The sequence below is a fragment of the Callorhinchus milii genome, unplaced genomic scaffold (genome assembly GCF_018977255.1).
Source record: "Callorhinchus milii isolate IMCB2004 unplaced genomic scaffold, IMCB_Cmil_1.0 Scaffold2, whole genome shotgun sequence".
NCBI classification, from domain to species: Eukaryota; Metazoa; Chordata; class Chondrichthyes; order Chimaeriformes; family Callorhinchidae; genus Callorhinchus; species Callorhinchus milii.
In genome coordinates this window covers 78,641,637-78,713,725 of record NW_024704743.1, presented here as the reverse complement: position 1 = coordinate 78,713,725, position 72,089 = coordinate 78,641,637, and the positions used below count along the sequence as shown (strand labels likewise).

Sequence of the window (72,089 nt, the reverse complement as noted above, 5' to 3'; positions counted from 1 at the left end):
TGCTGTTTAACCTTCCATCCCATGTCATCTGAATGAGGAATCCCCAAATTATGGTTTACACTGGAAGGAAACCTAAAGGTTTGATTGTCATCTAAAGGTTTGATTGTCACAGGGGAAGGAGTAAAACAGTAAGAAAGAGACAAAAGAAACACGGGATTCAATAAAATACATATTCATTTGTATAGCGCCTTTCATATCACATCAAGGCGCTGGACAGTCAGGGATTTGGATTCGAGCTGGGATTCGGGATCGGAAAGTGTGGAGGGCAGGGGAAGTAGAAGGCTGGCCGAAGGCTCGGTCGAAGAAGAGGGTTTTAAGACCCACCTTGAAAGAGGAAAGGGAGGGACGAGGCAAAGGGAATGTGGGGTAGAGTTCCATGGGGTGGCGGCAGAAAAGCTGAAGGCCCGGCTGCCGATGGAGGAGCGGGCCGGGCAGGGGATGTGGAGCAGGCCAGAGCCTGCTGAGCGGAGGGAGTGGACAGGTTTATATGGAGTCAGCAGGTCGCAGAGATAGGGAGGGGCAAGGCCACGGTAAGGATGAGGATTTTGAACTGTATCCTCTGGGGGATGGGGAGCCAATGGAGCCGGAGAGGGTGGAGGTGATAGGGTCACGGAGTCTGTTGTGGGAGAGGACTGGATGATCTTCAGTGTGTAGAGGGAAGAGTTGGTAAGGCCGACAAGCAGGGAGTTGGCGTTTCAAAAGTGTGTTCGTCAGCTTTCAGAATTGTTCCTTCCAAAATAGTTTTGTTTGACTTGACTGCAATATATACAGTGACTCCACTTTATCGTATATCATGTGAAACACTTTGAGAGGTCTCTCGATGTGATATGGTACTATGTCAAATGCAAGCATTTATTACATTTTAATAAAACCAAGTTACACACAGTGAACTCAGGATAACTCATCACCCCAAGGTAAAGGGCTCAGTGATGCATTATCCAGAGTGGCAAGTTAGACCGAGGTCCTCCCAAGCCACAAGGGGCGCTGTGACAGGTGTGGGCGCGCGGCAGAGGTTGGGTGAGCATGCTCAGCTGCATTGCAGAGGCCTCTGGTCTTTTGGGTGGCCATGCTGTGGCCTCCCGCCGTTTTCTGTCACAGGGTAGGGTGGGAGGTGGGGCAGGAGGCACAGCATGGTCTTTCAATAGAGTGGAGACCTCTGTGACAGGATAAGGCCTGTCCAGGGGCCTCTCGAGTCTGATGTCCTTCGCCAAATCGTGCCTCCAATAAATGACCCGGGGGTTGCTCACATATCCTCCATGGCCTCTCAACCGGCCTCCCAACCTATCCTGTTACAGGGCAGGGCACAAGGTGTCATGACTTAAGTGGTAGTGACAAAGTCAAGTCTGGGTCGAGTTATCAGGAGTGTATTTTATTTGTCTACATTATAGCGTTGCTACCAAATGCAAGTTTTGCATTAGCATCGGTTTGTCAGCTCTGCCTTAAGCAGTGTTGCTGCAACATAAATGAGTTGGCACTGTTGGGTCCAGATGTGATTAATCACTGACTCAGGGGATGGACCTTTATCTCTGCCCCAGAAGCAAAAACGACAAGGACAGCAGGGCACAAGTGAGCTGGCATATACAAACCTTCATTGTGTTTGGCTAGAGATCGGAGTTGTCTGCATTTCAAGTTATATTTAGATATTAAAGAATCTGGACTCCATTTGATATCTAGATCAAGGGCTAAATGTCTTTATTCCATTTCGGAACAAATATAGTTCACCAAAAGGTATCACATTTGAATTCTTTGCGACGGATGGCATCTAGTGCATTCCTATCTAGTATCTAATGAGGATTAGAAAGAAGTGCATGACATTGCATTTTTAATTTTGAGGCTGTCACGTGCTGTTAGTAAACAAACAGCTGTCAAAGAGAAGGTAATGACAACTACCCAAGCTTTACCAGCCATTAGCCAATTGTAACATTAAATGACTGGCCTAAATCGCCTAATCTTCATCAGAAAACACTTTTGTTTGTGTATAGCAATTGGAGCGGAACCACAATTTCTATTCATGAATATTCGTGATTTGCTGAAGTTGCCGGTGTAATTTCTGGAGAATCGGACTGCCCCGAAGCAGTAATCAAGGAAAAGGATTAGAAAAGATTCAGCTACATAAGAGTTCTTTGAACTCTAATTTCCTATTCAGATGAAAGTCGAATGTGGGAATCGTGTAAATTGAAATATGTTAATGAGCATTTGAAGTCTTCATGTAAAGGCATTTTATTAACCAGAGATAATGAAGGGGCTGATTCCTTTTTCCCTACTTCAATTAGGAAGGAAACCTTATTATGCACGGTTTGAAAGTGGTGGCAAGCAAAATTTTATCAAACATTTACCAACGTTGCATTGGTGTATTGATTGAACAATTTAAAGGAATTATTGAAAATGTCATTGCATGGTTTACACTGGTATAAGCAATAATAATAGTAATCCTAGCATTTGATATCGCAGCTTCTCACGTTGTTGAGACGTCTCAAAGCGCTTCACAGAATATATTGTAAAGTGGATTGATTGTATTTTGTGGGTGAAACACGACAAACAATGGGAGTGTTTGGCACTCGAAATAATAAGAAAAAAAACGAACACTGTCTTTAAAAAGTCTTCTGTACCTTATTAATTGGACTGGTTATTAAAATATTACATTCAATTTGGGTTTCAGGTTCTGTGCCATAGAAATATCTGACCCAATTCCAATCTTTGGTATGAGGGATTGTTTGTGTGAAGCAGAATAGCAGCTAATGAACACGGTTGTTAAACTCTTTTCCTTTGACAAATGGATGTGCTTTTCACATGTAATGTGCCCACACTACATTCCGTGCCAGGACAGAGGGGAAGGTTTTCAAACCAATGTTTTCAACATCAATTTGTATCTTATTGTATATTCTACCCTGTAGGCATCGACTTTGTGTAAATGCATGACCTACTTACGGGAGAAACGGGTGGTTGCTAGACACCGATGAAGCACGTGCCTTCAGAGATAAGCACGTATAAATTGGAGCTCCAAATTTTTTTTAAAAAATCCCAAAATACATCTTATTTCATCTGTAATATTTAAGCAATGTGCTTGGCTCCTTTTTGAAAACAAGACTTTTGTTTTTAAATGGTGTATTGCAGTATGATTTGCTGAATGCTTCAGCACCCTCTGTGTTTTTTGAATTAGAAGCTATTGTCTTCGTCATGAACTGCAGGATACCATTTCCTGGTTTGCTCTGGGCTTTTGTTCTCTCCTGTTTATTCCCCAAATCATTTCCTTCCTTCCTCACTTCACTTAATTCTTCTCTCGCTCTCCCCCACCTACTACAACCTAAATGGTATGCTTTTGTGAGTTAAACATAAATGTTGTACAGGAACTTTGAATTAATTGTCTTCTGTTACAAGATATTTAATTCACTTCACAAATAACTATTGTACTAGCTTCTCCAATGCTGCAGTATCACTTGCAAGGAATGTGCTGCAATTCGGACGTAGTCAGATCCACACGCATGTAGAATCCTACTGCCAACAACAACAACAACTTGGATTTACATAACGCCCTCCATGCCGGACGGCATCTCAGAGGGGCCGAGCCAGGGGGAGGGGGAGGAAGGTGACCAAAGGCGCGGTCGAAAAGAAAGGTCTTCAGCCAAGACCTGAAAATACGAAGCGAGGGGGCGAGACGAAGGGAGTGAGGAAGGGAGTTCCAGAGCCTCGGGGCGTAGTGGCTGAAGGCACGGCCGTCGATGGTGGAGCGGAGGATTCAGGGGACGAGGAGGCCAGACCCGGTGGAGCGAAGGCAACGGGCACTGTTGTCAGGAGAGAAGAGGCCAGAGAGGTAGGGGGGTGCAGAGGAGTGGAGGGATTTGAAGAGTGAGGATCTGGAAGTCGATCCTCTCTGGGACAGGCAGCCAGTGCAGTCTGGCGAGGACTGGGGTAATCGGAGAATGGAGTTTGGTGCGGGTAAGAATGCGGGCGGCAGAGTTTTGGATGGCCTGGACTTTGTGAATGGTAGTGGAGGGGAGACCGGCGAGGAGGGCATTTGAATAGTCCAGCCAAGAGGTGACAAAGGCATGGACCAGGGTTTCAGCAGCTTTTGAAGTGAGGTATTGGCGGAGACGGATGATGCGTCGGAGGTGGACTGTCCTTCAGTGGCCAGGAATATCAAACTTTTGACACAAATTTGATTCCTGTGAGCAGAATGTAGCTTAATCGCTATCTTTTCGGATTCAGATTCAAGCAATTGCAATGCCGGAACGGCATTTATCAGCGCTGAAGAAAGCCGGCAACGATAAAAGCCGGTAAAGCCCAGACAGCATTGTAATTTCACTTATCAGAAATTCCTGGACAAAACTAGGCGAAAAATGTTTGGAATGGTGAGCTATGGAGTTTTAATTGATTGAACTCCAGGAGGACCCAAATACACATTTTGGAATCCCTAAGCCTTGGCACCTGCCAATATTTCCCTAATACTTTCCAGCAGGATGTGTCCCTTTGGGGAGAGTGTACCTTCCATTCCAGACAAATGGGAAATTTCTTAGTATCTAGAACTCTGTCTGGTGTGGATATTCCAGCATAGTCATGGGTTTCCACATGTGTCAGCCCACCTCAACTTCACAATACGAGTTCTCCACATTTCCTTAACATGCACCATGGTTGGGCTTCATTAATACCCAGTACATGTCATTTCAGGTATGTATTCTGTTTTACATCTTGAACCTCAAGTGGGGGAAACTATATACAGTTTGCCACAAAATCTATTCGGATTAATGGGCTACGGTTACAGACTCAGTGGATAATGTTCAGACAGAGGGTGAGGTGGGAGTGACCGTTAACCCTGTACAATTTGTAATGGCCCTGGATCAGGCTGTCAGATACGATGTGGAGAATTAAGACGTGTAATTTGTTTTTAACAATATGTGAACGATTTTTTGTTGCAGAACCCACACCGAACTGCTATGGGTAATTAAGCGTTTGATTACAAATCATAATAGACCACATTTAGAAAAGCTACTCTTCCCTTCTTCCTGTTCTTCCTTCTCCAAACAAACATGTTGAAGGTTAGAAATTGTGGAAAGCTAAGTATTGGCCTGGTAATACAGGGTTGATTTGTTTGAAGGAAAACAATTAATGTTAAGCAAGATCTAGACCGATGGAACAAATCATTTGCTTTTTAACATGGCAGAGTATGGGTATCGATTTTCCTAAAATAGATTACCCTGGACATATTAGCCATCAGGATGTCTTTTGCCCCAAAATATAATCCAGCGACTTATTTCGCAGAAATGTGCTCTGGGTTATGAAAGATTTATTAGGGCAATGGAGATAAGATCATGTGCCAGATCTTGTGCATTGCTAGGATGATTGAGGAATTTTGGTTAATGATGAATTAACCTTTTTAAGAAATTAAATCATTGGAACGAATACTGTACATTATGACCTGACAAAATCTGCTCATCTCTCCTCCCAAGAGCTTGTGCCGTTTCATTGTTGTTGGTAGTACTTGGTCACCTCCTGCAGAGTGTCAGAAGGCTGGCAACTTGACTGGAAGGGGATATTGCAGTTATCACTGCAGATCCTTTGCCGCCTGCAGTCGACTTGGAAGTATTCAACCAGCCTGGGACTTTGAAGCACTTCGTGACGTCCTCTCGATGTGAAATGTGCTTTACTAAATGTAAGGATTATTATTATGTCTAAAATAATGTGGGTTTTTTTAGTTATCCATGTACATGCTTGAGGTTATGTGAGTACATTCATTCATATGTGACTACAACATCACAATAAACTTGTCACAACAAGTTAGGTGTCGCAAGAAGAATTCAATAAATTAAATGAGGTTTTCCCCCTGGTGAGTGGCCAGACATTAGTTTGGGTCCCTGATGGTGCAATTGATAATTTTACAGGACCATGTGATTTTTAAAAATCCAGTGCCTGGAATTACATTATACATTATGTTGTGCATCAAGTACAAATAACACAAACTGCGCTTTGAGGCTGAACAGTTTGTCAAGTCTGGTCGTAGTTATTCATCAAATACAGGAGGGGAAGGGATTGTAATGAAGGCTGAAGGTTGATTTTTGCAAGATGTGATTATGTGGAACGCAGATGACTGCGAGCATTCTGCTTGGTTGCAGAAGATGATGTGCCAATAATTGTGGTTAAATGAACATGGCTGCCTTTCAGGCAAATGTAACATAATTTATCACGGTTGTCAGGATGATCAGATCATTCTACTTTGGTTTATGAGTCTGGTTTAGGTTGAAATACTTGTACACACAGGCAGCTTTCTGTTATAAGTTGGACTGTGGTCTCATCAGGAAGAGTTGTTTGGGACTACACACCATAAATCTGAGATAAGTGTCTTCACAATTCAGGTGTCTCAATTTGTGAGAGTTCATCTCTCCGCCAAAATGTTATTTTCGAGACCTTGGTGATAAATACCCAGCAAATACAAACGTTGCATTGATCCTGGTTTTAATATTGACCTTTGCAGTTGCTGCTGCTTACATAGACTGGCTTGTACAAACGTATCATGTACACAACTGATAACACAAAGTACTTTGTATACAAAGCACGCATGATCCGACCCAGTTGTGGGTTAGATAATTTAAATTGAGTGTGTGTGTGTGTGTGCGCGCAAGTGCGTGTGTTTGTTGAAGCTTGTAGAAAAACCTTGAGCTTAAAATTTTGCTTCACTTCACTCATTGCGTATCTAAAATCTCTGCATAAATTCCAGCTGATGCTATAGTACAAGGTTTGCTTGTGTGGTTGTGCTGTTCACAGTAGGTTAGAGTTTTATGGAAAGCTTACTTAACTGCTCAGTGGGTCAAGGTGCCACCTAATGCAGCACTGAGACTTATAGATCAGAAGGTTGCAATCCAGTTTGAATCCCAGTCTGTGCTGAATTAGTCTAACCACTTAAATAACTATCTGAACAATTATCTGGAAGTATGACTGATGGGTTAGGTTACTACATCCCTGTCTGAATCCATTCTCTGCCCTGCTAATCATTGTCGTTGTGTTGCTCTCCTTCCATCTGTTTAAAAACGAGCAAACTCACGTAGTTTGCTCGGTTTTACTAATTAACTCACTTAGTTTCGGATGTCCTCCCAACGTGAAAGGTGCTTTACAAATGTAATTTTGTTGTTGCTAAAAGAATATTTCAAAGACAAAGTACAGGAATTCAAACAAAGGTCATTCTGGGCCAAATTAGCTGCAGTCTTTGCCTACATAATATTCACTTCATTTCTGATTAATCTCAATCGGTAAAGTACTGCAAGATATTTCTTTCAAGTGAAAGGTTCTATATCACTGTAATTAGTTTCCCCTGCCCTCCTGGGGTGTTTGCAGAATTCTTAAATGGAATAAAAGAGAAAGGTTAGTATAAATAAGAGCAGTGTTGACCACGGTATTAGAAGGGCTTTCTTCAGTTCCCATTCGGGATTTCCTGCAGATAAGTGCAATCCTGTGTTTGCGTTGTATTGCTGTTTGGGAAAATGTCTGCCCTGTTCAGGATACTTACAGCGAGAGACCTGCTGCTTTCAGCAACTAAACTGGCATTTCCCACAACTCAATGCAGCTGGTAAATGGAAGATAGGGGAGTGGTGTTACGAGTTAGGAGATGATGTTCTTAAAAAATATGACTAGTGCAAAGAAAGTGGTTTTGATAGGAAACTGAGTGGGACTCGCATGTATGACTTTGGCGTTTATACCATTTATGAAGATAATACTTGTGCTAGTTTTACTGTACTTACCAATTATGTGATGTAAGTAAGTGCACAAATTGCATTGCCTTCTGGTGGCTGATAAGATCAGCAACAAAGTTGATGATGGTATGTCTACAGTTATAAGCCTTATTGGTAAACTGGACCTCGAAAGCTTTGCATTAACACACACCAACGCACTGAACTACCCACGATGATCAATTGTACTTGGAAACTAAACCCTTAATTACCTTAAATATAGACAATTTAATTTAACTTTTTTTAAACTTTGCTACAAAGTTACTCTACCATTTCTTGGATTGGAACCAATTTACCACTTATTGATATAAAGTTATACAGTAACTTTATATTGTGGTTCTACGGGCTCAAAATGCATCATCTAGATAGAAGCTTGGACGTTGCTTATGGCAAAACGTAATAGAAACTTTATTTTTGTGGCCTCCACTACCAAATAATGATAGTGGAGGTTTATTATTATAGGCTGGGAGGCTTGAATAACAGGTGAGTTCATGGATAATTCCTTGTTGTTGGGAGTCTTGTCGGGGAATAGCGGTTTGAAATAGAACCGTGCAACCTATGGGGGCAACTTTATAGGAATGTCATCACTGTTTTCTCCTTGGAAGCCTGGACCTAGTCATAGTCCCGCACCAACCCATCCTCCGCGTTTACTCTCTACCACAGCACCCTCTCCACCACACTCAACGCCCTTGTCCCCCTCACCTCCTGAACTGCCTCCTATTCCCGATCCTCACCCTACTTCACCAGCCACCTCCGCTCGCTCAAGGGCCAATTGCGGGCTGCCGAATGCACTTGGCTCAAATCCTGCCACCGGCACATCTGGCTGGACCTCATTAAAACTTACCACTCCGCTCTCGCCTCGGCCAAATCATCCTTCTATTCCAGGTTAATCCTGGAGGCGAAGGGCAGCCAAGGCTCCAGTTCTCCACCACAAACTGACTCCTCTGCCCTTCCCGCCACGCCTCGCAGATTCTTTCCTCTGACTCCCACTGCGAGAAAATGCTGGACTTCCTCGAGTCCAAAATCCAGGGAATCCGCTCAGCTGTCATCACCACCATATCCTCCATGAAGCCCACCACCTGCTTCCTGGACCCCATCCCCACCCCTCTCCTTAAATCCCAGCTCCACCTCCTTGCCCCACTACTCACCAACATCATCAACCTCTCCCTGTCATCTGGCACTGTTCCTACCCTCCTCAAAACAGCCACTATCACCCACACCTTGAAGAAACCTTCCCTTGACCCATCACAGCTATCCAGCTACCGACCCATCTCCAACTTCACCTTTCTGCCTAAGGTCCTTGAGAGAGCCGTTGCCTCCCAGCTTTGCTCTTTCCTCTCCTTCTCACTCCCTCCATGAACTCCTCCAATTGGGTTTTTGTGCTGCCAACAGCACCGAAACTGCTTTGGTCGAGTTCACAAATTACATCCTGACTATGTGTGACCAGGGCTCCCTCTGCCTCCTCGTCCTCCTCGACCTCTCCGCCGCTTTTGACACTGGATCATTCAATCCTCCCCCACTGCTTCTCCTCCCAACTCAACCTTCAAGGTTCTGTCCTTGACTGGTTCAGGTCCTACCTTTCACATCGTCTCCACTTCATTGCGGTAAACGGCTTCTCCTCCAGCCCCCGCGCCATCTCATGCGGTGTTCCTCAGGGCTCTGTCCTCGGTCCCTCTTCTTCACCCTCTACATGCTCCCCCTTGGTGACATCATCTGCAGACATAGGATAAATTTCCACAATATGCAGATGACACCCAACTCTATCTCTCTGCCTCAACCCCAGGACTACTGGCGTCCTGACCGACTGCCTGTCCGACATCAAGCCCTGGATGAGGGACAATTTTCTCCAGCTGAATGTCAGCAAGACCGAGGCCTTCCTGATTGGCTCGCGCCAGCACCTCCTCACCTCGGGTGGTGGCAGAGTCAGCCTCCACAGCTGCACACTCAACCTCACTAAGCCAGTCAGGAACCTGGGTGTCTTGTTTCACCCTGAACTGGCTTCTCCCTCACATCCGCGCCATGACCGGCACTGCCTACCACCACCTCCACACCATTGCCAGACAGCGCCATTGCCTCACTCCTCAGGCTGCCGAAATCCTCACCTACGCATTCGTCACCTCAAGGCTCGATTATGGAAATTCCCTCCTCATTGGCCTTCCCAACTCTCCGCAAGCTGCAGATCATCCAAAACTCTGCAGCTCGTGTACTCTCACCACCAGACTCCGTGACCCCATCACTCACACCCTCGCCCAACTCCACTGGCTCCCCATCCCCCAGAGGACTGAGTTCAAGATCCTCATCCTCACTTTCAAGGCCAACCATGGCTTTGCCCCCTCCTACCTCTCTGACCTGCTGATTCCCTACCAACCTCTGTTCAGTGGGCTCCGGCCTGCTCCATGCCTCCCGCCCGACCCGCCCTACCATCGGTGGCCGACCTTTCAGCCTCTCTGCCCCCCCACTCTGGAACTCCATTCCACAGTCCCTTTGCCTCGCTTCCTCCCTTGTCTCCTTCAAGGCCGGTCTCAAGACCCTCCTCTTCGATCGTGCCTTTGGTCGCCCTCCCACCTCTCTGCCTTCCCTCACCCATAACCCACCCCTCCCCCATGCTCGGGTCCTGATCCCTGACTGTCCAGCGCCTTGGGACGTCCTCCTGACGTGAAAAGTGCTCCATAAATGTAATTTGTAAATGTTGTAGTTTTTGTTGAACTGAAAATGATGTGACAACCTGGGACAAATCTGGTCAATGCAGACTATGTTGGAAGAACCATACAGCCATCTGTTATTCATTCAGGGATTGGGGTACACATGTTGAAGTACATCCTTTCTTGCCTGCAGTTTTGTACAACTACTTTTTCAAATTAATTTTTTCATCACTGTAAGAAAGATGCATTTGAACTTAAATTTTAAAAAGATCTCTTGTGCTTTTTGCACCCAGATAATTGTGTTGGTGGCAAGTGCAGCTCAGAGTTGGGGGCTATTTTCTTTCAATCAGTATAGAGCAGTTCAGCCAAAGATGATAGCTTGCATGAAGGTGAAAAACCTAAGGAAGAAGCATTACTTTATTGCACATCCATTGATGTGGGAATCCTTATGAAAGGCAGATAAACAAGTTGGAGAAACTGGAAAAAGGCAACCTGCCAACACAAATCGTGTCTGCTACATTACGAAGAGGACAAGTACATTGTCAGCACTTTCATGCCTTTCTGCTAACCAGAGGAAGAACTTTCATGGCTGTCTGCTAACCAGAGGAAGAATTGAGTGAGTATTGTGGAGATATACAAACACCAATTGGCTGTGCTCGCCCTTCCTAAGGGGATGTGAGAAGTTGATATGGGGGAAGTTGCACAAATTCCAAATCACTAATGTCTTACTGCATGGAATCGATAGCCATCTATAATATATTACATGCAGTAATTGTTCCACTCATGATCAAGTTACAGTTTATGTAAAGCAGTGTTCAATTTGGGAATGCATCCTTTGGACAGAGGCTGCAATCGTAAATAATTTTAGCTAATGCTGCAGAAATGTTCCCAACAATTCTCATTGCAAGGATTCCAGCTGTTGAGAATTCAGGTCCCAGGAGCATTTCATTCATTATGTTCCCCACTCACGAGTCTATTGCTGTTTACTATGAATACTGTTTAACTGACATACATAAAAACCTGGGGTAGCTACTCCTTAATGAAACGGATTCTTTAAGCGTGCTTCAACCCAGAGTTGAGATGAAGTGTGACATTAAATACGCAAGTGGTAAATCGCAACAAATGTGAGATGTAAAGCTGCATTTGTTTATATTGTCTGTTGGGCAGTGATTTGCCATTAAAGTGAATTGAACAGGAGCTCCACAATTGACACCACCTGGGGGAGGTAGTTTCACAAGTCATGAGATTCACACCAGCTGCAGTATAAAAGTTGGCAGGTGCAAATTGCACTGGGCTCACTCCCTCATGTCTGTGAAAGTTCCTGGGTTGTCGATTGATTGAACAGCTTTCAAGAGTTGGTTAATCATTAAAGCTGAAGCTTGATTTCACATAAGCAAAACCTGAAAATTGGGTCTTTGGGTTCGTTTACAGCCCTGATGCAATATAGCACAGGAAATATAAATCTAGCTTCCTGCTCCCTTTACACACAGATAACATTTTAACAATATTGAGTATTTTCTGGTAATTTTCGAGTTCAGATGTTACGTTTTGTATGGAGTCTTGTGCCTTACCAGCTGCAGTAGTTCTGTGTTTTCTGTGCTAATTCTGTAAAGACCATAACCTAAGTTTCTGGATATAGCTGTTCCTCATTACACAGTATTCCCTAGTTAGCAGAATCATTGATCTGCAAAAAAATCAGCCAATTTATTTCCCTTTTTTAAGAAATGGAGTGCATCTCCTACATGATTGAAAAGCTTAAATGATTCACAAATGCATTTTGCACAAAAAAAACTAGAATGCACAGAAACTCAAATTGAAAACCCAGATCACTAGGTAGAGAAACATCCTGTTGTAGAAAAGAATGCCTCAATGCTTCATGCTCAGATTAAAGAGGAAACACGATTTCTTTGTGCACAGTTGTTCCATTGTCAGTTTAAAAACCATGAAGAGGAAGGAGATTAAAATTGAGCAACGTCCTAAGATAACTGTTTTTCTTCCAACCTGGTTTTATTGAGTGACATATTCATACTAAATAACCTTGAATCGCGTGGTGGAGTGGCCAGAGCTTTAAAGCACCAGCAGGCTGTGATTGAGAAGAATGTCGACATCAAGAGGGACACAGGCAAATGCCCATTGTTGAGAGAAGCCATTGATGGGTGGTGAGGTGGCCCTGAGTTGAAATTAGAATCGGTGGGAAGACTTCAAGAAAAGAGAAGAAATCAAAGTGTGTTAAATTTCAAATTGCCATACTTGATGATTGACTTTTGGAAAGCAAACGTGTGTGTTTGCTCTGAAATATGAAGATTGTTTTGACATTATATGTACTTGTCCTGGTGTCCTGTAAAAACTTGACACCTAATGTCATACTTGACATTAGATGTCTTGTCAAAACAGTTAACTAAAAGAATTCAATACTGTCTAATATTCATTGATGTGAATATTTATTGTTTTTAAAATTGTGATAAGCTGATTTATCCTTTAAAGGTTCTCTTGTTTTAATATTTTTTGAATATAAAATTGAATATTTTAAGCCTGCACACATTGAAGAACCATTTAAGTTGGGAGTTTGCAGGAGGGTTCAATCCTTTAACTTCTTAAACCGGTTCATAGAATTTACTGTAAACTGCGGTAAGTGTTTTCTGTGTAGGTCAACCTGGCAGAAAAATGCTGCCAACTCAGCCATGTTAACACATTATATAGTCCAGTGAAACTTGTGTAAGGCTGATCTATATAAATCGCCTAAATCGTACACATCTCCAAATCCCGTTCAAGAGTTTATAATCTATGCAAGTGTTACATACAACAACAACAACAAGATTACATTTGTATAACACCTTTCACGTCGGGAGGACGTGTACAGCATTTCAGATACGAGCTGGGGTCAGGGAGAGGGAAGGGAGGTGACTGATGGCATGGTTGAAGAGGAGGGTTTTGAGGCAGGAGGTTAAGGAGGGGGTGAGGCGGAGTGATTGGGGGATGGAATTCCAGAGGTTGGGGGCAAATTGGCTGAAGGCTCTCCCGCCAATAGTGGGGTGTGTGGGTTGGGGGAATATGGAGCAGGCCGGAGCTGGCTGAGCGGAGGGAACAGGCGGGTTGGTAGGGGGTTAGGAGGTCGCAGAGGTAAGGTGGGGTGAGGCCATGGAGGGCTTTGTAGGTGACGACCAGGATCTTGAACTGGATCCTCTGAAGGATAGAGAACCATTGGAGTCGGGCGAGAGTGAGGGAGATGGGGTCGCGGAGTTTGGTGCGGGAGAGGACACGGGCTGCAGAGTTCTGGATTATCTGCAGTCTGTGGAGGCAGGAGTTGGGATGGCCGACAAGCAGGGCGTTTGCATAGTCGAGGCTGGATGTGATGAAGGTATGAACAAGAGTTTCAGGGGCCTGAGGGGTGAGGTAGTGGCGGTCGGGCGATATTATGGAGGTGAGGGAAGGCAGAGCGGGTCATGGCTTGGATGTGGAGGAGAAAAGACAGTTGAGGGTCGAACAAGACACCGAGGTTCCTGACTGGTTTGGTGAGTTGTAGTGAGCAACCATGGAGGTTGATGTTGCCAGAGCCTGAGGTGCTGAGGAGCTGACGTGAGCCAATCAGGAGGGCCTCAGTCTTGTTCACATTCAGCTGTAGGAAATTTGCCCTCATCCAGGACTTGTCAGGATAGCAGTGGTCCTGGAGTTGAGGGTGGAGACAGAAAGATAGAGTTGGGTTTCATCCGCACACATGTGGAAGTTGACCCCATGTCTATGGATAATGTCACCAAGGGGGAGCATGTAGATATTAAAGAGGAGATGGCCAAGGACAGAGCCCTGGGGGACCCTTGACGTGACAGTGTGGGAGCTGGATGAGAAGCCGTTAGAGGCAACAAAGTGGAGACGGTGAGAGAGATAGGAATCGAACCAGGCAAGGGCAGGTCTGCGAAGATTAAGTAAAGAGGAGAGGCGATGTATGAGGAAGGAGTGGTTGACAGTGTCGAAGGCAGCAGAGAGGTCGAGGAGAACAAGGAGGCAGAGGGAGCCCGGATCACAGTTGTTCAGAATGTCATTAATGACTTTGACCAGGGCTGTTTCCGTGCTGTGGGCAGCGCGGAAGCCGGATTGGAGGGGTTCAAAGGGGGAATGGCGAGAGAGAAAGGAGCGGAGCTGGGATGCGACGACTTGTTCCTGGACCTTCAAGTGGAATGGGAGGTTAGAGATGGGGCGGTAGCTGGAGAGGAGGGATGGGTCCAGGGAAGATTTTTTCAGGATGGGGGTGATGACGGCTGTTTTTAGAGGGGTGGTAACTGAACTGGTAGACAAGGAGAGGTTGATGGCGTCGGACAGGAGAGGAGCCAGAAGGTGGAGCTGGGAGATGAGGAGAGAGGTGGGGATGGGATCGAGTGAGCAGGTAGTGGGTTTAAGTTTCTGAACAATGACGGTGAGGGAGGAGGGAGAGATGGGGTTGAAGGAGTATAGGATGGGGGGGTGGGTCGTGAGGGAGAGGTGATGTGGGGGTGGCAGTGGATGGGGCAGAGGTGGCTGAACTTATCCCCTCGATTTTGGATTCGAGGAAGTCCAGTATCTCCTCACAGTTGGAGTTTGAGGAGAGGATGGGTGAGGCGTGGGAAGGTGGACAAAGGTGACGGTTTGTGGTGGAAAAGAGAAGCCTGGGGTTGTCCTTTGCCTCCAAGATAACCTTGGAGTAGGAGGAGCTAAAGTATGACATAGTTCATACTTTGCATAAGTCATTAAATATATGATCCCAACTGATACAACTTATGTGAGGTTTTTTGTATATAAATGCCGAACCAATCCTCTGAAAACAGTAAAGAAATCCTGCTCCTTGGCCCAAATAATTAACTACTTTTGGAAACCACATTGAACTATCAGATGGAACAAGACCTGTTCCTCAAAAGTCCATGAAACTAATGCTATACAAATGTAATTTTGTTGTTGTTCATATTCCATTGCCTAGTGGTAAAATGCATAGTGGAAAACAATCTGTCAGTGATGTAGTAGGTCAGCACAATATTCTGTTTTTAAGCGTATCAGTGTCTTATTGGACATTTCAGATCCTTTGTGGATATGTCTGTTGGAATGTTGACCATCTGTCCATTGGACCATTAGCCTTAGGGCTTGTATACACTTAACAACATTTTAAGATTTATTCTAACAAATATTTCTATTAAACATCTATTAAATTATTAGACCTTCGATGTACTTTGTTGTCCACTGCAGTAACTGATAGGTTGATATTATCCTCTTAGTTTTTCGACCTTGGTCCGAGACTATCCTGGAGGACTGGGTTGGTTGGGGTGGGGGGGAGCAAGAGAAACTAAAGTCTGGTTATAAGAGTTCTAACTGCATAATCATTTGGGGGCAATCTCAGGATCGCTCAATTACACTACAAAAATAAAACTCAATAAATGTTTCTCCCTGTAGCCTGGAGTCATAACCTTGAACCTTTGTTGTATTGGGTATAAAATAACACTGATGATTGCACAAACCTTGTGTGTTTGAGATTTTTTGCTGTTTCAAATCTTTCGGCACTTAATGTTCTTTCTGAAAGTACGAGATGGTGCCTTGAAGACGTGCTTGTCAAATCACATGGTTTCCAAAAACTTTATTTTTAAATTATATTCTAGAATAATAAATTGGTCACTTAATCTACAACTGTTTGTTGGACCCTGCTGTGTGCAATTGGCTGACATGGAGTCCTGTAGCTCGGTGGTTAGAGCACTCGCTTTGCAAGTGAGAGACCTGGATTCAATTCCAGGCAGGGCGAAACCTCGGGCAAGTTTCCTTACTCCACACACCTAATAATAATCCCTCCAAAACCAAAAACAATAATAAATTGGTCATTTTTAATCTGCGACTGTTTGTGGGACATTGCTGTGCGTAATTGGCTGCCGCGTTCGCCCACAAATATATAGTCAATTCACTTTACAGTGTGTTCTGTGAAGCGCTTTGGGACGTCCTCCTGACGTGAAAAGGGCTATATCAAATGCTAGGATTATTATTATGTTTCGTCCACAAAATATAGTCAATTCATTTTACAGTATGATCTGTAAAACTCTTTGAAACATCTCGAAGTCGTGATATGGCACTATATCAAATGCAGGATTATTATTGTTGTACAATTCAACAAATTCCTTTTAAGAGCAATCCTTACAATTCATTTACCCTCCTTTATCTCAATACTCCTGTAATTTACTCATCTTTAGATATCCGTCCAGTTACCTTTTGAAAGCTGATGTGAATTCTGCCTCACCCATTGCAGGACATTCCATGTTCAAACTGCTTATTCACTGCATGAAAACAAATCTTCCTAACCTCCCTGCGCGTTTGGTAACTCTTAAATTGATGCCCTCTGGTCACTGACTCACCGACCAATATAGTATAAGAGTAATCATCTTTGTATTTGAAATACCACTTTATCACATTGTCGATGTCTCAAAGCGCTTCACAGGAATTGGTGGAAAGTGCACCGTTGTAGGCAAACACAACACCCAGTTTGCATGTATTGGCATCCTACAAAAAGCCACAAAATTGATAACAACCAGGGGATTGTTGGCCATGCTCTGGGAAAAACGTTTTTAATTTCAAATAGTGGTATGCGATATTTAATGTTTACTTGAATAGGCAGAAGTGCCCATGATTTATTGTCTCACCTGAAGCACATCACGTCCAACAATGCAGCACTTCCCCCTGAACTGGTGTGTCAGTCTAGGCTGTGAGCTCAGTCCTTTCATGGATTTTGAATCCACAAATGTAACCCTCTGTTACACTCCTATGATTTTCAGCTGTCTTGTGGTCTGCGAAATTGCCAAATCAACAGAAACTTTGTCCTGTGAGGCTTTGTCGTCTAGAAACTCAAATGTAAGCGTTTAATACACATTTATACATTATCTAAAAACCAGTGAGTAGACAACTTATTTTGTTATTCAAAATACACTTCATGTGAAGTTATCTTTTCTGCTTTGGCCTATAAGGGATCTCATTCTTTGGATTTAGAGAGAACTGGAGTAAAGCAAGAAAATGGCAGCAGATACTTTGGTTTATGTGCACATTTTCTAAATTTTTGGACCCAAGAGAATCCCCTGGTGATTGCAGCATGATGAGAAGTTCCAGATAAAGGAGGTTCTTCATCCCTTTTGATTTTAATCCTTCCATATTAAACAAGTCCAGTGTCCTGGTTTCAAACACCCTTCATGGCAACCTGTTAGTCATTAATTACCTAATTTTCAGGATAAGCTTGTGACCCGAAGTTGTGATTACAAAAAAGATTGTGGTTTGGGTAGAGGGGAGGCTTAAGAATATAGATCTTTTAAATGATGAGGCACAGCTAATGCAAGTTGAAGTGAGTTTTGAGTTAGTAAATGAAAGCAGAAATCTCTGTTAAACATAGGTTTAAAATTAAAAGATCTTGAATGGAACTAAAGATTAGAAGGTATTTTTGTTTCCCCCCCAGAGAGTGGATATGGAGAACACTCTTAATTTGTGCCCAAGATGCAATAGTGATAATATGTGAGTTCACGGTCCTGACATAGCGCTAGTAACTGAGCCAGGCTGACATTTAATTTGTTATAAATTTGTAATAAATATAAATTCAGGTATTAGGAAAGCATGAAACATTGCCGGCAGTTTTTTTGTGGTTGCTTGAAACGATCTTCAAATGTGGTTTCAAACGAATGATGGACTTGTGGTTTATTTAGAAAGTCAGTAGTCAGGTCTGTAAAGGCCATGAGAGAATGCTATTTTTGCCACATTAGGAGCATGGAATCAAACATTTGTCCCCATGACTACAGTAAGTCAGGGTTAAATTTCTGGGATTTGTTTGTTTCAAAACATAATAGCAGCAAACGGTGCACAACCCGATGTGGAGACGGGTTTAATATGTGTGCCCTATTATATTTTTCAAATGTTAATGAGATATTTTGTTTAATTCCCTTACCCCTGCCCTCCATCCCCCATGCTTTAAAGAAATTTACTGATACATCATATTTTCAAAGTTTTTAAAAAAAATCTTATTCTTGTTTCATTTATGAGGACTGAAGTTAAGTGGGTCTTTTTAAGCCCAGTCACACCGACTGTGTACTTTGTACTTTCCTTTCTGTCTAGGATTGATTGGTGTGGTACTTATTGATTGAGTTCAACAGTAACAAGCAACAAAATTACATTTGTAAAGCACCTTTCACGACGAGAGGATGTCCCAAGGCACTGAACAGTCAGGGATCAGGACCCTTCTATAAGATATCTTCTGTAAGATCAGGACTACAGTTTAATGCCCTAGTTGAACTGCACGAAGCACTGCAGTATTTAAACAGCAGTGTATGTGGGCTGGGGGTGGGGGGACGAAAAGAGCAGGGGAGATTCTGCCCACTCACATTGCTGGTCTTGACATGCTCACAGGATGCTGCTGACCAGCTTCCAGCTGTCAGTGACATTTCTAAAGATAGAGAGATTAACAGCATCGTCTGCTCTTTCCACCAGATTGAAGGGTGGTACAGGATCACTTGTCTCTCTTTTAAAAAAAATACCTTTTAAAAAGCTGTCTGTAATCCGCAGATATCTTATAGAAGGGGCGGGCGAGGAAGGAGATGTGCTATTGGTTCAGGTTGATTTCTGCAGAATTGGTGGACTGAATATTTGTCATCCGTGTACTTAAAACAAACAGTAACATTCCTGCTAAAGTCACGTAAATGGCGCGGGCGAAATGGCACAGCTCTTACTTGGGCATTTCATCTTTTCCTTTTCACGTAATCAATTCTTGCTCTTGGGCTTGTATGCAGTTGGCTGCTAATAACCTGCTGATTTTAGGATTGGTAGCACTGCAGTACTCTACTTCTAGTTTGTGCTGGGAGCCAAGTTCGGAGGCACTTCCAGAAACAGATCTGCAATATTGGGAGCTGGTCCTAATGCAATAAAACTCATCCTGTTTTATAGCCAGAATGATTTAGAAAGGAGCCCGAGACATAGAGATACCATATAAAAACTGCAGAGAAATTAATTCGGCAACAGGCCATGTTAATTTGCTACTCCTAAAATTCACTGTTTGGATAGAGTTGTCAGCATCTGTATCTACTTGGAAGATGCACAATTTTAATATTGTGTCACCTTTTGGCTGGACTGTTCAAACGCCCTCCTCGCCGGCCTCCCCTCCACTACCATCCATAAAATCCAGATTATTCAAACCTCTGCTGCCTGCATTCTCACCCGCACCAAACTCCGCTCCCCGATTACCCCAGTCCTCGCCAGACTGCACTGGCTGCCTATCCCAGAGAGGATCGATTTCAAGATCCTCACCCTTGTATTCAAGTCCCTCCACTCCTCTGCACCCCCCGACTCTCTGACCTCCTCTCCTCAAAACAGTGCCCGTTGCCTTCATTCCTCCGGGTCTGGCCTCCTCTTTGTCCCCCGAATCCTCCGCTCCACCCTCGGCAGCTGTGCCTTCAGCCACTACACTGCGAGGCTCTGGAACTCCCTTCCTCACTCCCTTCGTCTCGCCCCTTCTCTTCCTACTTTCAGGTCTCTGCTGAAGACCTTTCTTTTCAACCGCGCTTTTGGTCACCTTCCTCCCCCTCCCCTGGCTCGGCCCCGGGATCCGTTACTGTGAAGCGCTCTGAGACGCTGTCCGGCATGGAGGGTGCTATATAAATCCGAGTTGTTGTTGTTACTGATAAATAACCTCTTCTTTCTTGCTTTGTTTGAGTCTGATTCCATTTGCCACTGCTAATTCAAATACAGGAATTATTATTGAATTCCACACCCCATCTTTCTGTGCTGATGAATCTGCAATATGTCTTTCTTGTTGCCTGGCCATGGTCTGAAATTTATAAGATAAAAGCAAAGAGGTGGTAAATCTCTCCCCCCAGCCCCTCCAAAAGAAAACCCTGTATGTTGCCACAGTTAAGTAGTTGGGTTACAAATTGACCTATAATTCCCCAGATGATGAGTTGCGGGTCACAGCTGAGGGTGGGATGGGGGAAGAATCGAGAACAGATGCCAGATGCTTTCCAACAGGGATGGTGGAAGAGAAATATGCATTCTTTTCCTTACCCCCCCTCCATTCACCTGGGGCAAATTTGAGCACCTACTGATTACAACAACAACAACAACAAGATTCCATTTATAAAGCGCCTTTCACGTCAGGAGGACGTCCCAAGGCGCTGAAAAGCAGATGGGCTGGGAAGCAAACTGCTTTGTTCTTTCAAGATCTGGCTCAGATTCTGCCTAAAAAGGGCAAATAGAGAGTACTTCTTTTAGGAGTTACTTATTGTGATGAGGGTATGATGGGCACCCCTCAGATTATGTGTAAGGCTAGCTCAGACATGTTTTGCTCAGAAAATTAATTTCAGGAGCATGTATTATAGTCTAATTTTTCCAATGTGGAAAACAAATTGAGTTCACCTTAACTACCTTGAAGGTGGTGACTCCTGCTACAGTTCCACAGATTTCAATGCCTTGTGTCATCTTCATGTATGAGATGTAACATTTAGTGTCTGCAGGGTAATATCTCAGCTGGTCCAGATCCCGTGCATGGACGCAGTCACTTGCGCAATGGTTAGTGAAGAGGGTCAGTTTTATTTTTTTTCTCTTCCAGGGTGCTGAGGACAACTGTGTTTCTCAGCTGATATCAGCCAACTCAGCATAGAGAAGCGATCAAACTTGAGTCTTCACTTGTCTGTGTGTCTGGTGCTGGGTTGATTTTTGGGGGGATCAGCCGGGTGTCTGACACGTGCGGAAGCTCATCACCATGCTTAAGAGTATCCAAAACCAAACAGAGAATTCCATGAATCCCACCTACACACGGAAATCCCAGAGATAGGTTGTTGGAATGGAATGTGCAGTCTCTCCCTGGAGGGATGCATCCTGCTTACCTAATTCCGGAGCATTAGGCACAGGTCGGCAAGACCCAATGCTTGGGGACCCCAGAGTGTGCGTTGGGTCACTGGAGTCTAACCAGCTAAATCAGCATATTTTGATATTGCTGTCTGGCAAGATTTCCTGCTGCTTCTCTAGCTAGGATCACCCTGCCCATTAGGGCTTTGGCTTGCAGGGTTTACAGGAGCTGAGTGGAATGAATCCCTGCCCCCAGCAAATGGTTTGCCCTTCCAGGTCCTGCCAATGTGGCTGGCTGTGGTGTCCTCAGCAGTGCCCTGGAATACTGCGATCCGTGGCTCAGGATCCGGACCAGAGACTATCCCAGAGGCATTCCATTCGATGCGCGACATTCCATTGCCAGGCATGTCACCTTGGAGCCAGTTCAGCTTCAAGGAGACCCAGTTTACCTTCCCCCAAGGAGGATAGTCACTAGTTGGTCGTTCGACATCGACAAGCGCTGGTTTGAGCCCTCACTAGGTGGGTGGTAGGTACAAGGAACTCCCTGCGAGCTTCCTGTGAACAACACATCTCAGCATGAAATGGATGAGAGCATTGCCATTGTTGAGATTATTGGGGAAACAGCTTGAAGAGGAGTATCCAACTGATGGCGTTGATAACAATTTAACAACCTCCACTTTCCTGAATTACAAGTTCAGACTCCGTTACTTTTTCCCGGGCAAGGGCACAGGCCTGAAATCGAGAAAGTGCTTACGTCAGCATCGAACAATGGTGCATGCTCATTGGCTTCTGGGACACTTACTTGGAACCAGATCTGAAGCAAAACTGGAAATGGGTCCATGGAGTGATGCTCGATTGGTGGGCCACTTCACTTCTCACACCGTTCTCCAGCCTTCGCTGCTTTTTGGTTTCATTTGCATTAGGGCAGGCTACAGCTTGTTGTACCAGAAACAGTATGGAATATGATGACTTCATCCTCAGTGATTGGTGGCAGATTTTTTAGCTTCTTAACGTTCAAGCATGTGGTCATCTCCTGGGTCCGAAACTGCTGCCAAATAGGGTTGTTTGTGGCACCACAGCAAAGGCCATGACAGCAGTGTTGCCATTAGTGGTGAGAACAGTGAGCTAACCCAGGCAGATATCAGTGTTGCACAAAGCAGTGATTTTACCAGCTAAGCCTTTGGAAGAGTCGCAAACTAGTTTAGATGCTTGAGTCACAAACTGGCCTGAATTGCTAATTATTTTGCTTTTCAACTGATGCTTCTGTTCCAAGTTCCCCATGGATAATAATCTACCGTCACTTGTCTTGAAGATGTAGTTTATACAAAAAATAAAATCCCAATAGAGTGTTCAGAGTGGCTTGTAATCATTTCCATCTCCCAGCAAACAGCTTCTTCAAAAGCTTTTCTCGATGCAATTGTCATAGTAAACCATGTTTGTGTTTGTATCTCAGGAGATTAGTGGTCCATTGCAAGGAGTGCGTTTCAGAATCCTGACAGGTGATGATGATAATAATAATAATACCCTTTGCATTTGATAGTGCCTTATCACGTCTTGAAGCCCACCACCTGCTGCCTCGACCTCCTCCCCACCCAGCTGCTGGTCACCCAACTCTCCCTCCTCTTCACCCGCTGGCCGACACAATCAACCAGTTGCTCTCCTCAAGCTCCGTTCCCCTCCCCCTTATAACTGCTGTCATCCTCCCCTCCTCAAAAAACCCACTCTTGACCCCTTCAACCTCACAAATTACCAAACCATTTCCAAGCTAACCTTGCTTGCCCAAATTCTGGAATGCGTTGTCGCTAACCAGCTTTGCTCTCACCTCTCCCTCCACTCCCTCATTGACACATTCCAATCTGGTTTCCGCCCGAACCATAGCACAGAGATGGCACTTGACAAGGTCACAAATGACGTCCTATCTCTGTGACCAGGGCTCCCACGACATCCTCGTCTCCTGAACTTCTATGCCACGTTCAGCAAGTTGACCACACCATCCTCATCCACTGTTTCCCCTCCTTCATCCATCTCAGTGGAACTGCACTCCCATGGTTCAAGTCCTACCTAACAAACCGCCTTCACTTTATCTCCTCAAAAGGTTTCTCCTCCTGCCTCCCCCCCCCCCCCCGTGTACCCCAGGGCTCCATCCTTGGCCCCCTCTTCTTCATCTATGTGCTCCCTCTTGGCGATGTCACCTGCAGACATGGGGTAAACTTCCACATGTTTGCGGATGAAACACAAATGTACTTCTCCTCCAGCTGCGACTCCAGTTCTGTCGATTTCTGTTGGCTTGTCTGGCAAACATCAGGGTCTGGATGAGCAAAAACTTCTTACAACTAAATGTTGACAAAACGGAAGCCATATTCATTGGCTCCCATCAGTGTCTTCTATTCTGTGGCTCTGACCTCCTCACTCTCCCTGGTCTATCCCTCAGACTCACCGAACCAGTACGCAATCGAGGGGTCAGATTTGACCCACAGCTGTCCGTCCTTCCTTCCTTCCTTCCTCCTTCCTCCCGCCCTCCCTCCCTCACATCCGGTCCCTGATCAGAACCACCTTCGTCCACCTCCGCCACATTGTCCACCTCCGACCGTATCTTACCCCAGACACCGATGAAACACTTCTCCATGTGTTTGTCACCTCCCAACTCAACTTCTCAAATGCCCTCTTTGCTGGTCTCACTATTGGTGGCTGCACTTTCAGGCACCAAGCCCTGGAACTCCGGAACACTCTTCCTCTTTCCCTCTACCTTCCTTCCCCATCTTCAGATCTTGCCTGAAGATCTTCCAATTGGACAATGTCTACAGTCACCTCCCCCGACTCGGCATCGTGCTCTGTCACTATCAAGCGCTCTGGGATGCTATCCTGCGTGAGGGGCGCTTTATAAATGCAAGTTGTTGTTGTCTTCAAAACATCAAAGTGCTTCACAGAATATATAATAATAATACTTGCATTTGATATAGCGCTTTTCACATCTTCTAGACGTCTCAAAGCACTTCACAGAATACAACAACTTGGATTTATATAGTGCCCTCCACACCAGACGGCATCTCAGAGCGCTTCACAGGAACGGATAAAGTGAATTGACTGTATATTTGTGGGCAAAACACGGCAGCCAATTGCGCACAGGAGTGTCCCACAAACGGTTGTGAATTAAGTGACCAAATTATTATTTTTTTTCTTGAGGAATTATTATCAGGTGTGTGGAGTAAGGGAACTTGCCCAAGATTTCGCCCTGCTGAGAATCGAACCCAGGTCTCTCGCTTGCGAGGCAAGTGCTCTAACCATTGAGCTACAAAACTGCGGCAAAACACAGCAGCCAATTACGCACAGCAGTATCCCGCAAACAGTCGTGGATTGAAGGGACCAAATTATTTTTTTTGTGAAGTAATTATTACCACCGGAAATGCGATCTGCCGGTTAACTAACGACCAGGTTCCTAGGTAAGCAGAGGTGTGTTGAGTAAGGAAACTTGCCTAACGTTTCGCCCTGTCTGGGAATCAAACCCAGGAACCCTCGCTCGTGAGGCGAGTGCTCTAACCAATGCACTACAGGACTCTACGACTCATGAAAAGGCTCGTTCCAGTCGCTGCGTATGTGAGCGAGCTTCAGAGTGATTAGTATCTGACTGACTGCTTTCCGAGCTACAACGGCATCCATTTCAGATTGAAGGTACTGAGTTGGGTGCGTGCGTGAGTACGTGCACAAAATCGAGTTGAAGGATACTAGTCAAGCAGAAGCTGGCAGTGGTTTCATTTCGATTTTATTTTCGCTGTAATTTAAAAATCTCGAGTCAGGAGGGCAAGAGCAGGAAAGATTCTTCAGAGGCATCCTGCATTTGAACTGACTAAGCTTGCAGGAGCAATGGTCTAGTAAAATGGCCGCGTCAGTAGATTTGTCAGTGACCCACACCTCACTTACACTCCACAAACAGCGTTTATAATGAAGGTGGGGTGGAGTGAGGGCATAGTTTTGTGGATGCACACACATCAAGGTTCTACTGTATAAAAGGGTTTGGGGAAAAAGCAGCAGAGTTGAATTAAAAAGGTAGTGTATCCTCATAATAATGTGGTGGTTTGGGTCCATAAAATCAGACCCTGTGTTATAATGGGGGTGATTCTGTGTAGTCAAAGTGCTACGATGTGCAGCAAGTCAGGATCGACTCTTGCAAGACTTTGGACACCACTAGACTCAAGCGCTTGTCAGTTGCACCTGATTGTCAGCCAAACTTGGTCTCAACTGGAGTAGGGTTTATTATGTTTGATACAAATAATTGTATGAGCATTTTGCCAGGAAGTTGAACGGTTGATAACTACGGTGGTGTCTGCTCATCCAGACACCAGCTGCAGGAACTTTGCGGTTGGTGTACGTTTGGACAATAAGTCTAATGTGGATGTTGAGTTTGTGGTTTTTTGAGAATATATTAAACTGGAGAAAGGTACTGTTATAGGAGAGATTTGTACATTTGCTTCTAATCTGCTGGTTGCAACGACATCTAAATTGGCCGTTTTGAAAGTGGCTGCAGGTTATGCAGGAGTGGACAGTATTACGACATCAAAGCTAATCGCAGGCAGTAACTGCTGCATTGCAGTGATTGTCTATATCTATGTCACAGCCATGAATAGGAACAGCAATGTTTTTAAACGACAGCCACAATGGTGGTGGTAACTGGATGGCTGCAATATCTGTGTATTAAAACTAGTTAATCCAAGATAATTGGCACGTTGAGTGTGGTGGTGGGGTGACTGGAATGGGAGGGGAGGGGGTGGAGAGAGCAAGACAGAAACCACCAAAAAAAGGACGTCATTGCCTTCCTTACATTTTCAAAACCATTGCAACTTGAAATTTTGCTCTTGCTTTACAATTATTTCTATTTTCCTCTGCAAAGTATCTCATTTTGAGTGTATGGAATCTATTTAGAGAAGAAAGAAGCTAGCCCATTTTGTGAGTTTGGAAGGTCAGACTCGCTTCACATGGTGCTTATTTAGATGTAAATGCTGTCAGACTTGCACATGGTTTGATTCAGCATTTTGCCTTTTCAGATAGCAGTCATACGCGCTGCTGCTTTGCATTTTTGAGGCTATACAAACAACAAGAGTAGTGAGGAGTGGGAGTCGAGAAGAGAGTAAAATTACTGAAAATTGTAGGCAGAGCTTTGTCATTGATTACCGCGCATACAAATTGATATCCTATCAAGCAGCCCCTGAAAGTCGACTCCCAGGGACAATCCCAGTGGCCTGACTGGGTATCATAATAAAAAATAATAATTTTTTGCCAACAAAATATAGTCAAGTCAATCCACCATATATTCTGCGAAGGGCTTTGAGATGTCTCAACTACATGATGAGGCGCTATGTCAAATGCAAGGATTATTATTATAATGTTGTCAAAAGATCTTCACAAGATTTATTGTAAAGTGTATTTTTACAATACAGTGTATTTTTGTAGGCATACATGGCAATCAGTTTGCACACAGCAATCTCCTGCAAACAGCCATGAAGTGAATAACCATTTTTATCTGGGGAATCATTGTTGGCCAGGACACTGGGAAACTCCCCAACAAAGATGGAAACTTGCCATATTTTCAGCTGGTTCTAGGACCATCTTTATTCAAGGATAGGGGAGGAGGTATTTCGAATCACATTTAGCAATATCACAACTTTTCTTCGCCCCCCACTCTTCCCCATCCCAGTTTTAAAATTATTCACTTGAAAATACACAACTGGGTACGATTCGATCTTCAATCATCACGGTGTACAGGAGAGTAAAAATGTATTTGATGATGCATGTCGAGCGTTGTTCTTAGCAATACTTGTCTGATCTGTTTGCTATTTTGTTCACTCAGATATCCAGTTAGGAAAAATAAATAGCCTTGTCCACATAAACCTGGACCTCTAAGGTTCACTCATGTGGGTCTTTCACTGTGTAGCGTCCAGGAGTCCCGATGTGGATACTAGCACTCACTCAATGCACACGCAGGATTCACTGCTCAATGTTTGTGTACAAAAAAAATCATTCTTTAGTTCCATCTGTCTATTTTCGTCTATGGTCACCAAGTTGACTTCTTCTCAACCTCTTCCCCCAGTCCCGCCCTTTTGTAATATGCACTGACACGAAAGCTTGAAACTGACCCCACTTGAATCAATTCCTTCAGAAGAGGAGAAAATTAGAGGGAAGGGAGAACATTTCAGAACCCAGGCATGTGATAAATTGTTTGTTGCTTCTTAGAGGAAAGACACCAGATAGGTTGTGGAGCTGAATGTACACAGCTATGCTGAATAACAATTACAGTTATTTCAGTGTCTGTCATCCCTCTGGGATTGTCTCTTGAAATCCAAGTAAGTGGGGTTGGGGTAAATGGCAGTACATAAAATACTGCCATTATTGGTGATTTAAGATTTACGGAATATATTGCATGAATTTGTTGGCAAAACACAGCACAGAATGCATTCTTTATATCTTTTGACACATTACTACCAAATATTTTTTACCTTTTTTATCCATTTTGTTTTTACTTGCATTTGTTTTGCAAACACAGTCATTGCACTTGACAACAATTACTTGTGAAATATTTTGGGACATTATCTTTCCGACATCAGATGCTAGGATTTTCCAATATAGACTTGTGTTTTCTTTGAAGGAATCAATATTTTGCATCAGAATGCCACAAAAATACAATACCCAAAAAGTATTTGGGTTTCAGATTGGTGCACAATTCTTAAGTAATGTAGAAAAAAAGAAATCTTTATGTGTGCTACAAATATTCAACTGGAAGGGGGATAATTTCAGTGAGGTTAAAAAGGGACCTAGCCAAGTGGAATGGAAAGAAAGATTGGGAGGTAAAACAGCTAACAAGAAATGGGAAGCCTTCAAGGAGGATATAGTTCGGGGATGGAACAAATGCATTCCCACAAAGGGAAAGGTAGGGCATCCAAACCTCCCTGGATGACTAAGGAAATTGGGATTAAAATAAAATGGAAAACGGAGATTTATGATAAATGTCAGGTCCAAAATACAGAAGATAATCAAATAAAATATAGAAAGTACAGAAGGGAACTGAAAAAGGAAATAACAACAACAACAAAATTACATTTGTATAGCGCCTTTCACATCGGGAGGATATCCCAAGGCGCTGGACAGGCAGAGTTTCGGACCCGAGCTGGGGGAGGGTGGAGGGCAGAGTGGGAAGCAGGGAGATTGAAAGCACGGTCAAAGAGGAAGGTCTTGAGGTGGCTCTTGAAGGTGGCGAGAGAGGGGGCGAGATGGAGGGACTGCGGTATGGAGTTCCAGAGGGTGGGTGCAGAGTGGCGGAAGACCCGCCCGCCTATATTGGGGCGAGCAAGGCGGGGGACGTGAAGCAGGCAGGACCCGCTGAGCAGAGGGAGCGAACAGAGTGGTAGGGGGTTAGAAGCGGAGCCTAGTGCGGGAGAGGACGCGGGCTGCAGAGTTCTGGATGATCTGCAGCCTGTGGAGGAAGGAGTTGGGGAGGCCAACAAGCAGTGAGTTTACATAGTCGAGCCTCGATGTAATGAAGGCGTGTATGAGGGTTTCGGCGGCCTGCGGTGTGAGACAATGTCGGATGTTGCGGAGGTGGGGGGAAGGCAGAGCGGGTCATGGCGCTGATGTGGGGTAGAAAGGATAGTTGAGGGTCAAACAAGACCCCAAGGTTCCAGATTGGCTTAGTAAGGTGGAGTGTGCAACCATGGATGGTGATGCTGTCAGCGCCTGAGGTGAGGGTACGTAACGGGAGCCAATCAGGAGGGCCTCGGTCTTGTTGACGTTCAACTGAAGAAAGTTAGCTCTCATCCAGGACTTGATGTCTGACGGACATTCTGTCAGGACAGCAGTGGTCCTGGAGTCAAGGGTGGAGGCAAATAAGAGGCATAGAGATTGTATGAGAAAAGATTAGCGGGTAACATAAAGGGGAACCCTAAGATATTTTATAAGCATATCAAGAATAAAAGGTTAGTCAAAGATAGGGTGGTTCCAAATAGGGACCAAAGAAGAAATCTTCTTGTGGAGGCAAAGGGCATGGCTGATGTACTGAATGAGTACTTTGCATCCGTCTTCACAAAATAATATGGTGCAACCAATCCCACAGTATTGGAGGAGAGGGTAGAGAAATTGGATAAGAATAAATAGAGAGGAGGTACTAAAAAGGTTGACAGTGCTCAAGGTAGATAAGTCACCCGATCTGGACGGGATGTATCCTAGGTTACTGAGGGAAGTAAGGGTGGAAATAGCAGAGGTGCCAGAGAACTGTAGGGTTGCAAATGTTACTCCCGTGTACAAAATGGGGCAGAAGGATACACCCCTGCAGAGATGAAAATAGTTCCCAATTTTATCTGCTGAATTGAGTCTGTGTACCGGCTAAAGATAGTAAGGTTTCATTTTATATGTACAATGGCTGTAATATGTTATAGTTCAACTGCAAAAGAAAACCTCTGTTTCTATCGTACATTTCGCCCAGGATGTGTAGCTATGTCTTAACGGAAACCATTTTAGTTCTTGTATTTGTGTAAGACTGGTAAGGAATTTAGTAGCACAATTTGGCTTTATCTACAACATCGCATTCTTGCAAACACTTGTGGGGGGTACAGTAGTTTTGTATTGTCAATCTTTTATTTTTGCATTCCTGCCTCCAGCCAAGAGACACTGAGGCTAGTTGTACTTCTGATTCTGCTGTTATTGCAGGGACATTTAATAATAATCCTTGATATAGCACATTATCACATCTTAGACGTCTCAAAATGCTTCATAGAATATACTGTAAAGTGAATTAACTGTATATTTATGTGGGCAAAACACGGCAGCGATTTGCGTACAGCAGTGTCCCCACAAACAGTCGTGGATTGAGTTACCAGATTTTTTTTAACATTAACATAGCAAACCAATTTAGTGAAGACCAGTGATTAAATCTGAGACCTTATTTAAGGAAGTAGGTTAACAGACTGAACCAGGAGGAGAGGGAGCCAAGATTGCTTTTTATTAGCTTTAGTTTACTTTTTATTGTCTTTAATTGCTTAAGGATCCTGGATCCTTCTGGAAATGTAGAAATAATTGATGCTGAAATACACATAATATTTCCAGAAGTGACACGCTAATAGACATTTATCATGTGGCACCTAAAACTGTCATCAATAGTTGTGTGGTTGGTGATGGAGGCTGGGTGTCCAGACAGAATTGTCAGTGGGGAGATTAGAAGAACAGAGAAAGGGTGGGGCGACAAAAGGACATCCAGATTAGCGAAAGAAGCAGCACATACAAGGGACATGATGGAAAAGAGTGGGAAGGTAGCAGAGCTTTTGGACAAGTTTGAATTTAGTATTTGGAGAAGCAAGGCTTAGCATTAAACAGTTGCAATCCCTCATACATGATAGCATCTCAGAATGCTGCACAGTGGTGAGGTATGAAGTTGAGCAAGGAAGGAGGAGGAGAGGAAGGTGATTATCATGCCAATGACTCTAACAGTAGACAGTATCAGCTTTGATTTCTTTACCTAACCCAAACAACTGCTCTTTGCCCTTCTTCAAACACCAACCTCAAATTGTCCATCTAGGTTGAGAGCAGAACCGTCTTTCATTTAGGATAGTTAATGCAGTTAGAAATAGCAATGGATTAAATAGGCCTGTCTTAAAAACCTGGGGTGGGGACCTTACAATGCTGAAAATACATTAGGGACTAATAATTTATAGAAAATAACTAATTATGTTGGAAGTGCCACGGTTTGTGTTCCTTAAATCATCAGTTTCTATCTGTATATTGCAAATACTGTACAGTTTATTTGAAATTATTTTAGAATTCTATTTTTCTTCAGTCCGGTGATCAAAAAAATACTTAGTGAACCTTAATCAATTGCTTGTTTAGATAAACCACATTGTGTAAATGGTTTTCTGCAGCAAACGGGGGTGTGAAATACCAGTGAATTAAACATCTGTGCTTTTATAAGCAAAATGTGCCAGATAATCCCTCTCTCTCCAATTGTGGAGGATTTAAGTAGACTGAAGTTATGGTCTTTAGCTTAATCATGAGTGGTATTTGATTATTTTTTCATTTTATATCTAATTAAATTGAATTGTAGTTAAATGAAGGTTGACTTTCTTTGGAGAGAATTTAATCTGTCATGTTAAATCCGGGATGAGCTCCATTGACTTCAAAAAGTGTCACTCCAAAGGCTGCAAGTTGAACAATGTTCAGTTGTATTGAGTAAATGCAAAGCATTTTATAGCCTTTCAATACAAAATCAGTGCATTGTAACCTTAATTTTTCAGCCATCGCGGAAGGCACCTGTGGTGGGAAGTTCAAATTAGTTTTTAATCAAGATTATGCAAAAAAAAAAGATGGTCTCTGGATAATTAATTTGTTAGTTCAATGTCCCGTTAAAAACAAGAATGCTTGAAGTGAGATACTCTCCCAGGATCTTGGCTGGGCAAAGTGGGGTGGAGTGAATGGCAGCATCAATGTAGAAATTCAAGGCAGGCTATTGCAGAAAGAATATCGTTTATTCAAATCATTAACATTGACTGCAAGCTGTTTTCAGTGACTTCAGATGAATTTTGCATCAATAATAGATAGAAACCAATACAGTTTATGTGAAAAGACAATGATGAGAGCTATTCAGATCCTCCCCAGCTGCGTTATTAAAAGATCAGATTGTCTTAAAACTCTGCTTTCATGGATAAATATAATGATTTGTTAGGATTTAATAGTGTGAGAATATGATTCGATGTAGCGGACTGCAGAATTTGGTGGACGTGTTCATTGCTGCCAAGCGAGATGAAAAAAATGTGGTTACAATGAATAAAATGAATTGAACTTCAAATCACTGGATAATCGCAACTCTGTGTAGAAAGAAGCTATTTCTCCTTGGTGCATCATTTAATAATAATAATAAATTTGTTCCTTGAATGGTAAAATTAAATCCAAAAGCTCATCGTCACATACATTCGGCCCAGATCAGCCTTGGTCCTTAAGGAAATTCATAACAATTATTTGTTTCCTCTCTTGGTGTGTGACCACCACTGCTACAACATCCTTATCTCTCATTTAAAATTTTTTAAAAAAGGCCAGCCACCCAATCCTTAAAAAATGTTAGGATAATTGAGATCCCTTTGTTTTTTTTCTAAAAAATCCAGTTTTCCTCAGAGAGATTAGCATTTAATCACATATTAATCTACATGATTGGTCGTGTAAATAGGAGCTGATTTATATCCAGAGTAAATTGAGTTGTTTTCTTTGGACTGAACATTTTGCTCTAATAATTGGGTTATAACAAATTAGTTCAACAGGTTTTCTGCTGGCATATGGACGCTGAGCTTCTATTAGTAGCTGAATAATTGGTGCTCCCTTCCTTGGGAGTCTTGAAATACAGCTAATCTTGCTTTCTGCCTGTATAACTTTATCTTCAATAAGTTGCCCTTATTTTATATTTCGTCACCCTCTAACACATCTTCAGGGTGATTTGAAGAGCTTAAATAATCAAAATGAAACTGTTGAGGTAATCTTGTATTTAATTGATTCCCAGTGAAAGTGAAGTGCTAGAGTTTTTTGCTGCACTGCACAAATTTTAGCCAATCTTTTGATGAAAGTTCTTGTGTCTAGTTTTGTTATGGGGTTGCAGTAAAATGGCACTTTTGCATATAAGTTTTTTTTTGTTTTGAAAGACTTCCATTTGTTTATTCATTATTGGCACAGCATATTGGAGGTGCTTGTGATTAGCCGTATAAGAGAATGCTACCACAGGCCCAATGGCACTATTGTTCTGAATTGAATGGATTTTGAGGTGCAGAATAATTGCAATACTATTCTATGCCCTTCGGTGACACTGAAATCTGTGTATTTGCACTATTAAGAGTGAATACTAGAACCTTGGCTTGGTGGAAGGACTAATGCACAGCTGTGCATGTGGCAGTTTAAAAATTGATACACAATGAAGTCAAGCACAAATTATTCTCTTCAAAATCACCCCAGTTGTCCAGGGAATCCAGCAGAATTTGAGTAAAAACGATGAATGGATGGTATTATTTACAATGAACCCTTTAGAGCACAAAAAGGCATTTGTCACTTTCGGCTCTAAAAGTCGTTTCCTGGAGAGTGTGGCGTAGACTGTCTGAATTGAGAATTTGAATGTTTTCAATACAGAGACAAGGGCTGATTTGTCACCAACTTTTGAATGAATGAACGAACCAACGAACTTGGAACAGCAATCGTATTGGTGAACTTTTCACCAAAAGATCATTCGACCGATACTCTTATCACCATTCAGTAACCTTGTGCAGTAATGTGTTTTGCCCAATCCGTTTATTTTAGGATGGGACTGAATTGAGTTTCCTGGGATGAGTTAACAATTGATGGCTTTACGGACCCTTACAAAGCCTTCTTGTTTAGTGACAGTGTTATTTTTGTACAAAGAGGACTGTTTCCATCCTTTCAGAGAACTGGCCATTTAAAAAGCACAAATATTACATTTTAGGATGCAATAATTTACTATCTCTTTGAATTCTATTAAATGCAAAAGCAAGCCGATTCCAGTAACTCATTCCAGGAAAAAAAATCTGTTCCATTTCTAAATTTTTGGATGTGGACCTGCATGATGAAACCAGGTAAGAGCAGAACAATATCTGAATAACACAATATGGGTTTGCCTTGTATTATCAAACCAAAACACCGTCTCTTTGAACCTATTGAGTGGGTTTCATAAGGCACTCCACATAGACTTTGATTTGTTCAGAATACCAAATGCCTTTTTTGTCCATTTTGTTTTCAAAATACAGTGTCTCCTTGCAATATGTATTTTAAAGGTACCTTGTTCTGTTTTGAACCCCATTTAGGTTTATGTGGCTTTAAAATCTGTAGTACTGCACATCATTGTCACTGCAGTAAATCTGCTGATTTAATTTTCAGTTCATTCTTTCATTTATCCTCCACTGAAGCCTGATTGGAGCTTATAAGCAAGTGAATAATACTTAATTAGTGGATTCAATTCAGAAATGTATTCTTTTATCAAAGGAAGTCCTTCATTAAAACACATTAAATGCATGCTTTCATTTGCAGTAAGGACGTTCTTTTTGCCAACTTCACAGGATGGTAGATATAGCGACTTTCAGACAAAGGCTTGCTTTACTCTGACAAGAGCTTTGTTCAAGGAGCAATCTGCTTCCTTTCATTTTAATACAACTTTCATATAAGCTTATTTCTGCATTTTTAAAAAAAGAAATATCTGACAAAATTAGTTTTTATTCTAGTCAAACCACTGTCTGCACCTTATTGCTGACTCATGACTGCGGTTGTGAAAATATTGCATTAATCGCTATCAAAGGCTGAATAATAATTTAGGTTTGGGGAAAGTCAGCATACCATATCTGCATTCAAGTTGGTGACATTGACACAATGCTATTTGTAATTTAGAANTTTTTTTTAGTAGCTTGGTAGAATTGAAACCTTGGAGATTCAACAACAGATTAAAAGCAATTCGATTTTAATTTTGAATTCCAAATTTGATAAGCCCCTCCTGAAAACTAATTGATCCTCCTTTAATACATTTATAAAGGTTTAATATTGAAATACTAATTTAAAGTTTCAGTCGGATTTAATATTCTTGTAAGGAGGGATTCAGTGTTTGCATTACTTTTTATATCAATATTTTAAGCCAGCATTCAGATCTTAAAATATAATAATCCTTGCATTAATATAGCCCCTTATCGCACCATCAAAGCGTCTCAAAGTACAGTGTAGAGTACAGTGACTGTGTATTTTGTAGGCGAATGCAGTAGCCAATTTGCATATTAGCAGTATCCCACAGGCAGCTATTAAGTGGATGATCAATTTTATTTGGAGGATTGTTGGCCAGGCCACCGGGACAAACTTGCTTTTCTTTTTGAATCGTGCCATGGGATCTTTTAACATGTGCCTGAACAGGCAAACAGGATCTCAGTTTAACGTCTCATTCGAAGAACAGCAATAATACAGCACTTCTTTGTGTACCCCCAGTACAGCACTGTAATGGAGTCTGAGCCTGAGGTGGAGCTTGAACCCACAACCTCTGTCTCAGAGGTGAGAATGCTCCCAACAGAGCCAGGTGTCAGTGCCATAAATTAAGCAATACTGTGAAAATAAAATTGAAGAAATAAAAAAATCAGGTGTGAAAAACATACCTCTTGGTGCTCTTGGAGATATTCAATTTTCATGAATACTGTTCCATCAAAATACATTAATTTTTTTAAAAAAAGCTTCTTCAGACTTGCTTTGGTTGTGGCAGTTCTAGTAAGTAGAATTATCCGTCTTGGATTTCCATTATTTTCCATTCTAGGTCAATTCAGTGTTTGATTTACCTTCTCTTCAGCTCAGTTGATTTTCCCAAACAATGCCCCAGGCAAGACAAAAAGCAGACCGCGCCAACAAAATTCAACATTAAAATGCGACTCTTTCCATTAAGACTTTAATCTTATTATTTTTTTAAAAAAGGAAATGTTGCGCCTCTGCAAAAGTTCCTCTTAATTTGTGTCAAACAATGTTAGCTTTAGATGAGAATGTAAAAGAGGTTGTGTAGATGTGGGCTGAATTGAGCACTGCTGTGAATGGTGGAGAAAGAATAGTCTTTTTGTGCCCGATGCAGCCTGCTTACTGATGTATTGAGTGCATGTTGATTAGCTGCTTGGGGTGGTAAGCTTTCCAAAGTGGGAGACAGCAATTGCCTACAGATGAGATTTTGAGTGATGGTTATTCAGTAGAATGTCACATGGCATATATAGCATTATCTCCAAGACTATTTGTTGGATTCCATTGGATTTAGTGCCATTTTACGAAGCAGGAGCTGATTTTACAATATAATACACATGTACATCTGTGTAGCGCCTTTCACATTGGGAAGTAGCTCCAAGGAGATCTCCTTTTAACTCCTTTCGGGAGTTTTTTTAAAGCTTTGCTTCCAGTTTTAGTGCAGTTTTTTCTGAACCTCCAAGTTTCAATTTCTTGAGCATTCTCAGGCTGCATTGTTCCATGGTGTCCAAGCAACAAGCAAAAACCGTACGAAAAGTGATGATTATGAACCCAAAGACTCTCACTAATTTCCTTTTGCATTTGGCTTAGGGACATGTATTTCATTAATTTGTGCCTGGTGCAAATCTCCTTCAAAAATGCTTCCCAGATGCAAGACAAAAAACACTAAAGTAGCATAATCTCTTTCAGTTTTGTTTTTTTGGGGAGGAAGATTAAATGTATAGGGAGGAATTGTGCAGTCATACTAGTTAGTGTACATTGCACTGAGGGGATGGCGTCATAAAACTGACTGGTAGTGTTAGTCATATTATTGAGCATAATCTGACCTCCAAAAGGCCTTGTGATAAAATATCATTTGAGAGATGACTTTACAAAGTGGGCGTCGAGCGAACTGCTTTCTGTTCATTTGATAAATGTAAATATGGATTTCCATCAGTGAAGGTGTTTATGGACTTTGATCACCACTGGGCATTTTTTGGCCTGATTATAAATTTAGCACCGACTCAACACAGTGCAGTTTTGTAACTCGGTTTCTCATGTTCCGCTTGAGAGTTGACTCAATCTTTGGAATGACGTTATTGAAGTTGTAACTGGGACAACCCTCAACGGATTGCATTTTGTTAAAATGGGTTTACATTCCAGATAGGTACATGGTCAGGGAACTGAGCAAAATGTGCTGGTCTAACCTAGTAGGATAAAGTTGCAGTTAAATTATGACGTGAAATATCCTCTAAGGGGAACAGTTAAAGCTGCTTCAATTATCTTCCACATCTATTTCACTTGAGTATTTACTCTTCTGAGTGACTCTAGCTCAAACAAGTTTTTGTTTCCTCAATTGTTTTACACCTGAAGATTTTTTTGGGGAGGTGGGGGTTAAATGTATGGCACCCAAATATTATACAGCAGTTATATTAGTGTACATTACCCCCAAGGGGATGATCATAAAACTGACTATGGTCATGTTATTTTCATATTACTGAGCAATCTCTGACTTCCAAAAGGCCTTATGATAAAATATCATTTGAGAGAAACAAAGTGGGTGTTGAGGGCAAGTCATGGGAGTGAATTCATAATTGATTTAAGGAAAGAAAGCAGGGAGTAATCCTAAAGTCCAGAAAACTGGGTCAAATTAAGGGGATGTTTTGAGTGAGTGCCCGAGGCACCTGGTACCCCGCCTATTCCTTGTCTGCATTCAATGACCTGGATTTGGAATTCCACCCAGGCCCTAGAGATGGGGCAAAAGAGAGCAACGAGATTGTTCCCAATTGTTAGAAGGATCAATGATGAGAAACTTCTAAGGCTCCTAGCCTCAAAAAATGACATCTTTGAGGAAGTCTTTGAGATGCTTAACTCAATAAAGTATACCTGGAGCAAAGCAGCAGAACAAGAGGGTATTGATTCAGGGGTTGAAGGGCAGGTTTAAGGAAGCATTTTTTTTCACAAACACAGAAGGTTGCCTTTAAGAAACAACTTGAAACTGTAATGGGTAGGTTGGAGGCCTTTATGGGGATCCCTTTATGAGCTTGTAACAGTCATCCCTCTTATGGTGCTGAGCCTTACCAGCCAAATGGAATGAGCTGTGAGCATGGTTTGGTTTTTAATTCTCGTATCCCCATCCCAACCCCACATGGGGAATTATGGTGCTCCCGCATAATTTTAAAATATGTTTTTGACTGAATGTGGCTTGCCGTCGGCACGTTTTCTCAATACCTGGGACAGTAATATTGTAACTGAGCACTTTGATTTTATTTATTTTTTGATTTTATTTATGATTTGATTTTATGGTTTAAAAAAAGTTTAAAAAGTTTCTGCGATTCCGGTTCAGTGGGTTAGAGCTAATCACAGTAGGCAAGACAGCTGGACATGATGTTTTGTGGAGGTATTTCACAGTAGGGGTGTTTTTAATTGGTTATTGGTTGAAATAGTTTTCATTAGTAAACAAGAGACTGAGAATTTCACTGGGTTCCTGAACTAATTCTCCCAACTACAATGCCGGGAATTTCTGTGTTTGCCTTTTTTACACAGACACAATACACAAGAGTCTCCTAAATAGGTTTGACGTTCTCTGCTCTTATCGTTATTGTTTCTCATTCTCATTTTAATTGGAATTTAGGGCTATTTCTAAATGCTCTACTTTTGCCAACTTTAGATTCTGGTCAAGTGAATCTATTCATAGGCTGTTGGGCGTATTGGATTTTTTTAGGGGCAGGGGAGGAAGCGGATGGGTATCTACCTGACTGACACCCAACAAAGCTGGCTGTTAAAGTGATTATGTATAAAGCACTTTGAGATGTCCTTCCGATATGAATAGTGCTATATAAATGTAAATTGTACACACACACACTCAACGTCACTTTGGAGAAGTTATAATAATAATACAACAACAAGATTCCATTTATTGAGCGCCTTTCACGTCGGGAGGACGTCCCAAGGCGCTGTACAGTTGGGTCAGGGCCCGAGCAGGGGGGAAATGGTCAGGTTGAGGGGAGAGAAGGGAGGGAGCGAGGAGGGGGTAGAGAGTCGTGAGGGGAGCTGAAGGCACGGTCAAAGAGAAAGGTCTTGAGACCGGCCTTGAAGGAGGAAAGGGAGGAGGCAAGGCGAAGGCACTAGAGGATAGAGTTCCAGAGCCTCGGGGCTGAGAGGCTGAAGGCCCGGCCACCGATGGTAGGGCGGTTGGGGCAGGGGACGTGGAGCAGACCGGAGCCAGAGGAACGGAGGGTACGGGCAGGTAGGTAGGGGGATAGTAGGTCGGAGAGGTAGGAGGGAGCGAGGCCGTGAATGGCCTTGTAGGTGAGGATGAGTAATCCTTGCATTTAATATAGCGCTTTTCACGTCGGGAGGACGTCCCAAAGCGCTTCACAGAACACACTGTAAAGTGAATTGACTGTATATTTGTGGGCGAACGCGGCAGCCAATTGCGCACAGCAATGTCCCACAAACAGTCGTAGATTGAAAATGACCAATTTATTATTGTTTTGGTTTAGGAGGGATTATTATTAGGCGTGTGGAGTAAGGAAACTTGCCCAAGGTTTCGCCCTCTGCCTGGAATTGAACTCAGGTCTCTCGCTTGCAAAGCGAGTGCTCTAACCACTGAGCTACAGGACTCCACAGTTGCCCACTCTCTGCTGGTCACATGTTGGGATATACAGCAAAATGTTATGGGTCTCTGCTTTACTTGTCACTCCGCTCAACACGTAACTTGTCACATTTTAGAAATTCTTGTAAGTACTTGTAATGTGAAATTGATCGGATAACTCGTCCTATAAGATGGCGTCTTGCATCGCAGAGGCCCACCCACCCTGTCCTATGACAGGATCAGGAGGGAGGCCACGGTGCAGCCCTACAATAGACTAGAGACCTCTGAGATACATCTGAACATGCAAGTGTCTCAGCTCCCCCTTGTGGCCGGGGAGGACCCATCTCTAACTTCTCACCCTGGATAACTTGTCACTTAGCTCTTTTCCCTTGGAGTGACGGGTCAATGGAGATTACAAGAAGTCCAGAGCTTCTTTACTTGGATAATTATGGGAAAAATCTGCATTCTCTAGCATAAATCTGTTGAGCAATAGTGCAATGCCCTTGCTTACCGCTTACTGCGACTGAAAAAAACTGAAGAAGTGGTGGGCAAGCACAAGGTTGACCTTTTATCTACGAGGTGGAGATAACATTCTGACAAACTGACTACTTTTTTCTTTGTCTCTGTCTTTATATATCTATCTGGTCTCTTGTGCTGGTTTGTCTTTCTCTCGCTGGTCTCTCTCTGTTTCACTGGTTTATCTCTATCTCTTTCTCTCTACCTCACTTTGTCATTGTTAAAGGTAACGTTTCTCCATGTCTGGTTGTACTGTTGGAGGATGGAATGGATTAATGTATTGGGAAATCAGTAAGCTGAATTAGCATGGCTTTGCATTGTTAATAATGCAGATACCTTTACTTTAGGAATTGGATCACCTCCAGTGCATGTCAGCTTTCATCCTAGAGGTGTAATGTTCAGAAAATAGCTGAGACATTACAATGCCTCAAGCAATATGCAACAATAACAGTAACAAAATTACATTTATAGAGTGCCTTTCATGTCGGGAGGACGTCCCAAGGAGCTGATATACCGTTATCCTGTAAGTTAGTTTGATATGTGCACTCCGTTACAATGCAGGCTGCCAGACAAATTGAAGTAAATCTCTTAAATTAGTGTTATTAATATTGCCCTTCTACACTAATTTATCTAAAAATATAAAAACTCTACATTTCTATGCATTTGACTTGATATGATACGGTTTCCTATATGTCGATGGCAGACCAAAGCATTTGAAATTTACACAGAAGAGTGACACCTTAATTTGTGCATATTAGGTAATTATTATTATTATGTGATTTTAGTGATGCAGCTTTCTAGCTACCTTGCTAGAGCCGGCTTAACGTGTTGAAATGGTGTGCTTCTGTTTTCTGATTTGGAAGATTGGAATAGATTTCTTTGTTCTGGTGAAGGACTGATCTCTCATCGTACAGTATCCTTTGCCTGTTCAGACTTTATTTTTTCCAGGTCTTGGCAGATAATTTGTGTTTTTAGAAATTTGACCCAGTTTTGGCAAAATTATTGCTTGCATTACTAAATGGGAGAGAAATGAATGTTGAGGCAGGCTGGAATAAGTGTGTGTCTTATAAAGAATGAAATAGCTGGGGTGGCGAGGTGGGGGTCATCACTATGTGTTTCATTTGATCTTCTGTGTACAAGTTGCAAGTGCGTTATATTCCATCTAATGCTATTGTAAGGTAGAATTAAAATTACAGATGGCAAAGGCCATTGACTGAAAAATGTTGACGTGGATTTGACTTCAGTATCAGTGTTTAGTGCCATCTTTAGGATGTTCAGGATTTTCAAAATTAAAGTTTCTTGTATCTATATGTCAGGAAACGTGTATGTTTCCACAAAATTTACAGTCAATTCACTTTAAAGTATATTCTGTGAAGCACTTTGAGACATCTCGAAGACGTGATGAGGCACTATATCAAATGCAAAGATTATTATAATATTATTACAGCAAATAACTCTCTGCGCTATTTGATGCAAGATGATAACTGAGATATGACTCTTATCTCAACCTGACGGTATATAATTAATAATTTTCTTGCAAGGTCAGCAGTTTTGGGAGGAGAGTATTTGCATTTTGGCGTCTTGGATTTTAAAGTCCAAAGCTATTTGAGTTGGCAGGCTAAAAGTCAATATTGTGTATCTTCCAACACAATGAGAAAAACATTGATGTGAAACAAATGTGTAATATTACAGTGGAAGCAATACTGTAAAGGCTGATCATAGGTTCAACTTCAGTGATGGTTGATGTTCTCCAGTTTGCCTCTTGAGTCTGACTGTCAGTTTTGTAATTTGTGTTTTGCAAAGGAAGTAGCGAGTGGAGCTTCCTGAAGAAATTTGCTTACATTTTTTTTAACAGAAACTTATCTTTTTGATGTTGGTGTGAAAATAAATTAGTGTAATATTCTGTATGTTATGGGTGGATTATGCTGGGTTAATGCACTGTACTTTCATCTATGGTAGTTTTATCCCAGAGTGAATGATGTACTGTACTAAAGGTTCCGTAAAGGTTCTCAAATGGTCATTCTTAATATCTGAGCCTAGTTGGTGAGTGTTAGCAGGTTGCTATTCAAGTACAGTTGGACACGGTGAAGTCTGACCTTTTCTGTCCAACACTTTTCCTACATTATTCACTGGATAGTGATTGTAAACAGGAACCCCAGATGACCGGTTTTGTTTTGCTTGATGCTCCCTAGCTCGGGAGCTTAGACAACTTCTAGCACCTCATCTGCTACCCAGACTGATTCACGAGTGTAATAAAGATGAGGAGACAAACCTGGAACCTTCTGGTTTAGATGCCTTAGTGTTAACTCTAGCCTTCATCTACTAGGTCAGCATGAAAACATAACCCAAGTATTATTTGGTACATGTGCTGCCTACCGGATACAGAGTACAGATAAATGCCCTTAAAACATTACAGGTTGACTGGTCATGGCAATTCTGTACAACTTGGAAGCTACTTTTTCTACACATGTCACCATTTGTTTTTCACTATAAATATAAATCAAAAGTATAAATACATTTTGTTCCCACCCAGAGCAATTGGATACATTTACAATGACCAGGAAATAACTTATAATTGTCAATTATTTTATATGGTACTATTGGGTTGTTTTGTAAATACCTCCCAACACACACATTTTTATGTTCTAAATGTTCTTTCTGGAACGGGCAAAGTATGGGCAATTCCACTATGGACAATGGTGGAACAAAGATGCTTATATCCCTGCCAATTTACCATTCCTCTCCTGAATTAATAATAAATGCTTGTATTTGCATTGGATGTGGTTCCTTGGGCACTGGCAGACTGTAGCTGGTCCATCTTTGAATTTGTATTAAAAGGTAACTAGAAATTTGACTGAATTATTTTTCCTTTTTCCCCCTCCTTCATAGGTGCGACAAGAGAAATTGGTTCAGCGTTGACCAGAATGTGTATGAGACACAGAAGTATAGAAACAAAACTTCGTCAGTTTTCAGCGTAAGTTGCTCTTTTAATGGATAATGTCAGTTTTCATTTAAGCATTCCAAACTAGCCCTTTTTTTTAAGAAGGATAAGAATATCTGGCTGAGTCAGAAAGCAGTTGGCAGTAATGTTTTTCTAGTGAATATTTGGAAGTTGCGTACACTTTGCATCCTGGGGCACTCACCAGCTTAATTCAGCTGTCACAGTTCATTTTTCCCATGGTTTTCTTGCCAATCTGCTGAATGACATTGAATTTTGATATTGACGTTCTGGTTGAGTACTCAATTGGGTCACTCATGTTTTATGGGTAGCTTTTTAGTTCTGTGGATTTGTATTTTTAATGCATTTTCCTGCATCTTAACAAGATAGATTTGTGCATATATGCATGTTCAATGTTTTGAAAGTAATTTGACTCTCCACTCCAGTTAAATGTAATGCATTGTTTTAAAAAGGCCATCTACACCAGCTTAGGTGAAAATTAATTTATATTAATTAACTATTGGAGCTCCATGCTTTTTGCTTTTGCATTAAATGGCTTAAGTTTTAACGCTCTAGCAATATGCAGAATTGTTTGCTTGTGTTTTAAAAATAAAATGATATGTTTATTTCAATTTTAACTTTTTTTTCTTATTATTAACTCAGCGCTTTGATTGATTGCCTGATAAATCCTCTTCAGGATCAAATGGAAGAATGGAAAAAAGTGGCAAACCAATTAGACAAGGACCATGCAAAAGGTACTCCCAATAAAGGGTTAATTCTTTCAAATGTTTGCTAATGCATATCTTCAAATTGTGTCTTAAAAAAGCTGCGATTCTCTTCTTTCCCTTCCCATTTCCAAACAATACACATTCGTTGTCTCAAACTTGAGAGTTGTATTTTCAACATTTAAATAAAATTAGACCCCTTTACAAGCCATTCCTATCTCCAAGCCAACTGAAGTGGGGAACTTGATAGGAAGTCCCTCTGTACCATCTGCTGCCTGGAAAAATGCGAACATCTATGTAGATAGCCAATGCATTGTTTAGCTGTAGCCTGTTTAACCAATTTGCATGCAAAATAGCTGTTTTGCTGAGGTTCCAGTATTGTTGCTTCAAATTTAATGTATTCAGATACTTGCATGTTGGATAGATTGATAGCAACTGTACCACCAATTATACCAAGTTACAAAATAAAGCTACTTTTTAAACTCATTATATAATAATATGCACTGAGGGCATAGCTTATCTTTTCAAGCCACTTGTACTATAATGCAGGATGTAACGTGAAAACATTAGTCAATAAAGAACTTGACCAGAGAGTCTTCTGCTCTTGCTTTAAAGAATATAAGAAAGCTCGACAAGAAATCAAAAAGAAATCGTCTGACACATTGAAACTTCAAAAGAAGGCGAGGAAAGGTACGTTATTTTAAAATGGACATTTGATTATTTTCTCTGATTTATTCATAGCATAACACACTTTGCCACCAGATTTACATGGTTATCTGCAGTTGTACTTAATCTTCTATGTAATTGTTCTGATCCAATGGTATCAAGTTGAATTTAGTCTCTACACAGCAAAAGTGTGTTCAAGCAGACAATACATTATTGACTGAAAGTTTTGAGGCTGTAAATATAAACTATTGACTCAAGGATTACAGAAGTTCTTTTTGACTTCATTGCATTTGTGGTTACTATGTAACCTAGCAGTTCATTGTTGTAACCACAAAAAGGACAGTCAGTATTTGAATTTGTTGTACTGAATTGATCTTTGTTTTTTGAAATAGAAATCCTTCCGCCCATTTTGCACAGACTAAAATTTGTCCTTTGTGCTGGTCATTGGCAATATGTCCTATTTAAGGCCTTCCAAAATCAATGCAGTTATTGTCAGTCCAGTGAACAGTACACAGTCCATGCTGTTTCTTGCTTGAATCCTGTGAACCAGGGAAAAGCCTCCAATGAAGGACAACACAGTAGATTTGGAGCTTTGACAAGTTCTAGCCCCCAAATACTGTCCCGAAAAAGTGGGAATAACAAGCAGGGTAATAAACTGAAAGTCCAGAGATAAAACAGTAAAACTGCAGATCTAAAGGAGAACGATGGATTAACATTTTGGCCGTGACACTTTACACATGAGAGTTAATGTGTGACTTTTTACATTGATGTATATTTTTTGGTCAGCCGAGTGTCTGACACATGTCGAAACCCATTACATTTGAAGTTAATCTCCTGGTTTAACAGGAATTTCACCTGCCTGCTGATTGTCATTGTAGACCGGTTTCCTGGTAAAAATGATCCCAGGGTTGCCATGTTACTCAAAATCGTTCATCGTGCAGTAACTGGTTCTTAGGGTAAAATCTTTCAATGATTATAAAATGCACCAACATTAGAAATAGTTGCTACATGAAGAGTAAATAATTTCAGTTTTGTATTAATTCTCTGTAAAAACGTATATTGTACATTTACAGGATTTCAGTTTTGTAAAGATAATTTACCAATAGAACTAATTTTATAATGATTATTTAATTTTCTGCTTCAGATATTGTTCCATTTTGATGGCATTGCTGTTAGTTAGTCAGAGTAAACTACTGACTAAATAAGCCCAAAATATTAAGTGAATAATGACTAGGTTATTCCTATACATTGTTTTAAATATAGCTGTTTTAAATCCGTGCAAGGAAAATCAATCAAATGGCATTTGTAAACAAAGGATGTCTGCTCACAGTGATGCAAAAAGTAGGCAATACAACAACAAAAGATTACTATTATTATTATTATTACATTTGTATAGCGCCTTTCACGTCAATAATCTCAGTGAAGAGGCTACTATGCTGACCATCCACTTTACACGTAGTTTGCAATGATCATTCATTTAAAACTGATGTTAGCTGGTCCTTTTTGGGGAAATTTGGATCATTGCAAATTGATGGTCAGAGTATCATGATGTGAATAGGTGTTCCTTGCTGCAGAATCAGGTTGCACCACAAGGTACCTTTTCAGGGGGTCAGGCACCACTAGTAATGCTATTGTTTTGCTGAAAGACAATATTTGCAGACTGAAGATGTTCAGGCATTTGTAGCATGGATCCACCTGCCATGTCACAGTATTGCATAAATCATATTATTTTAATCTTACAAAGGTGACAACCCCCTCCCCCCAAATTCTCATTCCCTTTTTAAAATTCTTTGGAGCCTTTCATAAATATTTATGAACAATATTCCTCTTTGGCTTCATACCCTTTCTTAAAATACTTTTGAAGTTAACCTATTTTGCATTCATTTTACCAAATGTGGAGATCTTAGAGGAATAGTTGTTTTATACACCAGGTACATTGTGGTTCCATTCACTTACTCGCTACCTGTGTATGTTTGTGCTAAAATGTCTGGTTTCGGATTTTGAGGTTGCTGCCGTTGTCACATTCTGTACTGATTTCTGAAGTGAGCACCATTGAGATCTACACCAGATACTAATGCTCTAGAATAATATTTGTATCAATGTTAGCTGCCCCACATCTTGGCTAATTTTAATGTTTTTAATATATTGTACTATATTTTTAGACTGGTATATTTAGACTATCCCAGTTTCCATTGGACCTACACTGTTGTATGAACGATATGAGGGGACTACTTCAGGTGCATGCAGAAAATGCATTTAAGTTCTAGTCGGCGTGTCTAAAACAACCTAAATCTGCAATACCCTATAAATAAATTGAGATAGTTGTAGAGTTTAGCATTAGGAGAAAGAGGTGCCCATACCATGGTGCAGCTTTACTTGTTCAGCACATTATACAAACTGCTGAAATAGTTTCTATTTAAACCAGGGTTTAATTCAATGCAAAGCCACAACCTCTGCAGATTTGTCCTCCTTGTGAGTGAGGGCTCAAATGATTTCATTACAAATTTTGTGTTTATGATAACCTGTGCCCTAAACCTGGCCAAACTCAATTTATAGAGGAACAGCAGCTTTGGAATGTAGCCTTGACTGAAGCTTGGGTTAGTCGAGATTTGAGAATGTCAGGATTCAGGTGGAATTTTAAATATACATTGCAGCTTGCATCTAAAAAATGCTGTTCACGTATGCTAACATTTTGGAACGCTTTACAGAGATCCTGTCGGACATCAAGCGGGGGTGGGAAGGTAACTTGTAGTCTCGGATGAACAGCTAGGTTTTTAGACAGGATTTAAAGACGGCATTATGAAGCCGCAGAGCAAAACATAACAGCTCGGGTGGAAAACTAGAAAGGCTTTCCAGCAGCTCACTTTCATAATAGGGTAGAGTGGGGGAGATGTGAATATTTTTGCACAAGTTAAGTTTTTTTCCTGCTGACAATTAGTTGTAATAATCATCACGTTCCATGGGAAAACAGCAATAGATTCATACATTTAGTGTATGTACTTAGCTGAGGGGTGATTAGTGTGTCAAGCCATTAACTGTGGCATTCGGGTAGGGCACGTCTAAATAAGGCCCTCCATTCCAAACGTAGCAATACTCTTCAACACTGTAGATCTCCACTTGTCCTGAGTTAGAGTACCGTCAGAAACCTCATTCATTGACACATGCACATCTGTGGGTAGTTTGCTGCTGCATCATTTCTGGTGATGTGATTCAGAATTCCTATTAACTTTATCCAAGCCCAATGAACGTTGAGTATTACCGAGTCCTCCCTTGCTGGAGGAAAACTACAGTTGTTAATTAGGCTTTCTGTCAGTTTACTAGGAAATTAAGAAAAATTGTAACAAGTTTAGCTTTCAGCGATCCATTGATAGTGAAGCCTAGATTTGAGAATGATGAAGTAGCTTTGTGCAACTTTTAATAGCACCAACCAGAAACCTATCCAGTTCATAAATCTCAGACCTTTACTCGGACAACTTAATAAATGTGTTTTCAGTAGAGTTGATTTGTTTCTTTTTGGTAATTATTTAATTCTAAACTTTAAAATCTGTTATAAATCGACAAGACTCCAATAAAATAAATGCAATAAGAATAGCACATCTTTTCGTGGTTGGTGGTGTATAAGTTAAATTCACTCTGATTTATGTTTTGTCTGCCGTCACATTGCCCCCCTCCATCCATACCTCATAACCAACAAAGCCAAAACCCTCTTCCACATCTTCGTCACTTCCGGGCTGAACTATTCCAATGCCCTCCTCGCTGGTCTTCTGCCACTCTGCCCCCACTCTCTGGAACTCCATCCCGCAGTTCCTCCGGCTCACCCCCTCCCTTGCCTCCTTCAAGATCCATCTCAACACCCTCCTCTTCGACCGTGCTTTTGATCACCCTCCTTCCCCCCCTGCCCTCAACCATCCCCGATCCCGCCCCCCAGCTCGGGTCTAAAACACTGACTGTCCAGCTCCCTGGAACGTTCTCCCAATGTGAAAGGCGCTACACAAATGTAATTTTGTTGTTGTTGTTGTCTTCCCAGCTCCACCTTACACAAAATTCCATTAATCCACAACTCTGCTGCCCAGATACTCACCCGCACAAAACTCCGTACCCCCATCACACCAGCCCTTGCCAGGCTCCATTGGCTCCCGGTTACCAAACAGATCAATTTCAAGATCCTCTCACTCATTTTCAAATCCCTTCATGCCCTCGCACCTCGCTACCTATCTGATCAGCTTACCCCCTACTCCGCCACCCGCTCCCTCCATCTTGCTGGGATATGGTTCCACGAATACTGGTTTCCCTCCTGCCCAAGTGGCCATTATTCATATGTAAGCCTTTGCACTGAGTGTCGTCAGGAAACTCGACTACAATGAGTATCGCAGCCGAGCCTGACTTCTCCCCACCATACATGTGCACAGCCAGTAAAAGGTGCTGTAGAAGGACCAGGACGGAAATGCTGGCTGGTTTTCCCCTCTCCAATCCTGAGAAGACCAGGACTAATTTAGTCTCCCATTCCAACCCCGGCTGAGACCAGTGAGCTCAGCATGGACCAGGATCCGAACAAGCAAGTAATTGGTCTGTAAGCTGCAGTTCCATCCATTGCACCATCGAGGCTGTCCTTCACACATTATTAAGAAAGGAACTACATTTTCCTTGCTTTCTTAATATATTAATGACCCGAATGTGGGAATAGAACCATATGCATCACCAGAATAGAGCAAATTAGAATCATAAGAGCTGTGTTACATAAGGAAATTGGGTAGAAACAATAAATAAGGATAATGAATGCATGAAAATGAAGCTTTGGTTTAGCTGGATTTGGTAAAAGGTCATTACGGCACATGGTAGCTGCCACCTGCCCAGTTTTTAAGATGATGGAATTCATATCTTGGTTTGTCGGATGCTTCCTTATCTGATTCCACAGTCCTAATGCAAGAAGCCTATGTTTTTTGCTAAGTAATGCAAAGAGCTGCCAGTTCTGCCCTTGAACTTGTTGTCATTCCTCTTGCTGTTCCTTTTTCAAATAAAAGCTGAACTTTGGAAGCTATTTGACTGAGGGAAAATGTGGCAATTAAGCCAGATATTGATTATATCTACAAATGTGCACTTTCCAGCAGTAGCCATATTGAGCAGGAGACTTGGAAAGTAGAGCTCTACTGGAGTCTTGGTTGCTGAGTTCCTCTACCTCCAGATCACCTCAGACCGTACGTTCTTTATTGTTCAATTCCATGCTGAGTGGGGTCATCAATTTACTGAACCTTTGGGTCGGCTGTCTTCTGAAGGAGACTTCGTTTAGGAAAACTCCCATAATCAGTTGGGAAGATTTATAGCCTAGCTTCAAGCAACCAATATTCGAGAGCTCATCATGGATGCCCACATCTAAGGACCTGCTCCTCAAATCACTAGTTTATTGTAATTTGAAGTTTCAAACTTGGAAAACCACTCTGTGGTGACTTTTAATTTTAGCTACAAGTTAGTGATTTGCAGGCGTTTATGATTAATCAATCTGGTTTCATCTGGCTGGATGTCAGAACTGTGGCTTCAGACTTTTTCTCAAAGACTGTGTAAGTTTTAAATCTTATACTTTCATTTGCTGCAGGTTGGCGTCTACACTACGTGGAACTAGTTGTTTAATCCTGCTTCACCAGCAGACATTCCTCTGGAACTGCTGCCATGACTTAGACCAACCTCAGTCAACATTTCGCCAACAAAACATACAGTCACTATACTTTACAGTATATCCTGTGAAGCGCTTTGAGACGTCTCAAAGACCTAATAAGCTGCTATATCAAACGCAACGATTATTAGTGCTATTTCTATGACAGTGACAGAGAAAAGAGAGTAGGTTATTTGCCTGCCTTCTTAGTCCAGTATGTAGTATAACTACAAATGAATGAACAGATCTGAAATGAAGAAGACAAAACGAGCATTATGTAATACTGGAAATAAAACAGAGTGTAATTGGTTCACTGTTCTCTTTTTATTCAGTTATTTGTCTCTCCCATCCCTTTGTTTCCTTACAGTATTTGGGCTTAGGTAATCCCTCGTTCCACTTACACAATTATGAACCAGGTCTCCAGGATCACACAACAGAAGCCAGCGGAAGACTTTCCAAAGGTGGCACCTTTGTTCAGAATACTTGAGATCAGGACTTCAAACCCACATATTTTTTCTGATGTTTCAATGGATCTCAGCACTCTCAATGAAAATGGAATTGCTAGTCTCTTCTCTTTCTTACTTCTCTTTGTAGATCCCATTTTCTATCTTCCCCTTATTTTTTTCAACCTTTAAGTCACGCCAAACAGCTGTTAGTCCAAGTGGCTCATGAGGTGCAGAGTGCATCCATGAACGGTGATGCTGTCAGCGCCCGAGGTAATTGAGGAGCTGACTGCAGCCAATCAGGAGAGCCTCGGTCTTGTTGACATTCAACTGAAGAAGGTTAACCCCCATCCAGGACCATGTCTGACAGTAGTCTGTGAGGATAGCAGTGGTCCTGGAGTCAAGGGTGGAGGCAGAGAGAGAGTTGGGTGTCATCTACATACATGTGGAAGTTGACCCCATGTCTGCGGATGATGCCACCAAGAGGGAGCATGTACATGTTGAAAAGGAGAGGACCAAGGACAGAGCCCTGAGGACGCCACAGTTGACGGTGCGGGGGCTGAAGGAGAAGCCGTTGGTGGAGATGGTGGGAGAGGTAGTATTTGAACCAGGCAAGGGCAGGTTCATGAAGGTGGAGCTGAGAAGAGAGGTGGTGGCAGCAGAGAGATCAAGGAGGCAGAGAGACCCCTGGTAGCAGATGGACAGAATGTCGTTAGTTGCTTTAACCAGGATTGTTCCAATGCTGTTCTTGAGCTATATACCAAAGATTATTTGAATAACAGGTGCTTGGACAGCAAGTCTTTTTGTTGCAGGGAAATTGAAATTTCAAGCCTCCAGCCTCAATTTTATTCAGCCTTTTATCAGAATGGAATAGGGGAAGATCACGAGCATATTATGCAGGGAAATTGTGAATAAACTCTCCAGCAACTTAGTCAGCAACATGCTTTGTCTGTGAGCAATAGTTTTATTAAGAAATTGATTTCATTAGCTTTTTAACGATGAGGGTCAAAATGGAAGGGCATTCTTACATGTAAGCAGTCAGCAGTTTTCTAGGTTTGCAATGTTGTTGATAAATTTGAACTGCTTGACTCATCATGTAGTGCTTTATTTAAAACAGTTGCTTTTTTTTAAAAAAAGTCAATTTCCGATGCATATTTTCGTACACCTTTTGTTACAAATTGGGCTAAAGCCATTTGCTTGATTCCTGTTTTGCTCATCAATCTGAGTCCCTGACTGGGCTGCCATGTACCACCAAGATCTGCCAGTCTGTCATTGTAAAGAGTAGATTGTGTTCAGAATGAGGGAGGAGGAGAGACCCCTGGATGGCTTCCTGAGCTTCTTAATGTGGGAGCAGCACTATTTCTGGAGAACAGAGACTAGGCTAAGACACAATATGGAAAATAAGTTGATGGCAGGTTTATCTATGTCTCTGCGTGGCACAATAACATAAAGCTATATTGTGGTCTGGTGGATAAATGGAGAACATTAATGAGCATCATTTTTATATACATTCTTCCAGGTTGGTGTATGATTGATGTACTACTTAAAATAGGGAGAAATTGTGATCTGATGTGTCTTGCCTTTCATTTCTACATGTTTATACTGTACTTCCCAATCTATTTAGGAAAACACAGGCATTTTTTTAAACTAATTGTTGCAGTTTTCTAAGTATTGGTATAAGGTTAAAGAAAATGTAACCTTGTGTTAGCCTTTATTTGTAAAGTGTGCAAAATGTTGATCTTCGTGAATTAAGTCTTTGTGAAAGTAGTGAGAAATGAGTAAGCTGACTGCATCCTTCCTTCTACAAGAAGGCTATTAAAACATTTTATTCAGATTCATTTCTGTCAATTGTATATAGACTATTGCAATGCATTGCTGCCTTCCAGAAGTTATTAAATATTATAAATGAACAGATCAGCTACTACAGAGGTGTAGACAAAGTAAAGTCAATTATTAGCTTCATTTAATCAGTACTTTTACATAATACTGTAATTCTGGAACTTCAGATAAGCTTCTCAATGTCTCCTTGAAACCAAATTGCTTTGCTGATTTAAAATAGGCGGACAATATAGTTTAGTAGCAACTGAAGCTTTCTATAAATAGTTATGAGAGTTAAATGTCATGATCACCCATCATCTTTCACTTCTTATTGAAAAATCTCTACATATTAATTCTCCTACACTCTCGCCCACTATTTAAAATTATGCATCATCCAATTGTTTAGCCTCTTTATGACACACTTGCAGAACTTCAGTGAGTGGGCTCATCGGTGCCAAAATGTGATCATATGATTGACGTTCTTAATAAGATGGTTTACAGTTAATGGCCCAGTAATATTGCAAATATTTTTATGCAAGTAATTTTTAACCTGGTGGGAAAATTGTAACCAAGTGCAAATATGTAGATCGGGTTCATTTTACCTTGTTTTGTTGAAACAAAGTGTGGGTTTGTGTATGCATGTACAATTTTGGAAAAAATCATAGGTGTGTGTGAGAGTGTGCGTGCGTGCATGTGTTTGTGCACGACACCTTGAAGATTAGTTTGACTTATTTTCTTTCCCTCTTTGTATCAAATTTTGCTGTGCCATATCTTCTTCCTGCTAGCTGATGTTTTTGGTAAGTTGAGCTACACTCTACCCTGCTCGCTGGTGATTGAACCTATTTTGTGGGCTAGATGTGTATGAATAGTCGTCACCACTAACTGCCAGTCTGTTTCTTCCCTTTGCCTCTTCTTTCTTCCCCCATTCCCTCCCTCAAAAAAAAGCTCAAGCTCAGTGATCCTTTGAATTGGATGATTGGTGTATTTTGCATTGCTGGCCTTTACAGACTTTCCCCAGAGATCAAGGAAGGTTCAGAAGCCAGAGTGTGTCGCAAATTCCAAGCCATGAGCATGTCTGTCACCAACGATGGTGTGGAAACTGCTCCATGATGCAAATGGATGCATTCTAAACAATTGGCAGCCAAGGACATTTTTCTGATTATTTTAGTTTAAATGGTTCTGTAATGTAAACACGTAAATGAAATTGCCAATCCGTGTAATCTGTAGCCAGTTCCAAGTTCTTGGTTGCCTTAAAATGTATGTTTGCTTCCTCTTGTTTTTTTGTGAATACATTGGGTGAAATTGGAGGAACGCTTAGTAATATCTCAAGCCTAACATAACGGTAATCTAAACCTAATGCAGAACGAGGTTACAATTGGTTTTAATTCATGTGAAGTCCCTCTGTTGTTCACTATTGAGCACAAATTCATTCCATCTCTGAAAGTGTGCAGTACAAAAGGAATTGCACTTACTGACATTAATTGTTTTTTGGAAAGATCATTATCAGTCTTTTACCGTTGGGTATCCTCCACTATTTCCTGCCAGCTGAAATGTATGAGGAATGTGGGGAAAGATTTTACTCATTTAAAACGTGGAGTCTTTATGTATGTTAATTGTAGGGACTGTTCAGGTTGTGGGAAGTCTTATTCTCCACATTTCTATGGTTTAGTTCCCCAGTGAAGTTTATTTTTTTAATATAAAATGAAATGAAAAATAAACAAGACTAAGGGATATAGTTTTATTTCAAATAAGTGCATTGATCTAGCCTTAATTTCCAAGTAGGGTTAAGTGTGAACTAGTATCCTGTGGCTTCTCATCATGCACTTCAATTTAAGGAAGTAATTAAGATGGATTCAACGTAATTTTTGAATAGGAATTAAATCAATATGAGGATTGCATAAAGGTTCTGGTATTTGCCACTGTTGATGCTTCCTACGTGTGCAAAGTGCAGATTCAATTGCAAGTTCCAATGTCATCTCCATGAAATACAAAATATTCATTGAGGTGACTGCCTCATGTGGGTTTGGAGTAATCCTTCAGACTTGGACAGAAGGGAAATGTGGGTTGAGTTTACAGTGCAGTGCGTATGTGGAAGTAACCCAAAGGGATAGAGTTTTAGATTTTATGGCGTGAACAGCAAACTGCATATTTTTGACAGATTTTACTATGCTGCCAGCAAAATCTGTGGCATGGATTATATTTACTATCCATCATGTTAAACATCTTTTACATTTGCAGAAAAGTATAGCAGTACAGTAAAAATGTAACTCAAGAGAAAAATAAATCCCCAAATATCAAATATTTTGCTGTAATGACGAGTAAAGAAACAACGACATTGGAATCTAATTTGCAGCTTCTAATGATCTTCCCAAAATATTTAACGATTTATTAGCGGAGGTGAGACACAACCTGATATTGCACTTCTTCCCCTGATAATTATTTCTTGTAAATGCTTTTTTAAAACAAAATTTACAAACGAAGAGATAACATTTAAGACCATTTAAAACAATAAAGTTTATTATGCGTGGAATTAGAAGGAATGTTTGATTTTCATGAAGTTCTCATATAGCACTAAACTTCTCAGTTGCTGTGAGAACATGACAATGAATAAAATCTCTTATCCTCTTTAAATGACGATCCAATTCCACTTTGCAATGAAATGTACACAACAGGACTAATACCCACTTAGCTCCATTAATTCAACAGCAATTGATCTTCATCACATGCTTACTCTCTGGTACAGACCTTTACTGTTTTGATTTAGTCAACCAGGATCCCTTTGAGCCCATATCTACTTATGTTAGTTCCAGGAGGCAAAGGGAGCTGAAACAACTCCATATCTGCAGTTGACATCGTTCCCTCTATGTAGTAGCCTTGTTTGTGGTTTCTTGTTCCTGCCGCATTACTTCATTGTTCTGTGAGTGGTTTGTGCACCAAAGAATTCCTGGTGATTTAAGTATTAGGAGCACCATATTTTAGCAACCCCAATCAAAGCATGTCAATGACGTTTTGTTTCAGTGTCTCACTATGCGTTTCCTTGCAACCAATTTAGTGTGCTTTTGGTGTTTTGTGAGTCTCTGGGGTATGGAAGGGAGTTCAAGGTTGTATTTTTAAAAGCGATAAAGCCTGAATGGAATGTGTTTTGTTTCTTAAGATAGATATAAGAAATCTGCTTGTTCATGTCACAGAGTTTTTTTTTTGTTGAATGTGTTGTCGGACCTTTTGAATGTAAGGGGTTAAGATGTTTTTCCCCTTTTCTGGTTTGCACGTTGACAGAAATAGCAGTGTTTAGTTTTTCCTGATATGCTCTAGTTATGAAGCAAAGAGCTATTTCGATTGCATTTTTAGTCATCAGTTGCTTCAATGTCCAGTGAAAAACTACATATTTGCGGCACAGGGTTTATATGTTAATAATTGTTAACTGGGTAAAATTAGAGAAATCTATTTAGACATTGCGATTCTATTTGAATTTTGAAGGGAATGATGAGGTATGAACATGTGACTATATAATATAGAAACAAATTGAGTTTGCAAAATGATGACAAAATGTAGCCATCAAATATTACTACCAGCTGTTCCAGCAGATGTTGCTCTCCAATATGAGCGATAATTGACTCTGAAACTTTTTGAAGTTTAGAAAAATTGACTACGCCATTATACATTCATAAATGGAGCATCTGAATTTCATGCTTTTTATGTAACTTCTTGTAGTCTAAATTTGACTGCTTTTTGTTGAAATTTTTTTTTATGAGACTTTGGTAACTGAAAACTCCAAAGGAAAGAATTTATCTTACAACTTTGTTGGTGAGGTACTTTTTAAAAAAAACACAGGTAATCTGCCCCTTTTTAAAATGAACACTCAACCATAATATAGTTATCAGAAGTAATATGATGAGGGAATATGATGAGTCTGATAATAATGGTTGTGAACTCCGAGTAGATATGAGTGCTTATTTATATTCACCTTTTTTGACATCTACAAACCCCTTCTGCAAGATTTATTTAGAAATATTTGGACTGAAAAATTACAGGCAAAACAAGGTTTGTGGCAAAGTCAAGTTTCTTTTAGTTTACTTCAAGAATAACTAAAAAGAAGCTTCTGCCTCTTTGGGCATTGATGATGGTGAAGGTTGCTAACCATAAGCTAAATGTATGACAAACCTGCCCTGGAGAATGGTCATGAATACCAGTAGTCCATTAAGCTAAGTATCACATGAGAAACTAATTCCTTTAAAAGTCTTACATTCATTATTTTTTCCTGTAGATTATTGGAAATAATTCGTCTTTTTTGAGGGGGTAGGGGAAGGATTTTTTTCTATTTAAAAAAAAACTGCAGAATGATTATTTTTATTTGAAATGCATAATTCTTCTTCTGTTTTCAGGAAAGGGGGATATTCAGCCTCAGTTGGACAGTGCTTTACAAGATGTCAATGATAAGTACCTTCTGCTGGAAGAAACTGAAAAGCAAGCCGTCCGTAGGGCTCTCATTGAAGAACGCAGTCGCTTCTGTAGTTTTGTGTCCATGCTGCGACCTGTTGTTGTAAGTTTATTAAATTACACTTAACAGGCTAGGGTAAATGGTCCCACAGAGGCCAGAAATGGTGGACTTTTAATTTTAAAAAAATCTTTTTATTTAGCTGGAAATTCAGATTGCCGAGAGGATGTTGTTGTAGGTACATCTTAGATGTTGCCAAGTAATGTCGTCTCAGAAAAAGTAATTGTTGGTGCATGTTGCCATGGAACCAAAAAGTATTGCCTTCTTCAGGGCACGGTTACAAGTTTACAAGCATACAGATTTCTGTCAAGTTTTACTGATAAATTGACTGGAAATAAAAGTGACGACTTGCAGTTATCACATCAACCCAAACTGTGACAAGTGGTTGAAGTTAATCCCGAACAGATTAGTTGGGAGATGACTCCTCTAAAGTGTTGGCTCTTACTGGGCTAAAATTCCACACGTTGGCAGTGGCTTCTTTTTCATGAGCAAGTCTAGACAGACCGAGTAGCAGCAGATTGTTTGACCGAAGAGAGAGCATTGCAGCTGAACCCGAGCTTTTCTCACTTCATTAATGGTCCTGCTGAATCAGCACAGACTAGCAATGGAACCTGCGACCTGCTGGCTCAGTCCTACATTGGATAGTGACTTAATAATAATAATAATCCTTGCATTTGATATAGCGCTTTTCACGTCGGGAAGACGTCCCAAAGCGCTTCACAGAACAACTGTAAAGTGAATTGACTGTATATTTGTGGGCGAACGCGGCAGCCAATTGCGCACAGCAATGTCCCACAAACAGTCATGGATTGAAAATGACCAATTTATTATTGTTTTGGGTTTTGGAGGGATTATTATTAGGCTCTGTGTGGAGTAAGGAAACTTGCCCAAGGTTTCGCCCTCTGCCTGGAATTGAACTCAGGTCTCTCGCTTGCAAAGCGAGTGCTCTAACCACTGAGCTACAGGACTCCACTTTATCCATAGAGCCATCCGAGAAGTCAGGGTCAAGTAATCACTCAGCTCAGTACTGGCACAAACAGCACTTCTTGATCACTACTGTTAAAGAGGTATATTTTTGATCGTGCTTACGGTCACCTCCCCCTTCCCCTGGCTTGGAGTCACTGTGGAGTGCTCTGGGACCCTACCTGGGCGCTGTTCTATATATCAGGTTGTTCTTATTAAACTTCTATTCCTGCCTCAGGAAGAAGAAATGTCGATGCTGGGAGAAGTAACCCACCTCCAAACCATTGCAGATGACCTGACTAATCTGACTGTGGATCCTCACAAGCTGCCTTCAGCCAGTGAGCAGGTCAGTCAATCCTCAATGTAACTTTTTAAATCTTCTCTCGAGCGTAAGCAACTTATCGGTACTGCTTGGTGTTTCCATTGATAAGTAGTGACTTGGATGATTCAATACTTTCCTGTAACTATTTATAATTCTGCTTTTCTTGTTTTGTTTTTTGCAACTTGATGCATTAAAGTTTTTTAAAATTATCTATATCCTGACAAGGAACATGAATCCAAAAACATATGTTGTAATTTGCCCAATTCCTGGCCCATTTCACCCTGCAATGTATTGTTTTTATTTGTAATTAATTGTATTTTTCACTCTAGGTAATCATTGATCTAAAAGGCTCTGACTATAACTGGACATACCAAACTCCTCCATCTTCTCCCAGCACCACTATGTCCAGGAAGTCCAGTGTCTGCAGGTATGTGAAGGTGCAAACTATATAACCCACTGTGCACACATTCAACATACACTGTTTCTATAGCACAGATTGAGGAATAGTTTCATAGTTAGCTGAGTTTGAGGGCTAACTGTACAGTTACAGATTTAAATTTTATATTTGTTCTTATTCATGGAATTTTTTTTTAAAACTCTAGGTCCATGCACTAAAACCATTGGGGCCGGCTTATAAGGGGGCAGCTTGTGGCAATGTTCTACTGTAGCGTCTACTGTAGAAAGTTTCTCGGTGTCACCTACCTGTAGCAGCAAAGATGTATAGTTACATCCTTAAATTCATGTGTTATGGTAAACTTAGTGATGCGAGGTTCAGTAAGGAAAGATACCTGTGTACGCATGTTACAGAAAGTATTTCGTTCATGTCAGCTTTATTTTTCCAGTTGGTTTCAATTGAACCTTTTGAGAATTAAATGTCTCATGCCAGTTTTCAGATTCTCAGTTTGTTTGTCTTCTACCCTTTATTCTGCAAATGACTATTGCTGAATGTAATAAAATAGTAAAACGAGTAAATTGTAAAACTACAACGTTTAGAAACTTGGTAATCTTGCAATTTGTTTGTACCGAAATGCTGTTGTACTAATCCATGGGTTAATCCAGTAAGTGCTTTATATAATTAATACCAGGAAAAGCTGTTTCCCAATGTGATAGTCCACCTTCCTGTTCTGTGTCTGGTTCTGTTATTGTTAAGAAAAGCTCCCATTCCCTGTAATGCATAGTAGTTGGCATGATGTGTTTGTATTCACTGTCATATTCACTTTTTTTCTTTTGCTAAGAAAGAAAAAAAGTTTACTAAGTGCGTTGCTGTTAATTTATTGCACACACTTTTCCAGTTTAAGCTACCACCAGCTTTGTAAAAGAATACTGTAAAGGCTGAAGTAAACAGCTGGCATGCTAAATATTGAATGCCCAGGAACTTGCTTTTTTCTTTCTGTACCAATTCTATTCTTTTAAATTTTATTTGTGATTTTTTTTGTGGCTTGACAGTGAGTGGCTGTTGCTTTTAATATGTAGAGCCTGAGTGTTAATTGTACTTGGTCTTCCCCTTCCTGTCCTCCCTTTTGTCTCTCTTAGCAGTCTGAACAGCGTTAACAGTAGTGACTCAAGATCCAGTGGATCCCACTCTCACTCACCTACTTCACACTATCGCTATCGCAGCTCCAACCAGCCCCAACAGGTTCCTGTGAGGCTTTCCAGTGTATCCTCGCACGACTCGGGCTTCATATCTCAGGATGCGTTCCAGTCAAAATCTCCATCGCCGATGCCACCAGAAGGAACTAATCAGGTATGTGAAATTGCACACTCAGTCAAGTCACTATTTTAGTGTGCTGAAACTAGAATTATTACTATCGTGACTCTTTTTCGCACTGAGAATTGCAAGTGTTTAATCTAATAATGGTTAGGTGATGTAAATCTTGGGGATTTAAAAGTTCTTAGTTTATTGGAAGACAGGAAATCTTGAGAAAGTAAGGAGTTCTATCATCTTGAAGTCCAACAGAAGAATGAGTTAGTCACAGGATGGTTTCGCGAACCTTGATTTCACCAAAAGGAGGAGTAAAGGAAATTAGGTACGAGTTTTGAAATTTTGGAAGGAACGAGTCAGAAATGGCAATGACCATGGTAGTTAGTGTCAATTTAAAGTGGAGACAGGTGAGCGAGATCAGCTCAGAGACGGGAAGCCAGAAGTAAAGAAGGATCAACTCTAGGTTTAAGCTACCAGCGGCTTTGTAAAAGAATGCTGTAAAGGATGATATAAATAGCTGGCTTGCTAAACATTGAGTGCCCAGGAACTTGCTTTTTCTTCTTGGAGTCCTGTAGCTCAGTGGTTAGAGCACTCGCTTTGCAAGTGAGAGACCTGAGTTCAATTCCAGGCAGAGGGCGAAACCTTGGGCAAGTTTCTTTACTCCACACAGAGCCTAATAATAATCCCTCCAAAACCAAAAACAATAATAAATTGGTCATTTTCAATCTACGACTGTTTGTGGGACATTGCTGTGCGCAATTGGCTGCTGCGTTCGCCCACAAATATACAGTCAATTCACTTTACAGTGTGTTCTGTGAAGCGCTTTGGGACGTCCTCCCGACGTGAAAAGCGCTATATCAAATGCAAGGATTATTATTATATTATTATTTTCTTTCTTCCCTGACCAAGAGAAATGCTGGAAGGGCTTCCCCAATCACAGGAATATTAAACATTGGACAGTCTTGGATTTTTAAGAGAGTTGATAGATACAGATGAATTTGACTTGAAAGAGGAAACTGTTTCAGTTTTGAAAACCAGTTTCATCAATGGGAAAGATGTGAAATGTTTTTGTAGTACGATAGAAAATTGATTAAAACAAAAGAGTATGGTGCTGCATGCTTAATTTAGTACAGTAAATGTAGTGTTTAGCTGGTAATCATTTAAAACAATTCGGCAAATTGGATAATTTGAATGTATAATTTCTCAAAGTTGACAACTTTCCTCCTAAAGGAACAGTGATAACATAAAACTGCAACAGTAATTTGTACTTGTATAGTAGGTTTCATATAGATAAGTGTCTTAAAGCATATCAAGGGAGGGAATTAGGGGAGTTTCAAGGTTTTGACCAAAGGGACGAATGTAGAGATCTGTTTTTAAGAGGATTTTAAGACTGGGGTGAGAAGGCTCGAAGCAAAGGGATTTTGGGAGAGAGTTCCTTACTTGTCTTGTATGGTTTGAAGTGATTGCAGAGGTACAATGGCGCATGATCATGAAGGGAATTGAAAGTCAGCACAAGCATCTTGATGTTGATCTATGGAGTTCTGGGAGCCAGTTGAGGACAGTGCATGTGGAGCCTGGAGTGGGAGGGGATACGAGTTGCAAAGCCTTGAGTTGGAGGTTATGAAGGACTGAGCTTGGGAAGTTGGCTCGGGGAGCTTTTGAGTAATTTAGTCTCATTGGTGAAAGTATTGATGACGTTTTGAAGTTGGGTGGTTGATGGGGACATCAACTGGTCACATTGTGGAGATTGGAGGAAAGAGATCTTGGTCGACGATTGAATATGAAGATTGAAGCAGATCTGAGGGATCCAGGAGTAGCAGTTCTGCACATCATTGTCTTGTTTGAAATTACATTTTGCTAATTTTGTAGTTGTCCCCATTGTCAGTATTTGAAAATAGTATTTGAAATTTCATTTTTTTATAAAAAAAAGTTGTGTTTACTAGTCACTGCCCCAAATCTAGATTCAAATGAGGAATGGATGTCAGTGCGTACTTAACTATGCCTCGGTACAACAAATGCCTTCACGAGACAGAAAAAAATTGTATGGCAATTCATTTAGAATAACATTAGAAATGTTTCGACCTATGCAGGGGAAGTATTTCAAATATTGTACTGTGTGGGAAAAAAATCTTAAATGGTTTACTCCAGCATTAGCCGATTATTCATTTAAATAAAAAAAATTGTGAAGTATAAACTTTAATCTCACATTTAGCTTCTATTGTGCATCTTCTTTACAGCGTAGACATGTTTATTCATTTTCTATGCTGTCACTGGCTTGGGTGGAAGCAGAAGCAGGAATGCCAAGTTTAATCAGTGCATCAATGATGGTTAATAACTAACAAATATGCTGTTGTTTTCCCCCCATTAACCAGGCTCTCACTGCATTCATTGTTTTGCTTTCATTAAATCAGATTTCTCATCAGAATATTACATTGGTTGTGTCCCAAGCCATTCCATGTTGTGCATTAGCGCAGTTCAGTTCTTTCCTGCCTTTTTATCCTTGAAGTGATTTGTTGGTGTTAGCTGCTTTTTAAAGCACGTTGTTATAATGGCCCTAATCCTGTGCTTCTTCTTTCCCCCCTCCTTCCTGCTTTTTGCTTTTCTCTCTTTTCTTCCTCCCCTTCCCCCTCCCTAAACAACCTTCCACAAAATATTGGTGTGCTGCAGAATTCATCGAGCTCTGCCTCTTCTGAAGCGTCTGAGACATGCCAGTCAGTGAGCGAGTGCAGTTCCCCCACTTCAGTAAGCTCAGGGTCTACCATGGGGGCCTGGGCATCAACAGAAAAGGTGATCATTTTGCTCGCCTTGTCCGTCTCCTTGCCTGTGAAGCTTCAAAACCTGGATCACAGGATATATGCAGATTATTGTTACTCGAGCTAGTTTCAACTTTTCAAATGTTCGTCTTCACTGAATCTGTATTTGGGTTTTTAAAGTAACCTTGTGATTTTCAAGGACTGTTTTTCTCCCTTCTCTTCTATCTCCCCCCACCCCCCCGTATGTAAAATTGGGAATCGGAGCATTCTGCAATCCTTTGAAGTTAAGATCAGAAAGAACATTGCCTGCCAGCTCCTCCAGAGGCTCAGTGAGAAAATACAGAGTTTAGTGGGTGAATATATCATATGGTACTCAACTATGTGGAGTTAGCTTCTCTCAGAGTGGCAATCAGTGTCTTAGCCTCAGCACCTCTTAGGTTACAGAGAAAAAGAAAGAGGGGCGTGAGGTAGCCTTAGTTCCCACTCCAAATGGAGGGGAGAATGAATTGTTTCAGGAGTTATATTGATGGGCTTCTGGGCCATTTTCTGCTGTTTGATTCAGTTTCTGATCATAAAAATATCAATGTTCTGTACTGGAAACTCCAGATATGTGAGCTTTGAGTGACAACCAGATATACCTTGTATATATTCTTTTTTGCCTCCTTGCCTCCTCCTAAAAATTAGGGTCAAATAAATAGCTTGGTGACACTTTTCTGCATTGGTCAGGGTACCTCAGCTTTATGTCCAGAGCTGTAACTCCAACCATTGATGTGGAATGCTGCAGTAGGCTGTCCTTTGCGGTGGTTTCATGTGTTAATTTGCTAAGCAGTGAAGTTCTGATTTCATTCATTCTCAAAAGCAGTTGTCGCAAAGCCCAGGGAGAAAGAGTAAACCTATTGGGCTCTTCAGTTTATTGACACTGGGTTAAACCTGGATTCTAATCACTACTTTCTGCTGGAGAGGAAGAAAAGGAGAAGGAACAATATTGGAAGCCAGCTTGATCAACTACCTGTAGTGCAGAAATGTTGAGAGAAAGCAAGATTGCTGAGGCCCATTGGTAATGGGGAGGGAGGGCTGTTCAATGCTCACATATTAAAGAATGGGGGGGAGGGGAGATGAGGATTGCTGGTCTCTGTGGAACTGACACCTTGGCAATTTACTGCTCTGAAGAGAGGAGCAGAAAAATTGGGCAGGAAGGAAAAAAACAGTTGCTTGCTTTAACCAAAACTTCTAATAAAAATGCACAATACATAATTAATGACTTCAAGGTGGCAGACTGCGTTTAGCTGGGGGAAGAATGAAAATTGTATACTTGTAGGGTACTGCAGCTTTGCCTCCTGTGAGTCTTTGAAATAAATAATGGGAGAAGCAATTGAAGGGAACTTGGTATAACACAGATTCATTGACACTACGATCAAATTAATTACAGAAATGTCCCCATTCCTCCCGACGTGAAAGGCGCTATACAAATGTAATCTTCTTGTTGTTGTCCCCATTTTCTTGTATTGCGTGGTTCATTCTTAGCATTGAAGGGAAGACTGCAAGTTGGTGTTACTTAGCTTTGAGTGACAGCATTGCTTTCAGATTAATAAGACGCATGCAAACTTTCTTTATAAAGGAAATGTCTAATATTGAAGCGCGGCATCTGGTACATTTGACTTCAGACTGCACATTTATTGCAGGTTGTGAAGACTTTTCCAGCTCAGTAGATAACTGTTCCTAAACCTTTTTTTTGTCTAGTTGTTGCCGTGACATTCTTCACCGCCATCATCATCATTTTATTAATTTCTCCATTTGTGTTTTTGTTTTGCTTTTTGATTTGCAGTTGACCAATGGGTTCGATCACTTCAGTTCATCTAGCGAACCATTCCTTGCTTCAGTTGGTACTCGTTTTCTCCCACATTTTCAGTCCTCCTCCCGACCCTATTCCAGACCTAATTCAGCTGTTCTCCCAGATTATCCTCATTATTATACCATTGGTCCTGGCATGTTTCCTTCATCAAGGGTTCCTAGCTGGAAGGTTTGTGTTTTTTTATTATTTTTCAGCAGTATTTGAAAATATGTGACGTTTTTAATCTGAAATTTTATTACAGAAAAGCCTTCTTTTGTCTAAAAGAATCTCAACAAATGTCAAATAAATTACAATAAACCTTTAAAGGCAGACTATTCAGTATATAATGAATTTACAGTATGTTTGCATGTAAGTTTACTCAATGGGTAACTACAGTGTATAGTAATGCACTGAACCAAACTGCCCAGAGTGGTCCAAATCTCTGCAGAGTTAGTATAATTGTTGGTGTGTAACAAATCATTTTTAAACTTATATATTTGTTGCACAAACTATGTGGTTTGCAGATATATCACTGCTTGATTTTGCATTAATTTTGTGATGTTTGTCAGAATTAAGCGAGTTGAAAAGGATGAATGGTACTGCTGTTTGATTGAACTAAAACTACCTGTTGGCAGCTGCCTAACATTAAATTGGGAAAAAAGTTCAATGCAATAGCTCGATTCACAAACTACCTGACTTTTGATCATTGTCTGTTTGGTGCTTTTCCCAATTATAAAGGATAAATAACCATTTAAATTGAGGTTCTCACTGAACAGTGCAAACGAGTTTTAATATTGCCTTTTTTTTGCATGATTATTGTTTCATTCTTTTAGTTTGAGCATCTTAGGAAGCTTAGCTCAAACGTTTCTGGTTTGAATCATCATAGGGTTTGCTCAGCCCTTCTGCCTTTCAAGCTTGAAGAAATTAGTATTGTGTCTAATTGAAAATATCCTCGGGCTAAGGAGGGGAAGGGGCCTGCTTGGATTTGAACTGACATCTGGGGATGATGTGGCTGGTGAAGCCTTTCAGATCTGCATTAATCCAATCCAACACATTGTTATTGCTTGGCCAGTCTGTCCTGCTTGACATTGGTACTTGGAGGTGTTTAGGTCCTTAATCCTGCAAGTGCAAAGCCCTAATATTCCTTTGAACTTTGATTGATTTTCAATCTTCATCAAAAAAAATGTTTTCGTTAACAACACTAGTCTTTACTAGCGGCGCAACACATACACCAAATGGAACGTTGAAGTGATGTAATGCACGTTCACTCCCTCTCATTGCAAATATCCAATGTCTGTCAACTGCGTCTGTTTGGGGAGGGACCAAATGGATGTCGGGATTGTCTCAGAATTGCTCTCTTGCACCCAACATTGGCCAGCTCCAGTGCATTAAGTGGGGGCCTGACTGCAGAGCCATTGATTGTTAAGCCCAGATAATCTTTGTTCTTGAGTGAAAATGAAAACAGCATGATTGGATGAGAAAGCGTTCCCACTAACATATACCAAACAAGAAATTGGTGAAGATCATTCTCTTTGTACTTGCTTTTTATTCTAATTGTGTGTTGTTAATATTTAGTTTATTCCCTTATTTATTTCATCTTTTCTCCCTGTAAACCACAACTATGCTAGGATCATTCCTTGCTGATGAAGCCAGTTAGGGAACCTGATGGATCTGCCAAAGCACAGTTTAGTCTAACAAAAGAGGTAACTGTGGTCCTTGAGTGACTCTCTCTCTTGTGTTTTATTTATGCACATATATACGTCCAGGGGGAAAGTGAATGGTTTGCACTCGGAATTTACCTTGAGCAGCGAAGATCAGGAATCAGGGGAATTCTGTGGTTAAACTGCCGTATTTTATTGCTTGTGGAAACAAGTCAGCTGAGATTTTAAAATACTTTGATGTGTTTCAATTAGGACTGGGCAAGGCCAGGTCCTTATGATCAGACTGGGGTCAATACCTTGCAAAGGCGTAAAGACTCAGAGCAGAGACGAGATGCTGATGCCAAGGCTGCAGCAACGGCTATCCAGAGCGTGCAATCGGAAGAGGCTCAGAGACCTAGAAGTATAACCACCACAACTCCAGCGAGGGTAATGACTGTATTCCATGTACTAGATTAAGCTAGAGCAACCTTAATGTTAGTGAAATAAACTTGATGCTCATTGTTGAGGTATATTCAATCTTCCAGATAGCTTCCTTTTAAATGGTTAAAAGTGATATTAAATGTATAATAATCCTTGTATTTGATATAGCGTATTTAATGTCATCAAGACGTCTCAAAGCACGTCACAAAATATACTCTAAAGTAGTGTGACTGTGTACTTTTTGGGCAAATGTGGCAGCCAATTTGCGCACAGCATTGATCCACAACAAATCATGGAGCGACAGACCAATTGTATTTGGAGGATTGTTGGCCAGAACAACCGGAGAAACTCCCTTGTAGTGAGTGATAAAAGTACGATACCAAATTACATTTGTATAACGCCTTTCACGTTGGAAGGACGTCCCAAAGCGTTGGACAGTCAGGGATTTGGACCCGAGCTGGGGGTTTGGGAGCGCCTTGGGACGTCCTCCCGACATGAAAGCCGTTATATAAATGTAATCTTGTTGTTATTGGGGAGGGTGGAGGGCACTTAAATTTGCATTCCATGTGGTATTTTTCACATCACGTGAGCCAAATGTGGATCTTTCTCCCACCCCCGTCCCCAATACTAATCTGAATATTGAAGCTGGACAAACTATTGTCATATTGGTAGTTAAATTGCCGAATGTCAGGTCCGTAACCCAGTTTTGTAAAAGTGATATAACAAAGGTGTTATAATAGGGATCTCCTGTAGATTGTGGGCCAGGTATTGTTCATATAGGAACCGAGGTAAGTCATTCATCATTTTCTGCCATGTTAATAGATTTTGACTTCTAATTTCATTTCACTGCCATTTGTTTTCTATTAATAACCTTCTTTCCCATGTATCTATCCGTCTCGGTTTATATCTCATTCAATTCTGTATCTTGCTCGATGTTTTTAAGCTAACAATTGAGTTATGTGTCTGCAGTCCACTATTGAAAGCATTGTTTACTTTCATGCTGTGGTGTAACTGATTTCCGATATGCAGTGCCTGATGCATTTGGTTTTCGTATAGTTTGTAAATCTTTGAGGAATGGCCTTGCAGAATTATAAATTTCAGAATAATTGAGTTTTTCTCAGCTCAGCCAGAGCTGAGCCCGAAGATGCTCGGGTAATTGGGTTCTAGATATGTTTTGGATCAGAAGAATATCAGCAAAAACTGTGGCGGTTTATTTTGTCTATTAACAGGTGGAAGAGCTGGAAGCTCGGGATGAATTGGCATTGGCCTTGAGTCGAGGGCTTCAGTTGGATACTCAGAGAAGTAGCAGAGATTCATTGCAGTGTTCCAGTGGATACAGCACCCAGACTACCACACCTTGTTGTTCTGAGGACACCATTCCTTCTCAAGGTAACTGACCATGTCTGTTTGTTGGAGGTTTATAAAAACACTTTTGCCCTCCATCCCCACCCCTTGTTCAAAAGAAACATATTTATCCACTAAGATCTGGAAGAAGAAAGAATGAAACACAGCTGAAATGGGAAGTCAGTAAACTGGGAATTCTGGAAAGAGCTCAAATAAGCCAAATGTTATCTTCCTCTGAACCTCATGATCTATGTCTTTGTAAAATTCCTCTCATGGTCAAGTGTGTAAATGCTCTGTGTGTGTGGTTCAGCACCAAGTCACCCGCACCAGAAGGACAAAGGTTCAGTCATTGCTTACACATGTGCTAGTTGCCCTAAAGTATATTTTGCCCAAAGCTATTAACATTTATGTGTGAATCTTGACAATGAGTGTTACCAAGGGAGGATTGCTGCTCAGTTCAACGTTGTTCTCGCAAAATATCCACGCATATCACTGGTAGCAATCAAGAGTTTGAACACTGGGTGTTTAGTTTTTGATTTCTCCTTACCATCCCCCTCCATCTTCCCCACCTGAGGGGTAATGAGTGCAACTGTGGCCCTTCGCAGTCCCAGCTGACGTCAGCTAAAGCACAAACCAGATACTAAACCTTAGACTTGGTCTGTAGGGCTGAGATTGGACACTGGGTACACTGTGGCGTTTCTTTTATTTAGTATTAGAACTGTAGCAGATTTTAATATGGTATTTGCCAATTTGAATACCTACCTGTTAGGTGATGTACCATTATATTTGCTAAATTAATTCATGTTCAGTTACAACTGATAAGTTTCCTAAAATCAACAGAGCCTTTTTTGTTGTTGTAATTTAGTTTCAGATTATGATTACTTCTCAGTCAGTGGTGACCAAGACATTGAACAGCCCGAGTTTGACAAGTCCTCCACCATTCCACGAAACAGCGACCTGAGCCAATCCTATCGCAGGATGTTTCAAGCGAAGCGCCCAGCTTCCACTGCAGGCTTGCCCACAAACACGGGCCCCGTGATGGTCACGCCAGGAGTAGCAACTATCAGACGGACTCCGTCAACTAAACCATCAGTACGAAGAGGAACTGTGGGAGGAGGGCCCATCCCAATTAAGACACCAATGATCCCTGTTAAAACACCAACTGTGCCTGATGTTGGCAGCTTGTCAGGAGCACAATCTGGGCCCGATGAGTCTCCTGATCAGGTTTCTGAAGCTGCAGAAAACCAGCCGGTGTCTCCAAAGAGAGGAGGTATGCCTTTGCCCAGCTGGAATTCAGCCACACAGGTAATCGTCATCCCTCCAGTGCCATCTCAAACCATAAGCCCCACAGAAGAGGAGAGATCATCTGTGATGAGCCAACAGATAACGGAAAACGGAGGGTCCATCGTAGGCACCACAGTGGCAGCTACAGACGGGGATCAATCTTGCACTGGTACAGCTTTGAGCCTTCAGAAGCCGGAGGCAGCAGTCGAGCTGCCTGCTCTGGATGCTGCAGAAACCCCTCAGGGTGAAGACATGTTGAGTGCCATCCGGCGCGGTGTAAAACTGAGAAAAACTATCACCAATGATCGCTCTGCCCCAAGGTTTTCATAAATAAACTTGATATAAAATGCTTTGCAGAGGTTAAGAAGGAAGTCTCCGACTTAGATTACTTCATTCCAGTGTATATTTGAAAAGAAGAATGATTCTCTTGAAATCTCACCGTGTTATTTCAATGAATTTTATCTGGGGAAATTCATAAGAAAGGAAAGACTGACTGGTGGGGAGAAAAAAAAGAACAGCAATGAGGAACATGTCACTAGTTGCATTCTTTTGAATTTTATGGCCTGTAAATATGAAAGTGTATTTCTCTTGTAGTTAACTTTTAGCTTTACCTATTACTTTCCCGCTTCTCTCCCTCTCACCCCCTCCCCCACCCACCCACCACCCCACCGAACCAAACCGTGCCAAATCATACCTGATGTTCTCTGACTCCTTATAGTTTGACCTTCAGAGCACAACCAGTTGAAATCTTCATTGTCGGCGACAGAAAAAACATTTCTTTTTCTAAAATTTTGCGACGGGATTTTTGCAAAGGGGATTGATTTAATGTGGTTTCTGCTGGTGAGGAGTGTGCTTAATTAATAGTGCACAGAGGAAACAAAAGTTTTAATTTATTGGATTTGTGGGTTTTTAAAAGATTTATTTCTATAGGGTGGAGCGATAAGCACCGTCACTCAGTATTACACTTAGTTACTGTACAATCAGTAAAATAGAAAGAATTATAGCAGATTACCAGCTAACCTATTTTAAGCAATACAGCGCAAATAAGGCATGATGAGTAAGCGTGGATTTGATGTTTAGTCGTAAGCTAACAGTGCCATGACAGTAACAGTACTTACGAACAAATGGGATGCTGTTTCTGTGATAGTTAAGCATACTGTAGTTATTTTCTAGTGCTTAATGTTGATCCTATTGAAATGAGCCATATCTGACTAGAGCTTATAAGTTTTCATACGCTGTACAGACTTTGCTTTCATTTAACGTAACCACTGAAACTGCTTTAATCGTATGCATGCAGCCTACATTAGTTTTTTGTTATCGGTGCCCTCATTGGTTTTTATGCTTGCTTCCCTCTCCTCCCAACACCCATTCTATACTTTTAAATATGACTTTATGCTAAAGCAATGGAGAAAAAAAAGTGTGTCAAATATAGCAGTTAAACCTTAAAGACACAAAAGGTAGCAGGGAGATCTAGAGTTAAAGATGCTTTTTCTTGTTTTTTTTAAAAAAGACAGGCCCAGCAGGCTGGGTAAATAGACCCATGTAGTGGAAATTTGAAGAAATGATCAAACCTTCATTTTATGACAGAGCAGTAGCCTTAGAATTACAGCTCAGGTCTTATCCCTTCTGCAGATATATGCTCCAATAAATATACATTCAGGGGCTTGCTTGTTCCATATTGCAGGTCTGTTTGTAACTAACCCCTATTGAATGCGGCAACCCACTAAATGGTGAATAATAATGTTTGAGCATTGCGTGGTTATCTGCTCCTAAAAACATATCTGAACTTTAATGTATTGGAGCTTGTGATTAACTTGAGGCTTTATATTGACAGCTTTGTATTTTATTCATGACCATAACTAGCGATGGCTGTTGCAGACCATATAAGTTCTCACTAATTTCCTGCTGCTGTCTTCTCCTCTATTCCCATTTTCCTCAATCTGTTTGGTGCAGAATGAAGGGACAGAGAGTAACTATCCTTTGAAATCCTTTTAAATGTTTAGTTGTTGTCCTGTTTATCAATTCTCTGGATAAAATTGGTCATTGACTTCATGGCTGGCTATGGGACATTGCTGTGCGCAAATCGGATGCCATGTTCCCCTATAGAGTACACAGTCACAACACTTAACAGTAATTTCCTGTGAAGCGCTTTGAGGTCTTTTGACATTATTATAGGCGCTACATCAAATACAAGGAATATTAATGGCTAGTTGTGTGGAAAATGCAAGTTTTTTTTTCCAGACTTGCAGGTACTTTACACAACCTTTAGCACCTCAGGAGATCTTTCAAGTGTTTAAAGTAGAACAGCTTTCTTAAAGTGCAAAACGTAAACGCTCTGTTCACCCAAAGTAGTGGGAAGCTGTTTTATGGGTACTTTTTTTGTGTACATAAAGCTCGGTGAGCCAGCAGTTAGTTTCACAGCTGCAAAAAGTTTGATAACAAGTCCCTGGCTAGAAAAATAGTATTATCTTTGTGGTGCCTGTGGTGATCCCAGTATTAAACACAACACAGAGGAAATCTGTGCTGACCACAAGTCAGACAAAATTAGCTTTTAGGTTACCTCCAGCTGATGCAGTTTGCAGATGACGCAAATGGTGGTTAGTTACCTATTAGCTCTTTTATATAAAAAAAACTCTGAAACCATAAGCCCCACAATTGTAATCATTCAATACCATATATACAAATATAGGAAATCGTTTCAATAAAAGGTAGTATGTTAAAGTCCAGATTCAACATTACATATCCTTGCATCTCTTAAGAAGTTAAAAAATTAAAGAATGTTGCCAAAATTTTATTAAAGAATGTGTAAACTGACCGAATTGTTTTTGAAATAGTAAAAACTTGATGTGTTTTGCATATTGTAAAAGCAGGTTATCACACTGAACCTAGGATTGTTTCTAATGGTAACTTATTGTGGTTTTGTTCCTGGTTTGTAATGAGAGTTGACCTCTCCTGTGCAGTTTTTTGTTTGCCGGGTGTAAATATAACAATCTGTAATTTTTGTGTCTCCCTCCTCTGTGTTATGATTGCTTCAGCCTATATTAAAGAAATGTGAAAAATCAGTCTTGTTTTATTGTTTTGTGATGGAGTATACACATATTTGTGTATGATAAGGTCGGTTGACCGTAATGCAGGACACACTTATCCTTGATCTCACGGATTTTCATGTGTAGGTGGAAATATGCATGGAAATCTCAGCTTGGTTTGGATGCTTTTAAACATGGTGATGGGTTTCTGCATATGTCAGACACCCAGCTGACCAAAGAAAATGCAAGTCAAAGCCCCAATGGAAAGTGTTGTACCGGTTGGACCTGTACAAGTA

The 72,089-nt window shown here is 41.1% G+C and overlaps 1 protein-coding gene across 5 annotated transcripts; it reads left to right on the top strand.

Moving 5' to 3' along the window:
• Positions 1-42,648: 42,648 nt before the first annotated feature.
• On the top strand, positions 42,649-71,829 carry LOC103185087 (MTSS I-BAR domain containing 1). Of its 5 annotated transcripts, XM_042331961.1 has the most exons (13): positions 42,649-42,729; positions 43,357-43,448; positions 44,034-44,108; positions 52,778-52,789; positions 56,375-56,532; positions 57,689-57,796; positions 58,102-58,199; positions 59,306-59,516; positions 62,142-62,261; positions 64,053-64,247; positions 65,972-66,145; positions 67,369-67,528; positions 68,349-71,829. In XM_042331961.1, the coding sequence occupies exons 1-13, from the start codon at positions 42,680-42,682 to the stop codon at positions 69,095-69,097; spliced, it is 2,202 nt and encodes a 733-aa protein (XP_042187895.1). In that variant the 5' UTR covers positions 42,649-42,679; the 3' UTR covers positions 69,098-71,829. The 5 variants fall into 5 exon arrangements, with proteins under 5 accessions (XP_042187895.1, XP_042187896.1, XP_042187897.1 ...); XM_042331962.1 differs by lacking the exon at positions 52,778-52,789; XM_042331963.1 differs by lacking the exon at positions 62,142-62,261.
• The last annotated feature ends 260 nt before the right edge of the window (positions 71,830-72,089 follow it).

Bases quoted from the DNA above. Each gene is read 5' to 3' on its own strand.
- LOC103185087 (XM_042331961.1), top strand. From the start codon at position 42,680: ATGTGTATGAGACACAGAAGTATAGAAACAAAACTTCGTCAGTTTTCA. The intron at 56,533-57,688 runs GTAAGTTTATTA...TTCCTGCCTCAG, and splicing joins CCATGCTGCGACCTGTTGTT to GAAGAAGAAATGTCGATGCT. The intron at 64,248-65,971 runs GTTTGTGTTTTT...TGTTTCAATTAG, and splicing joins CAAGGGTTCCTAGCTGGAAG to GACTGGGCAAGGCCAGGTCC.